The 72,089-nt window shown below is 43.4% G+C and overlaps 2 protein-coding genes and 2 pseudogenes across 8 annotated transcripts; 1 reads left to right on the top strand and 3 right to left on the bottom strand.

The window, feature by feature from the left end:
- Positions 1-698: 698 nt before the first annotated feature.
- LOC100972181 (protein phosphatase 1 regulatory subunit 26-like) lies at positions 699-4,347 on the bottom strand (annotated as a pseudogene).
- Positions 4,348-18,960: 14,613 nt separating this feature from the next.
- LOC117977441 (uncharacterized) lies at positions 18,961-50,338 on the top strand. Of its 7 annotated transcripts, none has more exons than XM_063603467.1 (12): positions 18,961-19,124; positions 28,523-28,581; positions 29,050-29,074; positions 32,024-32,110; positions 37,017-37,082; positions 39,082-39,143; positions 39,609-39,642; positions 41,861-43,689; positions 44,223-44,295; positions 44,522-44,562; positions 45,025-45,179; positions 49,900-50,337. In XM_063603467.1, exons 1-8 carry the CDS (start codon positions 19,097-19,099, stop codon positions 42,607-42,609), a joined length of 1,110 nt encoding a protein of 369 aa, XP_063459537.1. In that variant the 5' UTR covers positions 18,961-19,096; the 3' UTR covers positions 42,610-43,689; positions 44,223-44,295; positions 44,522-44,562; positions 45,025-45,179; positions 49,900-50,337. The 7 variants fall into 7 exon arrangements, with proteins under 7 accessions (XP_063459537.1, XP_063459538.1, XP_063459534.1 ...); XM_063603463.1 differs by lacking the exon at positions 18,961-19,124 and adding an exon at positions 20,556-20,692 and having other exon boundaries at positions 49,900-50,338; XM_063603465.1 differs by lacking the exon at positions 18,961-19,124 and adding an exon at positions 20,589-20,692 and having other exon boundaries at positions 49,989-50,337.
- Positions 50,339-57,533: 7,195 nt separating this feature from the next.
- On the bottom strand, positions 57,534-61,732 carry LOC117978243 (breakpoint cluster region protein-like). Its single transcript, XM_063603236.1, has 3 exons — positions 61,512-61,732; positions 60,874-61,036; positions 57,534-59,018 (listed from the first exon to the last, which is right to left on the bottom strand). The coding sequence occupies exons 1-3, from the start codon at positions 61,730-61,732 to the stop codon at positions 58,857-58,859; spliced, it is 546 nt and encodes a 181-aa protein (XP_063459306.1). The 3' UTR covers positions 57,534-58,856.
- A 1,607-nt stretch (positions 61,733-63,339) lies between these two features.
- On the bottom strand, positions 63,340-64,044 carry LOC134728392 (uncharacterized; annotated as a pseudogene).
- Between the last annotated feature and the right edge of the window lie 8,045 nt (positions 64,045-72,089).

Here is a 72,089-nt window from a genome sequence, read left to right as displayed (position 1 = left end):
CCCCTTGCCCCCATCCCCCAACAGGCCTCAGTGTGTGATATTCCCTGCCCTGTGTCCAAGTGTTCTCATTGTTCAACTCCCACTTATAAGTGAGAACATGCGGAGTTTGGTTTTCCGTTCCTGTAGTTTTCAGATGTGCTCTGGCCTCCAAGGACCATGAAGCCAGGCGGTGGTGGGGGGGTGTCCTCTGTATAAAAAGTGCTGTCCCAGGAACTTCCTGACGGACACTTTGGGGCATGTGAGCGATTCCTGGGGAGGGCACCTCGGCCTTCCTAAAGCTACCACTGCAGCCAGCGCCGGCCATTCTCACCAGCAATCAACCAAAAAACATCAGAGTCCCTGTAAACCTGGTTGTGATGATAAAAACCAAATGTTTTCTAATCTAAGACTTGTATGCAGAACACAGAAAACTGCAGTTAAGGAACACCCTACAAAATTGACCAACAGTATTTTCCAAAAACATTTTTACATCACTTTAAATAATGTACAAAAAACTACAAAAATCATATTTACCAGGACACATCTGTTAAATAAAAGCATTGTTTCATGTTGGTATACATATATACAAGGCTATATATAACAGACTGTTTCCCCTCCCTGCAACCACAGAACCATCACACACAGGCACAGATACACGTCGGCTACGCCGCTTTCCACGAATGCATGGAACCCAGGACGCGAACCCACAGCTCGAGGTCTTATACCTTCACTACTGAGCTGCCGCCACTGCAGCAGCAACACCTCTGCGGAGGTGTTGCTGAAGTCACTGGCGTCACTGCCCAAGGTGTCCTGGTCCTGGTCATCTCTACTGATTGACCCTTCGTGGATACCTCAGGTCTAAAATCCTTTCCTCCGAGCCAGAGCTCTTCCTGTTGTGCAAACTCAGCCCTGTCTGTACCTTCCTGCTTGGCCGGTGACCGCAGTCCTTCTTCGCCAGCAAGTGTGGGCTTTCAAAGACAGGGCTGGGCCCGGCCTGGGACTCCCTGAAGGCCGAGAAGGACAGGCCCTGCAGAGGCAGTCCCGGGTAGGGGCTGAAGAGGCCGGTCTCCCTGCCCCCCCAGGAGACACCCTTTCCAAAGTGGAAGAGCTGGGTGGACAGCAGCGGGGAGAAGCCCGCAAGGGGCAGGCTGGGCAGGCCCCGGGCGGGGCCCTCGGACCCCTTGTCTCTCTCTCCCAATGCCGCCCCCTCCACGCCGCATCTCTACCTTTGGAGCGAAGTGCCCATGGGCTGGGCAGCCGACTGTGGTGGGCAAAGTCACTCCAGGGCGGGGCGCGGTTGGCCTGGGCTCCAGCGTCCCTCTCAGCTCCTGGGCTGGGGGTCAGGAAGCTCCGGTTCCTGCAGCCCACGTGAAAGGTCCTCCTGGCGCCTCCTGCCTCGGTGCCCGCTGTGGCACAGCTGGGCCGCTGACCAAAAGCACTTTTGGCAGCAGGCTCAGCCCCTCGTGGGCTCTGGTCTTTGTAAACGTAAACATTTCTCCTGCTCACTGAGAGACCTTGGCGGAGACACTGCCGCTGGTCCTCCTGGGTGGCGCATGATCCCCTCCGCCGGATCAGTGGGGAGCCCCTTCCCACCCTGGCTGAGCAGGCACGCTGCGCCCTGTGCTCCCTGCGCCTCGATGCCCTTCAGCCAAATGTGGGACCCCCCCCCCCGGCCCTCTGGCTCCGTGTGCACATGCCAGGCAGTGGGGCCGGCTCCTTCCTGCAAGGTACCTCTGGCCTGGCTGGGCCCCCTGTCCCGAGAGCGGTGGGGCCCTCTGCCTGAACTTCTGAACTGCTCACCGACTCCTTGGCCTTTTCCACCAAAAACTTCCTAATCTCCAGTTCGATGCTATCGTCGCTGTCCACTGAACTGCTGTTGTCAGACAAGGAGCCAGGGCTGGGAGCTGGGCCCTGGGACTCTCTGGGGAGTAGATTCTCTTCGGAGGCGGAGGCAGAAGCGGGTCTCCTCACCAGGAAGGCTGGGGCTCGTCCTCTCTGCCCTGCTGCCAAAGACACTGGGGGGTTTCTTCCTGGAGCCCTCGCAGCTGTCTCTCTTGGACTTAGGCAGCTCTTCAGCACCTGCAGGTGCCTGTTTTTCCACTCTCTCAGGAGCCTGCCCATCTGCACCTGGAAGTGCGTCTGGGAGGTGCTGAACCTGACCTTCTTCCTGCACACAGCCCTGGGCTCCTTGGACCTCTTCTTGAGCTTTCACTTGGACCTTAACAAGTCCTTGATGGCTGTGTCCAGGTCCTTGTCACTGTCCAGGGAACTGCTTTTGTCTTCGGAGCTCTTCTTCTTGTCTAGGTGCCTTGCCTCGTCTGTCTTACCCTGGCCCTGTGACATGCGAGTGTCACCGGGCACCCTAGCGGCGCCCTCTCCTCCCGGGGCCTCGCTGGCTGTGCCCTGGATGGAAAGGTCCCACCCTAGCGGCGCCCTCCCATCCCGAGGCCTCGCTGGCCGTGCCCTGGATGGGAAGGTCCCGCCCCTCATGGCCGGGCCCGGCTCTCCCCTGGCTGTGGTCCGCATCCTGGCCACCCTCTTTCCCCACCTCCCGCATGTTCTTGGGAGTGGATGGCCTCACTTGGCCGCCGCCTCTATGCTTCCTTTTGCAGCCAGGAGTGGCTCCAGTGTTTTAGAGAGAGGGGCCTTGGGGCTGCCGGTCTGGCTGCTGAGGCCAGGTGGTGAAAGTGGGCCCTGGGCAGCCTGCGGGCAGCTCTCACCTCTGGCCAGCAAACTTCCAGACTGCACCTTGAGGGCCAAAAAGGTCCAGATTTTCTGCTCAATGCTGTCGTCGCTGTCCACGGAGCTACTGTCACCGTCAGAGCGGGAAGGCACGTTGGGGGAGTAGAAGAGTGGGCTTGCGGACAGGGACCCATCGCTGCCCTCCATAGGGCCGGCAGGACCGTGTTGAAAATGTCCAGGACTGCTTCTACACACATCAGCTCAGCGGAGGTGTCTGCCTGGCAAGAGGACCATTCCACAAACTTGCTCCTGGAAGCCGGGCTCGTTGGAGGTGGAGCTTTGGTTTCCTTTGGGATCTTGGGGGAATGGTCAGCGTCCAGATCCCCTGGACCAGGGTCCGTGGTCTTGGTGGGCACTGGCTTCTTCTTGCTGGGTGTTTTCCTGTGGGTCTCTGGCAAGGCACTTTTTGTGGCGCTGCTTGTGCTGTGTGTGGGAGGGGCAGGTGCTCTTTCCTCTTGGAGCTGGGCCCTCTGGGGCGGGTCCCCGTCGGCCTCCTTGCGTGTTTTCTGCACCTGGTACAGCTGGATGGCCTCCTCAATGCCGTCGTCGCTGCTGGAGTCGGACGCCTCGGGCGCCTGTACGGCGCTCGTGACTCGCTTTCCCCTCCTTGCGGTGCTGGCGCTCCTTTTAATCCCACTTTTATTCTGTCCTGCTTCTGAAGGGCGGCGGGGGTTGCTGGCTTTGTGCTGCCCTAGTTCTCCTGCGTGGTCGTGACCTTGGACCTGAGGCTTCTGGGCTGCACGTTTGTCTTTGCTAACCGGGGGAGGTCTGCAGAAGGCGAACTCCTGGACGCCCATCAGGTCCTGCCGGTGCACCACCTTTGTAGCTGGCTCTTGGTGGGATTTCGAGAGTGACTTGGCCGAATTTTCATGTGTGTCTGGTTTCTTCTCCACTGACCCATCACATTTTTGGGTCTCATGCTGTCTTTTCTCATTCAGAAACTGTTCTATTTCTGCCCTGATGCTCTGCTCAAAGGAGTCATCTCTGCTCATGCTGACTGGGGAGGCAGAGCCCTGGTCCTTGCTGGATCCCACCTGGCTGCCAGGGCCACACCATCTGAGCCAGGTACAAGTTTTGGGGAACACAGGGCAGTTGGGCACTGCTGTGAGCCAGTTCCGGCTTACATCTACTGCCTCCGCCTGCAGCCCTGGAAGGCTGCGCATGGCTGGGCCCCGCTGGCCCCGGGCTGTGCGGCTCCACTCTTTACCTTCAGGTACTCCTGGATGGCCTCCTCAATGTCCCGGTCCACGGAATCGTCACTGTCTGAATCTAGCACCAATGGGCCAAAGTCTGCAGTTTCCTCCTCTCCCATGGGGTCAAAGTCAGCAACAAGACCACAGGCAGCCAACGCTGGCAGCTCCTTGTGCATGGTGGGCTTGGCAGCAGGCCTGGCGTCATGGCATCCCTCTGCCCCCTCTGCGCAGCGCGCTCATCGCTGGTGCCCCTAGCAGCCCTGTCGCTCTGCAGCGTGCTGATGAGCATCTGCACCCGGGTGCTCACCGACATGCTCTCCACGCCCTTGTCAGCCTCCGAGAAGCACCCGGGGAACCTAAAGCTCCCTGGCGGGACAGAGGCCTCCCATTTGGGCTGGAGAGCAACCACTGGAGGAGCATTCATGAGAAACATTCTAGCAGATGGGGAGCGACACGCAGAGGGGCGACACTTTATTTCTCTGCAGGCTTCACATCCTCCAAAGATTGGCAAGCAGTACCCGTGAAATAACTTTAAACCTGCAAATGCTTCTTTGCAGGTTTAAAAGGATGACTATAAACTATGACGTCATGCCTAGATTCATTCTTGACCCAACCAACAAGCTCTTGACATTCTCTGAGTCCGGGTTGACTGTGATGAAAGGCAGCTAGTGTTCCCAAATGGCCCAGGGATCAGGTCTTCATCACTCCACTCAGACGGAAGCATCCTCTCTCTGCTTTTGAAATAGACTTTTGACTGGGGCTCCAGCAGCGCGGGGCGCGCAGACCTGGAGTTGCATGGAGGCCAGAGCCACGACACCCGCCTGGGGAACGGAGCAGCCCCAGGCGCTGATCCCCGTCCACCTGCCCCACGGAGCCCTCGCCGCCCACTTGCCACTGCCTGCATGGCCCTCCTGTCCCCGGCCCCCCAGCCCTCCTTTCCCCGGCCCCCCCACCCTCCTGTCCCCGGCCCCCCAGCTTCCCAGCCCCCGAAACCGCCCCCCCCCCGACCTCGACCCGGCCCACGCTGCAAGTCGCCCGCTGCGCGGACCCGGCCTCCGCCCGCCTCCTGCGTCCTGGGGGAGGCGGCTGCCGGGGGTGGCGGGGGAGGGGGAGGGGGAAGAGGCCGCCCTCCGCCCGGGTGCGGGGAGGGGGCGCAGGGGTGTCCGGCCAGGCCCCCCGCCTCCCCGCCTCCCCGCCTCCCCACAGCCGCTGCCCCGCGCCCGGGCTGCCTAATACTTTTACATTTTAACTTTTATACTACAGTGAAAAGTGATTTATACACCACCACTGCAATATTACAGTGTTATGAATGTGACTATATACTTACCTTTCCCTGTGAACTTTTTTTTTTTGAGACAGAGTCTCGCTCTGTCGCCCAGGCTGGAGGGCAGTGTCCATGATCTCGGCTCACTGCAAGCTCTGCCTCCCGGGTTCAAGTCATTCTCCTGTCTCGGCCTCCCGAGTAACTGGGACTACAGGCGCCCGCCACCACGCCTGGCTAATTTTTTTGTATTTTTAGTAGAGACGGGGTTTCACCGTGTTAGCCAGCATGATCTCCCTCTCCAGACCTTGTGATCCACCCGCCTTGGCCTCCCAAAGTGCTGGGATTACAGGCGTGAGCCACTGCGCCCGGCCTACCTGTGAACTTAATATCTTAATGTTTTAATGTTGCTAATCAGAATCCTTTTATTTCAACTTGAAAAACTGCCTTATAAGGCAGGTGCAGTGGTGATGAACTCCCTTAGAATTTTTTTGGTGGGAGTCTGGGAAAGACCTTATCATCTCTTTTTCATTTCTGAAGGACAGCTTTACAAGTTGTGGTCTTCCTGATTGGCAGTTTTTTTCTTCCAATACATTGAATATAGCATCCTATTCTCTCCTGGCTTATAAGGTTTCTGCTGAGAAATCCACTGATAGCCTTATTGAAGTTTCCTTGTATGTGATGAATTCCTTTCTTCTTGCTGCTTTTGAAAGTCTCTGTCTTTGACTTTTGATATTTTAATGATAATACATGTTGGTATTATGGTCTTTGGGCTGGCCTTTTTTGGGGCCTCTGAACTTCATGTGTCTGGAAGCCCACTTGGCTCTAAGAATTTGGAAAGTTTTTACCCATTATTTCTTCAAATATACTTTCAGGCCTTTTCTATCTTTTTTACTTCTAGGAAATCCATAATATGTTTGACCCACTTCATGGTGGTGTCCTATAAATCCCCAAGGTTTTTACTTTATAAACTTTTTTTTCTTTCTGGTCTTCTGACAGGATATTTCAAATGTCCTGTCTTTAATTTCACAGATTCTTTCTTCTGTTTGATCAAGTCTGCAATTGAAATTCTCTATTGCATTTTCATTTCATTCATTTATTTATTTTTATATATTTTTGAGACAGAGTCTGTGTCACCCAGGCTTGAATGCAGTGGTGCCATCTTGGCTCACTCCAACTTCCACCTCCCAGTTCAAGCGATTCTCCTGCCTCAGCCTCCCTAGTAGCTAGGATTACAGGCATATGCCACCACGCCTGGCTAATTTTTGTATTTTTAATACAGATGGGGTTTTGGCATGTTGGCCAGGCTGGTCTTGAACTCTTGACCTCAAGTGATCCGCCTGCCTCGGCCTCCCAAAGTGCTGGGATTACATGCGTCCGCCACGGCACCCAGCTTGCATTTTCATTTTATTCATTGTATTCTTCAGTTCTAGAATTTCTGTTTGATTCTTATTATTTCTGTATCTTTATTGAACTTTTAGTTTTGTTCATCTACTATTTTCTTGATATTATTGAGTTGATATATACATTCTAGTAAATTTCACTGAGCTATCTTAAATCAATTATTTTGAATTGTCAGGCAATTTGTAGATCTCTATTTTTGGGGGGTTGATTACTGGAGATTTATGAGTTTATTTTGGTAGTGTCATATTTGCTGATTCTTCATGATCTACATACTTTCATTAATGTCTATGAAGAAGCAAATACCTCTTCTTTTTTTTTTTTTTGAGACAGAGTCTTGCTCTGTCACCCAGCTGGAGTGCAGTGGCGTGATCTCAGCTCACTGTAACCTCCACCTCCCAGGTTCAAATGATTCTCCTGCCTCAGCCTCCCAAGCAGCTGGGATCACAGGCATGTGCCACCATGCCTGGCTAATTTTTTTGTATTTTTTGTAGAGACAGAGTTTCACCGTGTTGTCCAGGCTGGTCTCAAACTCCTGGCCTCAAGTGGTCTGCCCGCCTTGGCCTCCCAAAGTGCTGGGATTACAGGTGTGAGCCACCATGCCCAATCTCTTTCTGTCTTTATAGATTGGTTTCAGCAGGTGCAAACCTTTTCCTGCTGGATCCCTTGACTGGATCACAGTCAAGTGGGCCTGGAGCCATATCACATGGCTGCTGCCTGGTCTGCAGCTGAATCTCTGATTGGCAGGCCTGCTATCAAGGCATAGGTTGGTGATGCAGTTTCTGCTGGATCCTCAGGAGAACTGGACTGCCTCTGATACCCTGATCGAACAGGACTGAAGCCAGGTCATGGGGCCTCTTCTAGTTCTACAGTCAAGTCTTCAGATATCAGGCCTATTACCAAGGGCATGGACTGGTATAGCTCCCTGTGGGTCCCAGATTGAGCTCCTGCTGGTTTACTAGGTAGGTCCATGGGAAGACAGGACTGCCTCCAGACCACAGTAGAGCAGGGCTAGAGCCAAGTCACAGGACAGCTTTGGTGACCACATTTGGGTTCAAGATTGGTGGTCCTCTTATTAGGAGAATGGATGGTATGTCTTTCACCAGGTCCCAGGATGGGCTGGACTGTGCCCAGACTGTGGCAAAGCAAGACTGGAATGGAGTCACAGGGCTACTTTAGTGTCCATAGCTGAGACTGAGATCAGCAGGCCTGTTACCAAGGGCATGTAAAGGCATCACTGAATTCCTGGGCAGGCAAGACTGACTGTGGTAGAGTGGGGCTGAAGCCAGGTCAGGGCTGCTTTAGTTTCTGCAGTCAGGACCATGGTTAGAAGGCCTGTTACTGGGGGCATAAATGGTCATGGTTCCTCCTAGGTGCTTAGTGGATGGGGCTAGTTGCAAGACCATGATCTAGTGGAGCTGGACCCAAGTCCATAGGAGGACAAAGCTGCTTTCAGTCTGCAACTGGGAACCTGTCACTGGTGTGTGGACCTGCCTTCTCAAAGCAGCTGTCCTTGGTTTTGGGCTTTGCTAGAGTTTTGCCACCTCCTGCCTGGATATTAAAACTCTTGCAAAGGCAGTTTTGTCCATGAATGGCTGCCAGATCATTGTTTGTGTGGGGAGAGGTGAGTGGAGGGCCTCCTGTTCTTCCATCTTGCTGATGTCATCCTAAGATGATTATTTGAATTCTTTGTCAGGCAATTTGTAGATCTTCATGTCTTTGGAGTCAGCCACTGGAGTTTCATTTTGTTTCTTTGGTGGTGTCATATTTTCTCATGCTTCCTGTTCTTTGAAGACTTAGATTGCTTTCTTCATGTTTGAAGAAGGAGTCATCTTTTCCACTCTTTACTAACTTCAGGAGAGAAAGACCATCAATTAGCTAAGCTATAGATTCTGGGGGTCTCTCAGTCCTTTTCTGTGGGTGGTCCTTCCCTTTTAAGGGGGATGTCTTAGGATTTTGTCCCTTGTCTTCATTTCACAAATGAATAAAACAACCAGACCAGACATAAGTAAGGAAATACAGCACTTGAACAACACCTGAAAAAACAGCTAGACCTAACAGACATACACAGGATATTCTACCCAACAACATAAGACACATACTTCTCAAGTATACATGGGACATTTTCAGGATAGACCATATAACACATCACAAATTAATTCTCAATAGGGGCTGGGTGCAGTGGCTCACGTCTGTAATCCCAGAGTAATTTGGGAGGCTGAGGCAGGTGGATTGCTTGAAGCCAGGAGCTTGACATCAGCCTGGCCAACATGGTGAAACCCCATCTCTACTAAAAATACAAAAATTAGCTGGGCGTGGTGGTGCGTGCCTGTGATCCCAGCTTCTTGGGAGGCTGAAGCGTGAGAATTGCTTAGGAGCCCAGGAGGTTGAAGCTGCAGTGAGCAGAGATTGTACCACTGTACTCCAGCCTGTACTTCATGACAAAGAAAATGTACCATTGTACCACTGACAGAACGAGACCCTGTCCCAAAAAAGGAAAAAAGCTCAGTAGATTTAAAACGATAGACATCATACAAAGTGTCTTCTCTGACCACAACAGGATAAAGTTAGAAATCAATAACAGAAGATTTTAAAAAGTTCACAAATTAGTAGAATTTAAACAACACACTCTCAAACAACCAATGGATCAAAGAAATCACAAAGAAATTATAAAATTCTTAAAGACAAATGAAAATGAAAGCACACTATATCCAAACTTATGGGTTGTGGCCAGTTGTGGTGGCTCACACCTGTAATCCCAGCACTTTGGGAGACTGAGGGAGGTGGATAGCTAGAGGTCAGGAGTTCAAGATCAGCCAGGCCAACATGGTGAAACCCCGTCTCTACTAAAAACACAAAAATTAGCTGGGAGTGGTGGTACGTGCCTGTAGTCCCAGCTACCCAGGAGGCTGAGGCATGAGAATTTCTTGAACCCAGGAGGCAGAGGTTGCACCACTGAGCTAACACAACTGCACTCCAGCCTGGGTGACAGAATGAGACTCTGTCTCAAAAAACAAAGAAACAACAAAAAAACACAACTTATGAGTTGTGGTGAAAGGAGTGCTAAGGAGGAAATTTGTAGCTATAAACACATTAAAAAAAGAAACACCTCAATTCAACAACATAAGTTTACACATTAAGAAACTAGAAAAAGAAGAATAAAACTAAACCCAAAGTTAGCAGAAGGAAGGAAACAATAGAGATCAGGGCAGAGATAAATGGAAAAGAGAATAGAAAAACAATAAAAAACAAAACCAAAAGTTGGTTCTTCAAAAAGATTAATAAAACTGACAAGACTAAGGAAAAGGGAAACAATCTAAATTACTTAAAACAGAAATGTATTTGAGAATATCTTTATATATTTCTGTCTGTCTGTCTGTCTGTCTATCTGCCTGTCTATGTTTGAGAGACAAGTGTCTGTCTATGTTTTAGAGACAAGGTCTAGCTCCATTGCCCTGGCAACAATCAGATGCAACCACAATCAGTGGCACAATCGGCTCACTGCAGCCTTGACTTCCTGGGCTCGCCACTATGCCAGCTCTTTTTTTTTTTTTTAAGAGACAGGATCTTGCCATGTTATCCAGGCTGATCTTGAACTCCTGGCCTCAAGGAATTTTCCCACCTCGGCCTCCCAAATTATTGGAATTACAGGCATGACCCACCATTCCCAGCCTAGAAAGGATTATAAAAGATTACTATAAATAATTGTGTGCTCATAAATTGGATAACCCAGATGAAATAGATGAATTCCTAGACACACAAAACCTACCAAGACTCAATTATAAAGAAACAGAAAGTCAGAATAGACCTAACCTAGTAAGGGAATTGAGTCAGTAATAAGACAATCTCATGACAAAGAAAAGTCCTGGACCTGATAGCTTTACTGGTGAGTTCTGCCAAACGTTTAAAGAAGAACTAACACTGATTCTTTTCAAGCATTTCCAAAGAGTGGAAGAGGAGTGAATACCTCTTAACTCTTTCTATGAGGCCAGCATTACCCTGATACCAAAGCCAAAAACACTATAAGAAAATAAAACAACAGATCAATATGCCTCTGATCATTGATGCAAAAACTCTAAAAATACTAGCATACTGGGTGGGGCATGGCGGCTCATGCCTGTAATTCCAGCACTTTGGGAGGCTGAGGTGGGTGGATCACCTGAGGTCAGGAGTTCAAGACCAGCCTGACCAACATGGAGAAACTCCGTCTCTACTAAAAATACAAAATTAGCCATGTGTGGTGGTGCATGCCTGTAACCTCAGCTACTCGGGAGGCTGAGACAAGAGAATCACTTGAACCCGGGAGGTGGAGGTTGTGGTGAGCCGAGATCATGCCATTGCACTTCAGCCTAGGCAACAAGAGCAAAACTTTGTCTAAAAAAAAAACTATCGTACTGAATTCAGCATCATATTAAAAGGATTATACACCATGACCAAGTGGGATTTATTCCTGGAATGCAACGATGTTTCAATATATCAAAACTGATCCATATAAATTCAGACAATTAATTTTAACTGATGTATAGTTTTACATTATATGCACATACCACGATTCACTTTTCCGTTTTCCTAGTAATGAGCTTTAAGATTATTTCCAATTTTTAGCTATTACCAATAATGTTTCAACAAACACCTTTGGACATCTCTTCTGCAAATGTGTGTGTATTCTCTTGGAGAAGGTTTACCTTGTGGAATTTCTAGTGTGTATGTGTATGTGTGTGGGTATATATATATACACATATGTATATATTTTCAACTTTACTGTATATTTCCAAAAAACTCTTCAAAGTGGCAGATTTAAACTCCCCTTCGCCGTATATAAATTCACGGTTCCTAAAGCCCTTGGCATAGTTTTGTGTTTTTATAGACAAGGGCATAAAGTCTTATTGCTGTTGAACTGTACCTTGCTCTTTTCAATTGTCTTTTCACAATAATTCACTATTTATCATCTGTTGTGAATATTGTGGAGTAGTTCTTAATCATTTTTTCTACTAAACTATTTATTTTATATCATTAATTTGTAGAAATCCTCTTTATATAATGGATATTATACTTTTCAATTATATATTTTGTAAATATTTTACCCAATTTTCTGGCTTGCATTTAACCTTTATTTAGGATGCCTAGGATTTTTCATTTTAATACAGTCTAATTTATTTTTCTTTTCTTTTCTTCTTCATGCATTCTGGCATTTGATTAATAAGCCATTTGTTGTCCAATGTCATTAGTTCTCTGTATATACTTTTAAATATCTTAAACATGTAATATTCATAAGTAATTTCACAAGTAGTTTAAGATTTGAGTCTTTAACCTAAATAGATACAGGATTTTGTGATATGCTGTAATATACAGATTTTTATTTATATATGGATAAAAATTTATATGTTTTTTCTGACATCATTTATTGAATAGTATAATTTTTCTACTGACTTTTAGTATCATATCTTTTATTACAAGTCCAATGTATTCAGCATACCTATGGATCTATTTCTTGGTGCTTCCATTTTTTCCCATTGTTTAACGGTGTATCACTGAGCCAAAGCAAACCATTTTAATTATTATAATTAAAACACATTCAAATATTGATAGGCTATTATTGTTCAAAATAACTTTGGTTCTTCCTTTCCATTGATTACTTTAATATGACTTTTCCAATCAAGTTCTAAAAAAATACTGGTGGTATATTTATTGAAATAACTTTAATAAAATTAAATGAAAGATCATGTATTTGTTTTCTGAATTAATTCTTAGATACATTAATGTTTTATGTTACCATGAATGTGCTATTATAATATAATATTTTTAATTGGTTGCTACTGTTTATAAGAATTTCATTTTCTGTTTACTTTGCCTTCATATCTGAAAACCTTGCTGATTTGATTAGTGCATCCACAAATTTTCTTGGATTTTCTATGGGTAATTACAAATCTCCACACAATGAGGTTGCAGTGAGCCAAGATCACACCACTGTACTCCAGCCTGGGCGACAGAGTGAGACACCATCTCACAAAAACACATAAACAAACAAACAGAAACTCCACACAATGACAACGTATGTGTTTTCTTTTTTTCTTCCTCTTTCTATAATATTTCTTTGTCCTATCTTAACTGAACTGGCCAGAAACCCCAGGACAATGATAAATACGAGCAGTGTCAACAGACATCTCATTCCCTTTCCTAGCTTTTATAAAAAATAACAATTGGCCGGGCGCGGTGGCTCACGCCTGTAATCCCAGCACTTTGGGAGGCCGAGGCGGGCGGATCACAAGGTCAGGAGATCGAGACCATCCTGGCTAACACGGTGAAACCCCGTCTCTACTAAAAATACAAAAAATTAGCCGGGCGTGGTAGCGGGCGCCTGTAGTCCCAGCTACTCGGGAGGCTGAGGCAGGAGAATGGCGTGAACCCGGGAGGCGGAGCTTGCAGTGAGCCGAGATCGCGCCACTGCACTCCAGCCTGGGCGACTGAGCGAGACTCCGTCTCAAAAAAAAAAAAAAAAAAAAAAAAAAAACAAAAAACAATTATGCTTCAACATTACATATGGTGGTGTCGATGGTTTTGTTATAGATAAACTTATCAGGTTAAGAAATTTGTCTGCTTTTCCTAGTTTGGTATAAAGATTTTAATATAAATGAATGTCGTATTTTACCATCTTATTTTTTTCCTACATCTGCTAAGGTAATCCTGTGTTTTCCCTTTTTCAATCTCCTAATGTGGTGAATGACATTAAAATACCTTCTATTGTTAAAATATTCTTGCAACGCTGTATAGAACCAATGCCTTTATTCTGTATTGCTGATGGATTTTTGAAAAATATGTAGGTGGACTTAGTTTTCTAAGGGGAATAGAATTTCTAATATATTTAAAATATTTTGCATGTATGTTCTGAAGGACATTGGTGTGTCATTTCTATACCATCTGGCTACGAGAGGAGCCGACTGAAAGTCACACTGCCGGAGGAGGGGAGAGGTGCTCTTCTGTTTCTGGTGTCTGTAGCCATCTCCAGTGGTAGCTGCAGTGATAATAATGCTGCAGTGCCGACAGTTCTGGAAGGAGCAACAACAGTGATTTCAGCAGCGGCAGTATTGCGGGATCCCCACGATGGAGCAAGGGAAATAATTCTGGAAGCAATGACAACATCAGCTGTGGCTATAGCAGCTGAGATGTGAGTTCTCACGGTGGCAGCTTCAAGGACAGTAGTGATGGTCCAATGGCGCCCAGACCTAGAAATGCACATTTCCTCAGCACCGGCTCCAGATGCTGAGCTTGGACAGCTGACGCCTTGGATCATCTGCCACTGATCTCTGGTCAACATTTTTATCACCCAACACAAAAGAAGCAGAGATTTATCAAGTTACTTAAACAACCTGACCCTTTCATCTTTTGCTACACATACTCTTGTGATTGATCTCTCCATGAATTGTTTTCTGTTTAAAATATCTAGAATGTTTTCTGCTTCCTGACTTGATTCTAATATTGTATAGGTCTAGAAATGGTTCTAGAAATAGATCTTTATAGATGAGAATCTGGAAGTGGTTTGCTGACCTGTTTCAGTCTGAATGAATTCCTGACCTTCTTGTCGGGAGGAGATAGAAACCTGATCATCTGTAGTGTACGGTGGTATCATGATTACTTAAATCATCAAATGTGGTTATTGGGAATGATGTGTTTTTTAAAGTGGTACATGAGAGGTAAAATTGCTATTGTAGTTGACTGTTGCAGTTATAATTTTGTCAACATGGTCTGTAAGAGTGCAATGGAGTCGGCCCGGTATGGTGGCTCACGCCTGTAATCCCAATACTTTGGGAGGCCAAGGTGGGCTGATCACGAGGTCAGGAGATCGAGACCAACCTGGCGAACACAGTGAGACCCCATCTCTACTAAAAACACAAAAAATTAGCCGTGTGTGGTGGCACACGCCTGTAGTCCCAGCTACTCGGGAGGCTGAGGCAGGAGAATGGCGTGAACCCAGGAGGCAGAGCTTGCAGTGAGCCGAGATGGGGCCACTGCACTCCAGCCTGGGCGACAGAGCAAGACTCCATCTCAAAAAAAAAAAAAAAAAAAAGAGTGCAATGGAAAGCTGGTAGAAAATGGACATTGTTTAAAGACCAAAACAACCACACTACTTTGCTAATCCCTATCAGCTAAAGCCTAGAGAATATATGAGGCATAGATTTACATGGTGTTTGACTAAGGCATGCAGAATATAATCTTGATATAGGCTAAGTTTATCAACATAAATACATAGAGATTCTGAAGTTAAAGTCTTAGCCCAAGAAGTTGGAAGGGGTGCTCAAGTTTGTTTGTCTGACAGAAACTGTGAATCCACACTGGCCTGCTTATTTTGAGGTTGTGTTGCCAGAGCTTTCCTAGCATAATAAAGAGAGGTGCATACAAAGGAATAGGAATAGTAGGAGGTGGGGGTAAAAATATCAGGTGTGATCCACATGCCAAGCCGACCCCCACTGTGTCCCACAGGAAGCCCCAGAAGATGTTTCTCCAAGAAATTAAGGATTCGTTTGTTGGGGAGGGCTGCTGGCATGCTTGAAAAGTACTGTGACGGCTGAATTTTGTGGGCTTGGGGAGATTGCAGGTTCTCTGATTTCAAGGGGAATGATGTGATCCTAGAGTTGCAAAGAACAAGTGACAGTGGAGGCGCTTATGCTTTGTGACTGCACTAGAGACAAGGAAGACACAACTAGAATAATGGGGAGCAGGAATGGAGCGGCCAACAGAATATCTGACTGTTAGGGATCTTTGATGAAGGCTGATTCTCAGGGAGTGAACTAGATCAGTGACCAACTATTTGTCTTTATATAACTGGGTAATGTGGATGGATTCTAATAAAGGGACTAGTTACAGCACAGCAGGAAAGACACAAAGAAACCAGACAGAAGAGTGTAAGTAGTAAGGGGCCAAGCAGTCACCTGACTAGAGACAGTGCCAGCTTGCCAAGAAGGCACCAGACAGAAGCTGTGATCTTCAGCAAAGGGACACAGTCTGCCTGTGCTGACCCTGCAGGGGCAGAGGTGGGGGGTAAACACACTCTTCTCTCACCTATCTTCTGCCACCCCCTCCATTAGCTGAACCCCAATAAAAGCATGAGGGTAAGGGAGATCTCTGAAGTATCCAATTCAGGTGAGCCCCCTAAGGAACAAAGCAGAATGCAGAAAAATTAAGAGTGGGTCTAGGGAATAAAATAGAGATATGCACCAGAGTATGATGATGTGTCTGGGAAAGAATATACAAATACTTTTAAAATTACTAGACAATAAACCTGAGATGACACTAATACAGGTAAATCTCATTTAATGGTAATATATTCCAAGAAATGCATCATTAGGTGATTTTGTGGCTGTGCAGACACCAAAGAGTGTACTTTATACAAACCTAGACAGTGTAGCCTACTACATACCTAGGCTATATCGTACAGCCTATTGCTCCTGGGCTACACACCTGTGCAGCATGTCACTGTGCTGAATACAGTAGGCCAGTGGTCCCCAACACCCAAGCCATGGATCAGCACCGGTTCATGTCCTTTTAGGAACTGGGCACAAAGCAGGAGATGAGTGGCTGGCCAGCCGAGCATTACTGCCTGAGCTCCGCCTCCTGTCAGATCAGCAGCAGCATTAGGTCTTCACAGGAGCACAAACCCTATTGTGAACTGCACATACAAGGGATCTAGGTTATGTGCTCCTTATGAGAATCTAACTAGGCTGTGTGCTGTGGCTCACGCCTGTAATCCCAACACTCTGGGAGGCCGAGGCAGGTGGATCACAAGGTCAAGACAATCCTGGCCAACATGGAAACCCCGTCTCTACTAAAAATACAAAAATTAGCTGGGTGTGGTGGCGCATGCCTGTAGTCCCAGCTACTCGGGGGACTGAGACAGGAGAATCACTTGAACCCGGGAGGCAGAGGTTGCAGTGAGCCGAGATTGTGCCACTGCACTTCAGCCTGGCAACAGTGGGAGACTCAGTCTAAAAAAAAAGAAAAAAAAGAATCTAACTAATGCCTGATGATCTGAGGTGGAACAGTTTCAGCCCAAAGCCATCCCCAGTCCGTGGAAAAATTATCTTTCACAAAACCAGTCCCTGGTGTCAAAACTTTGGGGACCGCTGCTGTAGGCAGTTATATCACAATAGTAATATCTAAACATGGAAAAGATACAGTAAAAACATAGTACATTGGGAGACCGAGGCGGGCGGATCACCTGAGGTCAGAAGTTCGAGACCAGCCTGACCAACATGGAGAAACTCCGTCTGTACTAAAAATACAAAATTAGCTGGGAGTGCTGGCGTGCGCCTGTAATCCCAGCTACTCGTGAGGCTGAGACAGGAGAATCACTTGAACCCCGGAGGCAGAGGTTGCAGTGAGCCAAGATCGTGCCATTGCACTCCAGCCTGGGCAACAAAATAAAACTCCTTCTCCAAAAAAAGAAAGAAAAAAATATATATATATTACAAAAGTTAAGAGAGTGGTACACCAGTATAGGACACTTAGCATGAACAGAGGTTGCAGGACTGGCAGTTGCTCTCATGAGTCAGTGAGTACTTGGTGAGTGAATGAAAAGGCCTAGGATATTACTGTACATAACTATAGACTTTATATGCACTGTACACTTAGGCTACACTGAATGTATTTAAATTTTCTCTTTCTTTAACAAGTTCGTCTTAGCTTATCATAACTTTATAAACTTTTAATTTTTTTAATTTTTTGATTCTTTCATAATAACACATCTTAAAACAAAAACACATTGAACATCTGTACAGAAATACTTTATATCCTTATTTGATAAGCTTTATTTATTTTTATTTTTTATGTTTTAAACTTTTTTGTTAAAAACTAAGATACAAACACACACAGTAGCTTAGCCCTGTAAGGGTCAGGATAATCAATATCACTGTCTTCCATCCCCAAATCTTGTCCCAGTGAAAGGTCTTCAGGGTCTTCAGTGGCAATAACATACATGCAGCTGTCATTTTCTATGATAACAAGGCTTTCTTCTGGAAGAACTCCTGAAAGACCTTCCTGAAGCTGTTTTATAGTTAACTTTTTTTAATGAGTAGAAGTACTACACTCTAAAATATGAATAAAATGTATAGTATTGTAAATACTGTTGATCCTTGAACAGTGCAAGGGTTAGGGGACCAGCTCCTGTGCAGTTGAAAATCCATATATAATTCTGGGCTATCCCCAAACTTAATATACGATATATAGTATATATAATATATATGATATACGATTATATATATGATATATATGATATATACTATATATCATATATAATATATATACTATATATCATATATAATATATACAACATATATCATATATATTATATGATATATATTATATACTAAATGATATATAATATATAATAAATGATATATATTATATATGATATATGATATATATTATGTATATTATATTATACATAATTATATTATATTATATATAATTATATTATATTATATTATATATAATATATCATAATATATCATATATTACATTATATATTCAATAGTTTTATATAATATTATATATGATATATATTATATATATTATATTATAATATGTAATATATTATGATATCTTATATATTATATATAATATACTATATATAATATATATTATATATTATATTATATAATATATAATATATATTATATTATATAATATATTTTATATTATATTATATAATATATAATATATATTATATTATATAATATATAATATATATTATATAATATAATATAATATATATTATATTATATAATATATAATATATATTATATTATATAATATAATATATAATATATATTATATATTATATTATATATAATAATGTAAATATATTATCTAATATATATTATTATATTACATATATAATTATATATTATTATATTACACATATAATAATATACATAATTATAATTATATATAATTATATATTATATTATATATAATCATTATATATAATTATATATTATATTATATATAATCATTATATATAATTATATATTATATTATATATAATCATTATATATAATTATATATATTGTATTATATATAATGTATTATATATTATATTATATATGATGTATTATATGTAATATAAGGATGCAGGATGTAAAAGGAAATTATATATATGTTATATATATTATATATATTATATTATATATATATATTTGGGGGTGCCCTATTTCCCATCTCATAACTTATTTTAAGAAGCACAGCATAATAATGTGTGGGCTTGGGATTCAGTTTTTGAAACAAAACACTGAGCCTTCAAAGACCTTCCTGTACATGTAAAAGCACACCTGTCTGCATGGCAGCAGTTGGATCTCACAGTGTGGATTGTGCCTTCACCCTGGAATGTTTATGCCCTATCGCCATGGTGATGGGATTAGGGATCTCCTGCCCTTGGTCCTAAGTGCCACTATCTGTGCTGAGTTTTTCAAAGGTCAGAGCAGATTGAACCTCTGTGGTTTCATTTTCCCTGATTTTGATTTTTCTTATGGGGAACCTGTGTAGCTGCATTCAAGGTATGTTCATACTGGCCTGTCAAATGCGATCTTTTCAAATTACTAGTTAATGCTTTCAAAATATGTTATTTAAAAAATTATCCTCTGTATTTTCCATATGCAGTTATAAATATGTTTCATGGTTATGTTTTATTCCTCAATTTATATATTTGATTATTGTACCAAGCAGAGTACCTTTGAAATTTTTCTTCATTTAAAAAATATGTATCTTGGCTCAGGCCTGTAATCCCAGCACTTTGGGAGGCCAAGGCAAGAGGATCACAAGGTGAGGAGATCAAGACCATCCTGGCCAATACAGTGAAACCCTGTCTCTACGAAAAATACAAAAAATTAGCCTGGCATGGTGGCAGCTGGTGTAGTCACAGTGGGGTGTAGTCCCAGGTACCTGGGAGGCTGAGGCAGGACAATTGCTTGAACCCATGAAGCAGAGGTTGCAGTGAGCCAAGATGGCGCCATTGCACTCCAGCCTGTGCAACAGAACAAGACTCTGTTTAAAAAAAAAAAATTATATATATACAATGTATATCATATATTATATAATATATGATATACAATATATAATATATGATATATGATATATAATATATAATATATGATATACAATTATATATCATATATATTGTATGTCACATTATATATTATATATTATATATTATATACATAATGTGTAAAATATATAATATATAATATATCATAAATATATTAGGTATATAATATATCTTATATGACATATAATATATATTATATGACATATATAATATATTTTACATATTATATTATAATATATTATATATAATATATTACATATATAATATGTATAATATATAAAATATATTATATATTTTATATATTATACATATTATATAATATATATAATATATATTTTATATAATATATATTATATATAATATATACATTATATAATATATATCATATATTACATATAATATATATCATATATTACATATAATATATATCATATATTACATATAATATGTATCATATATTAGATAATATGTATCATATATTATATATATCATATATATTATACTATATATCATACATTATATAATATATATAATATGTATTATATATAATTATTATACATATTATATATAATAATTATATATAATATAAGGATGCAGGATGTAAAAGGAAATTATATATATGTTATATATATTATATACATTATATTATATATATGTATATATTTGGGGGTGCCCTATTTCCCATCTCATAACTTATTTTAAGAAGCACAGCATAATAATGTGTGGGCTTGGGATTCAGTTTTTGAAACAAAACACTAAGCCTTCAATGACCTTCCTGTACATGTAAAAGCACAGCTGTCTGCATGGTAGCAGTTGGACCTCACAGTGTGGATTGTGCCTTCACCCTGGAATGTTTATGCCCTATCGCCATGGTGATGGGATTAGGGATCTCCTGCCTTTGGTCCTAAGTGCCACTATCTGTGCTGAGTTTTTCAAAGGTCAGAGCAGATTGAACCTCTGTGGTTTCATTTTCCCTGATTTTGATTTTTCTCATGGGGAACCTGTGTGGCTGCATTCAAGGTATGTTCATACTGGCCTGTCAAATGTGATCTTTTCAAATTACAAGTTAATGCTTTCAAAATATGTTATTTAAAAAATTATCCTCTGTATTTTCCATATGCAGTTATAAATATGTTTCATGGTTATGTTTTATTCCTCAATTTATATATTTGATTATTGTACCAAGCAGAGTACCTTTGAAATTTTTCTTCATTTAAAAAATATGTATCTTAGCTCAGACCTGCAATCCCAGCACTTTGGGAGGCCAAGGCAAGAGGATCACAAGGTAAGGAGATCAAGACCATCCTGCCCAATACAGTGAAACCCTGTCTCTACCAAAAATACAAAAAATTAGCCAGGCATGGTGGCAGCTGGTGTAGTCCCAGTGTGCTGTAGTCCCAGCTACCTGGGAGGCTGAGGCAGGACAATCGCTTGAACCCATGAGGCAGAGGTTGCAGTGAGCCAAGATGGCGCCATTGCACCCCACCCTGTGCAACAGAACAAGACTCTGTCTAACAATAAATTATATATATTTATATTATGCATATAATATATAATGACTTATAATATGTATTATATATAATATATTATATGACTTATATTTGATATATATAATATATAATATGACTTATAATATATATTATATATAATATATAATATGACTTATAATATATATTATATATAATATATAATATGACTGATAATATATATTATATATAATATATAATATGACTTATAATATATATTATATTATATGACATATAATGTATTATATAATATATAATATATATTCTATAATAATATATAATATGTTATATAATAACACATAATATATAATATATAATAAAATATATATGATATAATATATAAAATATTATATTCTATATGATCTAATATGTATCATAGATTATATGTTATATATCATTGATTATATATTATATATCATTTATAATCTATATAATCTATGGTATATATTATATATAATCTCTGATATATATTATATGTAATCTATGATATATATTATATAATCTATGATGTATAATATATTATCTATGATACATAATATATAATATATGATATATTATATGTCATATAAGATATATATTATATATCATATAAGATGTATATTATATATTATATTATATATAATTATATTATATTATATATCATAATATAGATGATATTATATTATAATATAATATTATATATGATATTATATAAATAAAATGTATTACATATTATATATGATATTATATAAAAATAATGTATTACATATTATATATGATATTATATACATGTAATATACTATATATTATATTATCTTATAATATATATTATGTTATGATATATTATATATTATATATGATATATTACACATAATATTATATGTAATATATGATATATATATTATGTATTATATATTATATAATATATAATATACATTATATATCATTATATTATATATAATATACATTGTATATCATATATTATATGTAATATACATATAATTATATATAATATATAATAGTTATATATTATTATATTGTCTGTAATAATTATATATTATTATATTGTCTATAATAATTATATATTATTATATTGTCTATAATAATATATATTATTATATTGTCTATAATAATTATATATTATTATATTGTCTATAATAATTATATATTATTATATTGTCTATAATAATTATATATTATTATATTGTCTATAATAATTATATATTATTATATTGTCTATAATAATTACATATTATTATATTGTCTATAATAATTATATAATTATTATATTGTCTATAATAATTATATAATTATTATATTATATATGATATATTATATGTGATATAAGGATGCAGGATGTAAAAAGAAATTATATATAATATATATTATATATAATTATATATATTATATTATGTATAATTATATATATATATAGGGGGGTGCCCTATTTCCCATCTCATAACTTGTTTTAAGAAGCACAGCATAATAATGTGTGGGCTGGGGATTCAGTTTTTGAAACAAAACACTGAGGCTTCAATGACCTTCCTGTACATGTAAAAGCACAGCTGTCTGCATGGCAGCAGTTGGACCTCACAGTGTGGATTGTGCCTTCACCCTGGAATGTTTATGCCCTATCGCCATGGTGATGGGATTAGGGATCTCCTGCCCTTAGTCCTAAGTGCCACTATCTCTGCTGAGTTTTTCAAAGATCAGAGCAGATTGAACCTTTGTGGTTTCATTTTCCCTGATTTTGATTTTTCTTATGGGGAACCTGTGTGGCTGCATTGAAGGTATGTTCATACTGGCCTGTCAAATGCGATCTTTTCAAATTACTAGTTAATGCTTTCAAAATATGTTATTTAAAAAATTATCCTCTGTATTTTCCATATGCAGTTATAAATATGTTTCATGGTTATGTTTTATTCCTCAATTTATATATTTGATTATTGTACCAAGCAGAGTACCTTTGAAATTTTTCTTCATTTAAAAAATATGTATCTTGGCTCAGGCCTGTAATCCCAGCACTTTGGGAGGCCAAGGCAAGAGGATCACAAGGTGAGGAGATCAAGACCATCCTGGCCAATACAGTGAAACCCTGTCTCTACGAAAAATACAAAAAATTAGCCTGGCATGGTGGCAGCTGGTGTAGTCCCAGTGGGAATTGGGATTCAGTTTATTCCCAAATTCCCAATTATATATATAATATATATAATATATAGTATACTGTATATATAATATATATTATATATACTGTATATATAATATTATATACTGTATATACAATATATAATATAATATATATTATATATACACTATATATTATATATTATATATAGTATATACAATATATATTATATATACGGTATATATAATATATATTATATAGTATATATAATATATAGTATAATATATAATATATAGTATATGTAATATATTATACATATTATATATAATACATAATATATATAATATATTATATATAATACATAATATATATAATATATTACATATTATAATATATTATATATTATAATTTATAATAGATATTATTTATATATAACATATAATGTATATATTATATATAATATATTTAATATATAATGTATATATTATATATAATATATAATATATAATATATAATACATATTTAATATATATGAATATATATTAAAATATATAAAATATATTTTATATAAAAATATATTATATATATTATATATTTATTTTATATATTTTTATATATAATATTTTCTGTATTATATATTTTATATATTATATTATAAAATATATATTTATTTATATATAAATATATATATTTATATAAAAATATACGTATATTTTATAATATATATTTATATATTATAAAATATATAAATGTATATAAAATTATATAAAATATATGTTATATATATTTTATATATTATATATATAATATATTACATATATTTTATATATTATATAATATATTACATATATTTTATATATTATATAATATATTATATATATTTTATATATTATATATAGAATATATTATATATATTTTATATATTATATATAGAATATATTATATATATTTTATATATTATATATAGAATATATCATATATATTTTATATATTATATATAATATATCATATATATTTTATATATTATATATAATATATCATATATATTTTATATATTATATATAATATATCATATATATTTTATATATTATATATAATATATCATATATTTTATATATTATATATATAATATGTGATATATTTTATATATTATATATATAAAATATATGATATATATTATATTTTATACATATTATATATAATAGTATATATTATATATACTATTATATATAATGTAATATATAAAATATTTTATATATTATATATTTATAATATTTTATGTTTATAATATATAATATATATTAGATATTTATAATATTTATAATATTATATATTATATATTTTATATATAATATAAGATAAAATATATGTATTATATTATATATGATATAATATACATATATAATATATATTTAATATATAATGTATATATATTATATAATATATATAATATATTATATATTATATTATCTAATATGTTATATTATATATAATATATATAATTTCCTTTTACATCCTGCATCCTTCAACGTTCCATCCCCCACCCCACAGATTAAGTTATTCCCCAGGGGAGAATATGGCAAAGTCTATTTTAATGCAGTTTTTAGCCTAATTAAAAGTTATGAAATCATTACTTTCCAAATCTTTGGAACAAAGCTACAGTAGTATGGATGGGTTGGAGCTTTTCACACAATAAAATGTACCTCTCTTTGTTTTTAACATGTTTTTCCCTTCCTCTCTTCTTTCTTTGTGAAATGTGTATTTACTTTAATAAATTTGTAGTAAGTCACTTCCATTCACATATTAATTTTTTAAAGTAATAAGTATGTGTATTGTCTACGTGTTAAATAAAACACACATTTATTTTTATGCTTTGGAAGTTATCCAGAATCATGGCATTGTCAATCACAGTCAATCACCCAACCTACTCACCTTTCCAGTGTAATCTTTTTTTTTTTTTAATTTTTTTTTTTATTGATAATTCTTGGGTGTTTCTCACAGAGGGGGATTTGGCAGGGTCATGGGACAATAGTGGAGGGAAGGTCAGCAGATAAACAAGTGAACAAAGGTCTCTGGTTTTCCTAGGCAGAGGACCCTGCGGCCTTCCGCAGTGTTTGTGTCCCTGGTTACTTGAGATTAGGGAGTGGTAATGACTCTTAACGAGCCGCCCCGTCTGGGAGGGGGGTGGGGTGGTCAGCCCCCCGCCCGGCCAGCCGCCCCGTCCAGGAGGTGAGGGGCGCCTCTGCCCGGCTGCCCCTACTGGGAAGTGAGGAGCCCCTCTGCCCGGCCTGTCCAGTGTAATCTTAGTCAAATTTTTTTTTTGTTATCCAATGAGATGCAGTATTTCAACTCAGAAAGATAAATAGAATGAATTGGTAGAGACTATTAACTAAGAATATACAGTTTTATTTATGCTCAGAAGCAAGTAGATTATGTATATATATATGAAGATAAAAATTAAAAGGATAATTGTGTAAATTTGCATGTAGAGAGCTTTGAAAACCTGTTTACTTGTTAATGCTGTTTTGATGTATTGTGTGTCTTTGTTCTGCCGACCCAGCATCCAGAGCTCTCTGCTGGAGCTAAGTGCTCATCAGTTCCATGACTTGGAAACCGTCTAAGTTTAGAGGCACTTGTATTTGTTAGTAAATAAGGCAAGATGATATTGTTTCACAGGCTTTAGTGCAGAAGACTGAATAGAGAAGCTGCTCCACCCGGTACACTGGTGTTCATTTCATGGTCATCTCATCTGTTAACCATGGATATAAAACACTTATCTTCAATGATCTTCCTGTACATGTAAAAACACACCTGTCTACATGGCAGCAGTTGGACCTCACAATGTGGATTGTGCCTTCACCCTGGAATGTCTATGTTGCCCTATCGACCATAGTGATGGCATTAGGGATCTCTTGCCCTTTGCTCTGCCACGTCTGTGCCAGCCAGGCCACTGGGCCATTGTGGCAGATGGTGATGCCCTTTGTGTGGAGTGCGCTGAGTGTGCGCTGAGGCAGACACAGTACTTTTGACAACTTTATCTGCTTCTTTCAAAACTGGGTCTGCATTATGATAAAGTGGTCGGTTTTAGGCCAAGCAGGTGTATGTCATAGAACAATGACTTGGGAGTTCAGAATCCTGGGCGTGAATAAGCCTCTGAGCCTTATTAAGCTGTGAAATCTAAAGCAAGACATTTCACTGATAATTAAGCCTCATGAGCACTTATACTATACACTTTACCTACATGAAATCATTCGGCCATCACCACAGACAAATGGCATGATTGATTTACTATCACCTTTCGCTGGGTAGAAAAAGACAGAGATGAATGTGCCCAAGCTTATGAGCCCCTCAGCAAAAGAGCCAAGATGGGAACCCAAGCATACAGCCCCAATGCTGAGGCTCTGAACTACTGACCTGCCCTCAGCACTCAGCCTTGGGATCATGAGTCACTGTGCAAGGGAGTTCCAACATCTGCATGTATGTCTGGAATGATCTGAGCCTGTAGAGTTCCTACACACTGGCCACATTATAGGGTGGTGTCTGTGGTCACACAGCTCAGGGCAGGTATTAGTACATGAATAGCTTAGCTGTGTCATAGTGTTTATGTGAAAGGCACATAAAAGCCCAAATGCTTTTGAACTGGTTGCGGATTTTGAGTTGGAGGACAACACTTGGGACAACCGGTCACATTCCTTCAGTGCGCGGCCACTCCTCAGCACATATCCCAAAGCCGGTAAATAATGGGAAGACCCTGTACTGATGTTTGATGGTGTTATGAACTTCAAATGACCCCTATAGAAATGTTAAAAAAAAAAAAAAAAGTCTGTGAGCTACACAACCTGGGGACAAGACAAGTAAGAACACAAAATACCACTAAATAATGAGCCTCATGTGTCACCGTGCTTGCAACTCCCTCGGCAGCTGGTTTGAAGAGCCTCAGTGCTCACCAGGGGCCATCTCCCCGCTCTGCCCTCTCTGGCTGTGGGTTGCCTGGGCTGAACATAGGCAGCCCCTCACGCGATGACTGCAAACACAGGGCAAAGGAAGACTGAACGGAAAATGAATGGTTATAGTGGTTATTTTAAAATATAAGTATTTCAGTATTTTCTAATCTTTAATAATTGATTATTTTTAGGGGAGGTTTTTTTTTTTTTTTTTGAGACAGTCTTGCGCTGTTGCCCAGGCTGGAGTGCAGTGGCATGATCTCAGCTCACTGCAACCTCTGCCTCCTGTGTTCAAGCGATTCTCCTGCCTCAGCCTCCCGAGTAGCTGGGACTACAGGCACGTGCCACCATGCCTGGCAAAGTTTTTGTGTTTTTAGTAGAGATGGGGTTTCACTCTGCTAGCCAGGATGGTCTCAATCTTCTGACCTCATGATCCACCCGCCTCGGCCTCCCAAAGTGCTGGGATTACAGGTGTGAGCCACCACACCTGGCCTGATTTTTTATTTTTTTATTTTTTGAGATGAAGTCTCTGTCACCCAGGCTGGAGTGCAGTGGTGCAATCTCAGCTCACTGCAATCTCTGCCTCCAGGTTCAAGGGATTGTCCTGCCTCAGCCTCCTGAGTAGCTGGGTTTTTTTTTTTTTTTTTTAGTTGAGATGGGGTTTTACCATGTTGGTCAGGCTGGGCTCGAACTCCCGACCTCAAATGATCCGCCCACCTCCACCTTCCAAACTGCTGGGATTACAGGTGTGAGCCACTATGCCTGGCTGATTATTTTCATAACCAAGAAAAGAAATAAATATAATTAATGCTGGTGCATGGTATTAAATCTAGTTTTTAAAAAATTCACACATAAACCAGGCAGAACCCTATACCCTCCATGATAAATGCAGTAGCAGTGTATGTGGGTCTGTGGAGGTTGAAAGGGACTTGGTAGATGTCAAGAAGGTAGTGGCAGTCCTGCTGGGCTTTTAAAGGGTCTGAAGAAGTGACAGGATGCTGTGGTTGAATCCTAGCATGTATTTTAGCATTTGTTCATTTGGAGTTTGATTATTTCACGTTGCTTTCATTTGCCATTACCTGGAAAGCCAAGGGCTCTACTCTCATTTCCTTGCTGCTCTTTCTTTGCCTTCCTTGGTCCATGAAGAAGATGGTCCAGGAGAAGCTCATTCCATGCTTGTTAACCAGGCACACCCCTAAGTTCCAGTCCCTGAGTCATTCATGAGTAGCACTGCCAATGAACTGACAGCCATGCTGTGTCCCTCCACATCCCCTAGGTGACTCGAAGAAGCCTTCCAAAAAGCATGTGAAAAGGGAGCCCTCCTCTACTACCAAGGTAAAGTAGCCTGTCTTTGCCTAAGATGTAAATGTTGTTTTCTTGGATCCTTTATTTTTCAGTTGATATCAGCTATGGGAAAATTATCCACTACATTATAGATGTTAGATAATATTTCCTTGGGGATGGAGGAGGTGTATTTTACCAACTGACACCTGATTCCAGAGGACGTGCAAAATTGGCAGTGTCAGATAGTACACTGCGTGTTAAGGGATGTTTTCTTCAGGAACAAGCTTTCCACTTTAGATAAGAATTCTGCAATTGCTACTCAAAAATTACCTAGACAGAAACATTCTTCAAGAAAAGCTCCTGTGCTTTCCTAAGGGAACTCTACTCTAGAGTTGGGGCTTTTGACTTGAACCTTATTTCCAATCTTGGTTACCCAGAGTTTCCAAGTGAACAAAAGACCTGTGTGAGCCATCCATAGCATAGCCTGATTCTCAGAGTGTTTTCCTTCTCTAACTACAGGTGACTTCAGGGAGCACATTCAATGGTACGTATTCTGGAATCACTCACTGGTTGTTAGAAAAGGATTCTATAGGAAATCTGGAGCTTAACTGCTGGCTTTTGTCTGGAGAGCCTCCATGATCCAAGACATCTGGTGGGAATGAGGATGTGGGGTATAGTAAAGGAAACTGGTTTTCCAGGTGACATACTCTTTTTATCTATGTATAGTTTCTGGGAATGTGTTCACATTAGGTTGTGTGTGGGTATGTGTGTATTAGGGCGGGGGTGGGGTGAGGTGGTCTGTGTGCACGTCTGCATGATTTGCTTGTGAATGTGTGTCTATGTGTGTTTCCCCCAGGAAAAAAATGTTGTGTTTACCCAGCACAACTCTCAGTGCCATTTTTCTTAATTTAACAAATCAGACCACATACTTTACTTACATTAGTTCACACCTCATCATCATCATGCCCATATGTTGTGAGCTTGTTTATTGAGCCCACATGCCAGATGGAGAAACTAAGCCACATAAATAAATGTGCCCTGGTTCACTTGCTGCATAGTGAAGAGTCAAAATGTTTACTCATACGGTGCTAATGTTGAAGGCCTGAACTACAACCTCTATTTATCAGCCAGTGAAGAGATCACTATTCACCATGCAAGGGAGTTCCAGCACCCTCTATGCCTGGAATTACCCACGCCTGCAGAGATCCCAAACGCCATCCCTCACATAAGAGAGCCTCATGATCTCATAATCCAGGTAGCTATGTAGACATCTTCCTGCAGCTGTCACATAGTCCTTAGTGTGAAACCAACATAGAAAGCCCATGTTTCTGATCAAATCACAGGTTCTGAAACACTAAGGGAGGCACTAAGTAGGACAATGTGGTGCCTGCATGTCACAGCTGGGTCTCCTTAAGACGTGGATCAAGTCCAATAAGAATTGGGGAGATGCTTTAGAGTCTTGATGGAGTTATCACCACAAGCCCTCTGAGCTACACACTTTAGGGATCATGACCATTAAGTACTCAAATTACCATTTGGTTGTTATCTGGGTATCCGTCGTCCTTGTGGCAACTCTCTTGTGAAGCTGGTGTGGACAGCCTCAGTGCTGGAGCTGTGCCTGCCTTCTGAATGGACCCTTTCTGTGTTAGCAGGTGGGTACAAGCATGGGGGTCAGCACACTCAGTGGATTTACACACACAGCATTGAAGAGTAAGGCTGGGCTTCATTATTTATACATTTTCAATAAATGATGATCTTCATAACATAAAATCAATGACGTAGTACACTAGAATACTGTCCCTAGTATTGAATCTTGTCTCTCAACAAAGGGTTGCTTAAAGTCACATGACAGATTCCATTCAACTGATGACACATGGTGTAGCAGCAGTTAAAGCAGTCATTTGAAAAGGCTTTTACTATAAACTTATGTGTGAGCCTGAAGTGGGGGATAAAATAGGTGATTAGCTGCTCCCCTGTGCCATGTGTCTATTATGTGCATGGTGGAGGAAAATTACACAGGAAGGTGATGGAGAGAACAGAGCAAAGGATTGGACGGGTCCATTGAACCCATAAGACTATGGTGAGGTTAGTGAATGAGATTGGTCATTTTAGGTCAAATTCTACCCAGAGCTGGTGCAGCCACTGCCCATTCTTAGCCAGACCTTATTGCAGGCAGCTCTGATCAATAGTCAAGGAGGCAGTGGGGCTTGCAGACTTAATTCATTAAATCACCAAAGCACCAGCCCACACGGCCACTTTTCCAGTTAATTCACAGTAGCTTGCATATTCAGGTTTGATCAGTGGAAGGGAAGTTACTCTTTGCAGACCCATCTTTTGACAATCATTTTGCAGTGTCGGAAGGTCTGAGCAGCCTCGGCAGGCAAGCAGTCCCTGGTCCCTCAGTGTAGTCACTGGAGGAGACAGTCACTGAGAGGCAGCTGGCAGGGTGAAGGGAAAGGGGAGGCAGGCCACAGAGATGACAGCCTTTAAGCTGTCATACTGGGAGGTCAAGGATCTGAAAGAGGAAGGAGAATTCTTTATCATTAAGGACCTGTCCTTATCTCAGGCATTTCCTCCAGAGCATCACTTTTGTCCACCCACACACCTTGGGCTAGGAGGACTGGAGAAAGACAGTGAGGGGTCTCTTGGGTCTCTGGCACAGGGCGTGATGAAGAGGTGGCAGTTTTTCAGGAATCTGTCTCTCTAGGGAACCAAATACATTTCCCATCTCAGGTCCTTCACTCAGCGGGGTTGAGGTTCTGCTCGTCACTTATCATCTCTGAATGTCAGCACCCTCAAGTGTAAAATCTCAGCCACAGCCCCTCCTCTGCACCCCCTGCAGGGCTGATGTTCTCCATAAACCATAAGGCATCATGCCCACGGAAAAGCCGAACAGGAAAGCATGCTCCACTGCCCCAGAGCCATCCAAGTTCCCCCTCCATATTCCGCCACTGCTAAGTGTCCAGCTTATTCCTCCTGGCATGTAGTAAACACTTAGAGAACATTACTGAAGTACCAGTCCTCTCTAAGGTTTTCCTGTATTTAGTGATTTTTTAGCCCTGTACTGTGATACTAAGAAGTAGGGCCTAAATAGGGCCTAAAAAGTATTGCTAAAATTACATTATGACAGTGCAGAGAACTGAGGGCAGAGGGAGGACATGAGCTTGCCAGGTCCACATGGCTTAGTGGAATTTGAATCCGGGCCCCCACTCTGCACCAGCCCTGCACTCACAGTCATCCTGCTGTATTCTCCTCTCCAGGAAGGCACTGCCCACGCAGTCTGTCTGATAGAGGTGTTGAGTGCTCACTGAACTCCGTGATCTTCCTGAAACCCAACTTTGATTCAGTGGGCTCTGCTTGGAAGCCTGTAAAGAAAAGGATCATAAGTTTAAACTTAGAACAGATTATCACTATTTTCCCTCTGGTCTTCTGTCAGCAAGATGTCAACAGCCCTATCTATTGTAAATGCATTAACCAGCATCTTCTCTGATAGAGAATATAAGAAGATATGCTGTGCACACCAACCAGTGTTGGAGACCTCATGGCTCCCGGGTAAAGAAGAAGAGGTACCCACAAGAAGGTACTGTGGAAGTTCATTAATTAAGTTGATTCAAGAATTGCAATTGCGGGGAGTATTCAGTGTCCCATATGTAAGAGGAAACTATGAAGAGACTAAGCCATATTTTTTAATGTGTCAGGATTCGAATTTGCCTGGTCAGTAAATATTGCTACCACCACAAAAGTAAATATCTACTTAAAAGTCAATTTTGGTTCATGTTGAATGATAGACAATGTTTCAAGCTAATGTCTAGAACTTACCTGGTTGTTAAACATAAGCATAGATCTCCCTGAAAGAGTGGTGCTATATTATTATTTTTCAATTAATATATTTCTTTAGAGAGTTTTAAATTGACATAAAAACTGAGCATATGGCCGGGCGTGGTGGCTCACACTTATAATCCCAGCACTTTAGGAGGCCAAGGCAGGCGGATCATCTGAGGTCAGGAGTTGGAGACCAGCCTGGCCAACATGGTGAAACCCCATCTCTACTAAAAATACAAAAAAATTAGCCGGGTGTGGTGGCAGGTGCCTGTAATCCCAGCTACTCAGGAGGCTGAGGCAGGAGAATCGCTTGAACCCAGGAGGCAGAGGTTGCAGTGAGCCAAGATCATGCCATTGCACTCCAGCCTGGGTGACAAGAGTGAAACTCCATCTCAAAATAAATAAATAAATAAATAAATAAAAATTGAGTATATAATACACGAAGTTCCCATATTATTCTGTCTCCTCACCCTCACTTCCTAATTTCACCTATTAATAACATCTTACATTACTGTGGTGCATTTGCTAGAATAATGAGAAAATATTGACACATTATTATCTGAAGTCTACATTTGCATAATGTTCATTCTTTCTGTTATACATATATATGAATTTTGAAATATTTAAAACATTATGTTCACCCTTATGGTCTCATAAAGAAAATGTTCACTTCCCTAAAAATCCTCTCTTCTCATTAATCTCTGTCCTCTTTCTCCAGAAACCTTGGCAAATATTAATATTTTTACTATCGCTTCAGCTTTGCCTTTTCCAGAATGTCATATAGTTGGAATCATATATTATGTAGTTTTTTCAGATGAATTTATTGCACTAAATTGATGTATGCTTTAGCTGCTTTCATGTCTTTTTTATGCCTTAATGGCAAAAAATGGCACATTAAATCACCAAATAATATTGCATTAAAAGAATTTTTGTCTTTTTATTCACTTGTTGAAGAATTCGGTAGATTTCATGAGAGAAACCATCTGGGCCTGGTGCTTTCTTTTTTGAAATGCTCTTAATGTGAATTCAACTTATTTAATAGATATAAGTTTATTCAAATTAGGATCCTAGCATGACCTTGGGAAGATTGCCTTTCAAGGAATTGATACATTTCACTGAGGTTATCAAACTGCGGTCATAGAACTGTTCATGATATTCCTTTTAATGCCTAACAGTTCAGTAGAGATGGCTCCTCTTTTATTTCTGAAATTGGTCATTTGTGTTATCTTCTTTTTCTTGGTTAGCCTGCATATCAATTCATTCATTGTAATGAGCATATCAAAGAACCAGCTTTTGGTTTTATTGATTTTCTGATGGTTTCAGTGTTTTAATTTTATTGATTTCTGTGATGTTGTTTATTACTTTTACTTGCTTTCCATTGCATTCCTCTATTTTCTATAGTTCCCTAATTGAAACATGATATTACTGATTTTAGGTCTTGTGATTTTTAGTATATTGCATCCAATGCTATAGATTTCCCTCTAAGGACTGCTTTTGCTACATCCAGAAATCTTGCCAAGTCACATTTTCTTTTAATGTAGTTAAAAGTATTTTTAATTTTCTATTGAGACTTCTTCTTTAACCCATGAGTTATTTAAAAGTGCATTGCTAATTTGCAAATATTTGGGGATTTTGTGGCTCTTTTACAGTTGTTGATTTTTTGTTGTCAGGTATGTGTTGCAAAAGCAGTCGTCTACCTCATCTTGCCACCAGCCAAGATGGCCCAGGATGTGGGCTCTCCCTGAGTGAATCTTTGGCAATCTGCCAACCTGATGTGTTCGGCCTCCTTCTTTAGTCTGAGCTTGCCTTCTGCTTAGAAAGGGCCATTCTCAGTTCTGGCAGGGAGTTTTCCCAACATTGAGAAGGTGGCATTCTTACTCCCCACTGCAGCCTGCACCTCTGACCGGTGGTCAGCAGACAGGACAGAGGTCCTCATTAGACAGAGTTCAGCGGGGTCTCTGACCAAAGTGCATCTTCAGAGTCTGCACCTACCCACTGTGACCACGGGCAGGCTCTGAGTCCTAAAGCAGGAGGAACTGTGCGACCATCCTGATTGGAAATTTGTGAGGATCACCGTGTTACTCAAGTAAGGTCTTTGGAAAGTGTCGTATTACTACTGTTTGTGAACTGCTTGTTGGTGGCCTGGCTGAGCCACACACTTTATGAAAACCAGGACTCCTCAGCTGGTGTGGGTGTCTATGCAGCCTGAGACCCTCATGTGAACAGCCTCGTGGCAGCTGTCTTTGCCCCTTGCCACCATCAGTGCCTCCTTGTTCCTGGGCACTGCTTTCTCTGATGGTGCTCCATTGTTTTCCTGCATCTCAGTGTCTACAGCTGGATGTCTCTTCCGCAATCTAGGCGAGGGGGCATCAATGGCAGTTCTGCTGTGGCACTGCCCTCCTTCTTAGCTTGTCTTGCTCTGTCTTAGGCTCCCTCAAAGATCCCACCCTTCAGGTTCTTCCACAAGTTTCTTATTGAAATCCGAGCAGAAAACTATGACCAATATGACCAATCCTATACCCACTGAAGACATGAATGAAGAATTAAAACAATTCTCCATGGACTCTACCATATAGATCCCTAGAAGTAATTTCTAAAAAAAAAAAAAAAAAATCAAGGAAGATGTAATAGTTTTCCATAAATTAGAATACCCTACATGTACAATTAAATGAAATGGCTATTATAGTCTTGAAACCAAAACCAGATAAGGTAAATTAAATTCTGTGATATTTTAAAATACTGTAAATTCTGACTAATGTGAGTTAATCTCAATATATGAAATAGTAGATTAACATTGAAAATGCAATAAATAAAATTAGCTACCTCAAGAGTTTAACGGAAAAACATGTGCTTATTGCAATAGATGCAGGAAATTCATGAATAACATTCACCCTATATTTGTAGGACAACTATCTGATTAACTTTAAGTGACCTGTGACAACCATTTGAATTAATAATGCTGCTTTCACAGCATATCTCTTGGCTTGTTAAAAACCCGACAAGAATTTCCGTAACATTAATTTATTTTTAACACCTATATTGGGTGTGAACCCACCATAAAGTTTGCCCACTGAAAAGGTCTACAATTTGATGCTTTATTAAATTGATACTGTGTGCACCCATCACCACGATCTAATTTAAATATGTTTCCCTCACCCAAATTCTCTCTTGCGCACTGGCAGTTAATCCCCACCCCCATCTCCAGCCCTAAGCAATACTGCTGTGACATTCCATCTCCACAAATTTCCCACTTGCTTAATAGAAATGGACATATATATATATTTGGAATCTGACTTCCTTCATTTAGCATACTATGTTTGAAGTTAATTGACGTGTTAGCACGTGCTGGTCATGTGTTTTCCTTCATAGTCTGCTGTGTTTACTCATACAGATAGTGTTTATTCATTTATCAGTTAATGGACATTTAATTGTTTTGTTATTTTCTTTGATGAGTAACGTAGCTTTGAGCATTCATATACAGTCACGTAATGCATAATGACATTTTGGTCAAAAAAAATTTTTTTTTTCTGAGACCCAGGCTGGAGTGCAGTGGCACAATCTTGGCTCACTGGAACCTCCACCTCCCAGGTTTAAGCAATTCTCATGCCTCAACCTCCCGAGTAGCTGGGACAACTGGCACACACCACCACGCCTGGATAATTTTTGTATTTTCAGTAGAGACAGGATTTTGCTGTGTTGGTCAGGCTAGTCTCAAACTCCTAGCCTCAGGTGATCCACCCACCTCTGCCTCCCAAAGTGCTGGGATTATAGGCATGAGCCACCACACCCAGCCTAATTTTTTTAAGAAACAAGGGAACTATTTTCTAAATTACTTTTGCCAATTTATATTTCTACCATGATGCATAGCACTAATTTCACCGTACAATGTATGGTAGGCCCCAATATGTAAGAAATGATGAAAGTAACACATAAAGATTAGTATAAAACAAATAAGATTATCATTGTTGCTATCATCTTTGTCAAATTCTGAAAACAATCTGAGTCTATTTTTATATAAATATGCTTGGCAACATAGCTGAAAAACGCATTATCAGTTACATTTATCAGTAACAAAGACATAAATTTGAAGGGGGAAAAACACTTGTACTAACAACGCAATGTCAGAATTAACATAAAAATTCTGCTGGTCACTTTGGAATATTTAATTGCCTGGGGCAGTGTTTAGTAGACAAATGAGCATCTATGGAGCACCCACAGTAGGGGAATCAACAGAACTTCGGTTTGAAAAGTTATCTGGGTTTAGAGCGTGAAACTTTGTTAGAGGACACACACCTTGCATGAGCGAGGTGCCTTGGTGTGTGTGGATGTACCATTATGCTTGGAGGTACAGCATAATGGTGGCTTCCTCCAGAAAGGGACATTTGGGGTGGATTCCTTCCATCTAGACAACACAGCCTGATGTGGCATGGACATGAATGGAGGTGAAATGGTCAGTAGTTGAGAGGATCAGTCCTGACAAGGGCCGAGGTGAAAAACCTGGGAACCCCTTCAGGTACAAAGTCTTCAGTTGAAAAAGGAGGTGGTCACAGGAAATACTGAGACAGGACAGCAATGCATGGGAGACAGAGTTCTTGGCCCTGCAGGGTGAGTAGTGTGGATTCTCAAGTTTTCTCCTCTCTCCATTAATTTCTTTCCCAATGCAGATGACTTCCATCATACAGTCTTCAGCAACCTTGAAAGATTGGACAAGCTTCAGCCCACTCTTGAAGGTAAAGGAAGGCAGCTAACAAGACTGGCATCTGGGCTTGGCTGTGCGTGTTTTCTATTGTGGGGAAATATATATAACACAATATTTATCATTTGAACCTTTTAACCAAAGTGTGCACTCCATGGCATTCAATATATTCACAGGGTTGCATAACCAACACCACTATCTACACCCACAATTTTGATGATTTCTTACAAAACCTTGTCCACAATAAGCAATATAGCACCTTCCCCCTATTTCCAGCCCATGGTGATTCCTATCCCACTTTCTCTTGTATGAATTTGACTATTCTAGGCACTTCATGTAATTACAATTATACAATATATTCCTTTTGTGTCTGGCTTATTTCACTAAGCATAATGTTCTCAATGTCCACCCATGTTGTATCATCTATCAAAATTATGTTCGTTTTTTACAGATGGATGATGTAGCATTGCATGCAGACCACCTTGCTTTTATTACATTCATTTGTTCACTGATGGTTGGATTATTTCCACCTTTTGGCTCCTGTGAAAAGTGATGCTACAAACATTAGTATACAAACATCTGTTTGATTTCTGTTCTCTATTCTTTGGGGTGCCTAAGAGTAGAGTTCCTGGGTCCAACAGGGGTTCTATATTTAACCTTCTGAGCCACTGCAGACTGTTTTTCACAGTGGCTGCAACTTTATCCATTTCTACCATCAATGTATCAGGGTTACAATTTCTTTACGTCCTTCTTCACACTTATTTTCCTTTAAATCATCCTAGTAGGTGTATATTGGTGGCTGCTTGTGTTTTTCATTTGCATTTCCCTAATGACTAATGATCCTGAGCAGCTTTTCCTGTGCTACTATCTGTGGCTGTATCTTCTTTAGGGAAATATATGTTGAAGTCTTTTGCCCATTTTTAAAGAGTTGTCTGATTTTTATTTAGTTAGTTTGTTGTTGTAGATTTTTGAATATATCTTAAATATATTTAAAATAGATTCTAAATTTTAGTCTCTTACAAGATAAATGATTTGCAAATATTTCCACCTTTGTGTAGAACTTTAGATTCACAAACTTCATTAATTTGTATGAAATCCTCAGCAGTTGACCCCAAACAGATAAGACTGAAGCAGTATTTTAGGAATAGTTGAAAGTATGATCACCACAAAACATAAGCGTAATCAAATCCTGCAAGCTACATGTAAAGCACAATGACAAATAAGGCAGCAAAGGGCCATCTGGTGATTAGTTCACCACACTTGTTGCAACTGTTTGCGCTGCAGAGTTAAAACACACCAGCATTCAACCCATGTCTCCTCTCTTGAGGTAAACTGTCGTATGTTGGCTGGCCTGAACAAGCGTAGATATTCTCCATCCTCAATTAATATGCATGCATGACAAAGAAAAGGAGGCCTGGATGAAAAAATATTGTGTGATTAATAATTATGCTTTAATTAATTTTAAAGGATATAATTTCAGTACTTCTAATTCTCCCATCAGCAGTTATAACAAAGGATTAGTGAATAAATACCATAGACTGTTTTGCCTGGAATTGAATCCAATCTATCTATTAAACTTTGCTTTTATTCAAGTGCAAAATGCTAAAACACATAACTGCAGTGACAGCCACTGTGGATCCTCAGAGGTAAAAGTAGTCTTGGGACATAAATCCTGCAAGCTAATATTGTTTTTACAGGTTTAGAAAACCATTTAGCTGGGTTTCAAACCTCACAGTGTGAGCAGTGGGACTCTCATCAAACTATAGCATGTGCTTCAGTACCATTTGTAGACTGATTCATTCCCATTTTCTTAAGTTGCCATCAGCAAAATGCCAGGGACTCTATTTCTTGCTCCTTAGCTCCTCGTTCTTGCCTGTCTTTCCACGAGGGAAGATTTTCTAGCAGGAGCTCAAGCTGTGCTTTTAATGAAACACATCCACACACACTGTCCTGTTGTCCACATTAAGCAGAGCTCCCTGAATAACTCATGAACAAAAGCATCTATGACTAACTGTTGCTCTGTGTCCTCCTAGCCTCTGAGGAGTCTCTAGTTCACAAGGACAGAGGAGATGGAGAGAGGCCAGTCAACGCGAGGGTAAGGTTGCCTTGCTTTCTCTGAAATAGAAATGTTCCTTTCTTGGTGTCTTTCTTTTTCAACTGACTTTACATGTGAAAAAATGACAATGTCCATGACAGGTATTAAATGCAGTTTTCTGAGGGGGAGGAAGAAGTGACTCTTAGCAACTGATATGTAATCCAAAATGACATTTAGCTATGACGGCTTCAGGTTGTAGACTGTATCCTTGGGGTCCTTGTCCTTGGAAGCAATGTCTTCTCCTTGGATTCAGTATTTTGCACTTGCCAACCTACGTGGACCTGAGAGATCCACCGTCCAGAAGCTGATGTCTTTTCCAGTGTGTAGCCTACCCTTGTTTTGGAGGCCTTGAAGTTGACTACACTTTCTGATCAAGTTTTCAGTATTCATTGAGAGAAACACAGCCTTGTGCAAACAATCCACAACATGACATACCCCTCAAAAAGCTTTGTTTCTGTATTGCAGGTGGTGCAGGTGGCCCCTCTGAGGTGTGAATCTAGTAAGTATTCTGGAATCACTTGCCAAGAAAACAATCTGGATGCCAAGAAAGGTGTGGCATCCTTGCCTGGTTTCAATGTGAAGAGCCTCCCTGATCCTGGGATTGTGATAGGAATAAGTATAGGGGAAGTGTTTTTTTAAAACCTGAATTCCCCAGGGAAAAATTATGGCCAAATTTTGAGGAAGCAGTTGTGCTCCCTTTTGGGTGGTGCCGAGTTGGGTGCTTGAGGATTGGTGGTGTCTTGTGTGAGGCTGCATCGTGTGGTGTGAATGTGTGTGTTTCTGTACAGGTGAGGCTGTGTGTTTTCTCAGGAGAGATTTCCCACTTATACAACCCAATCACCAGTGTCCACTTCTAACAATAAAATCCACCCCTGCTCTACTCTCTCTGTACAGTGACTCCTCCACCCTCACTAGAGCCATCCCCGGGTCTGCCTTATTATCCCCACTGCTCAGGTGGAGAACCTGAAGGGCCAAGGGAGTGGCCCCAGCTCCCGAGTTCCTGAATGAAAAAGTGAAAACACGAACCCAGGAGTGTGGGCCAGTGCTGACGCTGACATGCACTTAGTCATGGGGTGTTCACCACCACACAGGGAGTCCAGCATTCATGTATAAGCCCTAAAGCAACGAGCCCAAAAGGCCCCAGACACTGCCCATCATCATAAAGTGGCCTCCGTGGTCACACAACCCAGGGCAGTTATAGGCTCATCTCCCCACGGACCGGCATAGTCATCAGTGTGTCAAAAGCACAAAGATCCCCAGGTGTTTGGCTCAGCTCACAGATCCCTTTATTTTTTTAACTTTTAAGTTCAGGGGTACATGTGCAGGATGTGCAGGTTTGCTACATATATAAATGTGTGTTATGAGAGTTTGTTGTACAGATTATTGCATCACCCATATATTGAGCCTAATATCAGTTATTTTTCCTGATCCTCCCCCTCCTCCCACCTCCCACCCTCCTACAGTAGGCCCCACGCTCACAAATTCTAAGAGGAGTGGGGGACCACAAAGGCCAGTGTGGCCCACTTCAGTTGTGAAGTTAATCTGCTCAGCAACTGGCCAAAGTCTATAAGGATGGGTGATGTATTTTAGTAGATTTAGTAATACTATCTTCCCAAGCCCTAAAATGCTCAAATCCTGCCAGCCAAAAATGGTGAGGAGGGACAGATAGGAACTCTGTGTGGCACTTGGTTATTAGCCTGGCTTCCATCCCTTAGTGGCAACTCTCTTGTATATGTGGGTTAAAGACCCTGAGCCTCAAGCCAAGCCTCCTCCATGAGGAGCCATCTCACTATTGACTGGCTAGTGCCGGGTATGGCCACCAGCCCAACTGAAACAAAATGTTGCTTTAAAACAAGTGTAAATCTCATACATACAACAGGCAAATGCAGAAGCAGTGTGGTCTCGCAAGTTGTAAAGAGGACAGTCGCAATTTTGCTGGACTTCAACCTGGGTAGAAGACATGAGGGAACTCTGTCACTGAATCACGGCAGAGTTCAAGGCCACTTGCAGACTATTTCATGTTACAGAAGGTGGCCTTTAGCTACTAAGCAAAGGCCTTTGTTTCTCATTTCTTTCCTGTTCATCTTCTTGGTCATCCTTCTTCCGCAAGGGAAACGAGCCCAAGCAAAAGGCAGTTTCAATATTAATTTGACCGAGGTTTTGTGCAGTTTATTATCATCCGGGTAATCAAGTGCAACCCAGTCTGCCTAGCAGCCCCCCTATCTCTGCTCTGTGTTTTCATTTAATAAACATTTTGGTCTACTTACTATGTGCTAGATTTTCTCGAGACCAAGTAAATGAGATAGAATCTTTATGTTGGCAGCTAAGTTAGATTTAACATAACTGACAAAAATTAAAATTTCTGATTTCTTGTAAAAATATTTTGTATGTGTGAATGCATACTGAATGTAAAGTGGATAAAAAACTCACACTTGCACTCATGGAAGGCTTTTCATGAATTTGTCAATTTTTATTTTTTATATTTCCCCACTTCACCGGATAATGCATACCTGAACCTGGAAACTGATTCCCACAGCAGAAAGTGTTCTGAGCCACATCCCTTAGCTTCACTAGTGCAGGTTCACCTGGGAGGATGTCCCAGCATCAGCTTGGCCCATGCTGTGATCAGCCACCTCCATGCACCACACCAAGCAAGCCCCTGGGTGATTCACAGTCTCCACCACCAGGGCACTGACCTTAACTGTGTGTTCTTCTAGCTCCCCATGAGGACACCATACACGACATCACTAACGAGGACGCCACACACGACATCGCTAACGAGGCCGCCGCCCAGGGCATCGCCAACGAGGCCGCCGCCCAGGGCATCGTCAGCGAGGACGCCGCCCACGGAATCGCCAACGAGGACGCCGCCCACGGAATCGCCAAGGAGGACGCCGCCCAGGGCATCGCCAACGTGGTCGCCGCCCACGGAATCGCCAACGAGGACGCCGCCCAGGGCATCGCCAACGAGGACGCCGCCCAGGGCATCGCCAGCGAGGACGCCGCCCACGGAATCGCCAGCGAGGACGCCGTCCAGGGCATCGCCAACGAGGACGCCGCCCAGGGCATCGCCAAGGAGGACGCCGTCCACGGCATCGCCAACGAGGACGCCGCCCACGGAATCGCCAACGAGGACGCCGTCCAGGGCATCGCCAACGTGGTCGCCGCCCACGGAATCGCCAGCGAGGACGCCGCCCACGGAATCGCCAACGAGGATGCCGCCCAGGGCATCGCCATCGCTAATGAGGATGCCATATATGACATCGCTAATGACACCGTACAAGGCATGCTAACGAGGACATCGTACAAGCCGTCGCTAACAAGTACACTGTACACAACATCGCTAATGAGGGCACTGTACAAGACATCACCAATGAGGACGCTTTATACGACATTGCTAATGGCACCGACAAGGCACGCTAACGTGGACGCTGTACACGACATTGCTAATGAGGACACCGTATAAGACATCGCTAGTAACTATCGCAAGAACAAAAAACCAAACACCGCATATTCTCACTCATAGGTGGGAATTGAACAATGAGATCACATGGACACAGGAAGGGGAATATCACACTCTGGGGACTGTTGTGGTGGGGGGGGGGATAGCATCGGGAGATATACCTAATGCTAGATGATGAGTTAGTGGGTGCAGCGCACCAGCATGGCACATGTATACATATGTAACTAACCTGCACAATGTGCACATGTACCCTAAAACTTAAAGTATATATATATAAAAAAAGACATCGCTAGTGAGCACGCTGTATACGACATCACTAATGAGGACGCTATATATGACATCGCTGATGAGGACATTGTATACGACATCACTAATGAGGACACCATACAAGGCATCGCTAACAATGACGCTGTACACAACATCGCTAATGATGACACCGTATAAGACATCGCTAATTATGATGCTGTATACGACATCGCTAATGACACCGTACAAGGCACACTAACGAGGATGCTGTACACGACATCACTAATGAGGACAGTGTACAAGCCATCGCTAATGAGGACACTGTATATGACATCGCTAACGAGGACACTATACAAGGCATTGCTAACGAGGACGCTGTACACATCGCTAATGAGGACACCATATAAGACATCACCAATGAGGATGCTGTATATGACATCACTAATGACACCCACAAGGCATGCTAACGAGGACGCTGTAGACGACATTGCTTATAAGGACACCGTACAAGACATCGCTAACGAGGACGCTGTATACGACATCGCTAATGAGGACGTTGTATATGACATCGCTAATGAGGATGCTTTACAAGACATAGCTAATGAGGTTGCTGTATATGACATCGCTAATGAGGACATTGTATATGACATCGCTAATGAGGACGCTCTATACGACATCACTAATGAGGATGCTGTATACAACATCGCTAATGAGGACGCTGTATATGGCATCGCTAATGAGGATGCTGTATACGAATTCGCGAATAAGGACGCTGTATATGACATTGCTAATGAGGACACTGTACAAGACATCTGTAAAAAAGAAGATGCTGCCAATGTAAGACACTTTTCTTTGTCTTGAACAGAAATGTTACTTTCCTGGCTTCTTTCCAATCAGATGTAGACATGAATATCTGCCAGTGTGCATTATTGATGTCATCTGCAGTTTAATCAAATGTAGACATGAACATCTGCCAATGTGGACTATTTATGACATCTGCAATTCCCTTGGTGTGGTGCTATTGATTGGCAGCCTCTCACCAACCCATGCCAGGCGCACTGGGGTGTGGTAGATGGCAGCATCCACGATCCACTGCAATGCAGAGGTGTTTCCCTCCACAGCAGTTTTCCCCCATGGATTAAGAGTTGTGAAACTGCCAATCTAGATACACTTTAAAGATAAATTCTGTGGGAAAAGGTCGTGTCTTTTCCACAGGTGTCTTCCGTGCCAGTTTTGGGGGACTTCGACCTTTGACTCAATCACTATACCCCTTCTTATTTTCTCTCTCAAGTTGTCGAGAGACTATCAGATCTGTGTGACGTGTATGGCATCATTTCACCCTCCTAATGTTTTCTTTTCTATAATTGCAGGAGCCATTGACATTGGAGAATGATACGTACCCTGAAATAACTCACTTCCTGAGGAAAAAGCGCCATCTCTAGGGTACAGAAACCTGATTCTGGGCTCCTTTTGGGAAGGAGGATTTGGGGTCTGGTGAGAGCAAATGATTTTGCAAGTATAAAACAATGTCCAGAGAGGCTGTAGGGATATCTGTGAGCCCAGAGGAAACACCAGGGGATCCTGTGCGAAGCACCATGGCTTCAGCTAGGGTGGGAGGAGTGGGTGGGCCTCTCTCTAATGACTTATCCTGGTGTTTGTGTTTCTAAAGATTTGATTGTGGAGAGCATATCTGATGATGGGGATTTGTAGGTAGGTAACTACTTTCCACGTAAGATCCAATTGGAGAGAGTTCCCAGGGGCCTTCGGGGTATCCATGCTGCTTGGGAGGTTAAGGGAGGGGGCATGAAATCAAAACGAAACAGGAAATATGTGTCATATTGGATTTGGTCTTTTCCGGGTTTATTGGCATAATAGTAAGAACTGTCTCTCTGGGCTATGAGGGTGCTGTGTTATTTAAAGGTGGTCTTTCCCAGAACACCTGGCCTTTTCTTTTCCGCCTCTGCCAAACATCACAGCCTTTGGGTTGGATTAGTCAGCACCCCTTGGGATTGTGCAGAAGAGGTTTGGGGTTGCATCGAGTGTCACCTGTGGTGAACAGAATCTGAGGGACACAACTCTCTCACAGGCACTTCCTTCAACCTGGAGACAGAGTTCTCCTGGTGTGTGCCCAGGGGTGGAGGAGAAATTGACAGTCTGCCTCTGAACTTTCAGGACTTTAAAAAGCACTCATGTTTCCATCCTCGCTGTTGACTCCTGGCTTAAAGGGATCTCCAGGGGTGAGTGAGGAGGAGGGATCGGACCCTGGCAGTCTGACGGCAGCACCTGTGTTCCTCTGCACTGGGCCGTGGATGACATTACACACCTTGGTGAGAATCAGGAATTGAGGCTAACCACATCTGAAATTGAGATGGGCCTTGAGTCATATAAATAGTTTGGAAAAGATGCATTTTACTACGCTATTGAAAGAAACCATTTATTTCTCACTCCAGCAGGATAAATGGTTTTCAGTATCCATTTAACTGCTCATTGACTCTTACTGTAGATGAGGAGGTGGCCAGCAGCCCCTGCCCTCCCCCAGTTGTAGGCCCAAGGTAACCAGCAATTGACTGGATATAATGGAAGAGTGGTGCATTCGGAGGTATCTGTATTAATGGGACCCACATGATATGGATGAGAGCTATTAGGGTGAGAAAAAGCCTGGGAGCACAATGAAATATTTAAATATTAAACAAAACATTGTTGAAATCTCCATTGTACTTTAGTAGTTGAAGTCATTCTTGTGGTCATCACTGCCTTTCCCAAGCATAACAAGCTACTTAATATCACATAGACCCGTGCCATGAGGAATGATGATCAGTTTGTAAAATGCCAATAAAACAATTGCCTATGGAAGCCACAATGTTTCATCCATATATTTCAATTTCCATGTGTAAGTATAGTTCAAATTTCAGAAATTTATTATTATCTAATAGAATATGCATGGTATATCAATGAGCAATTATCATACTGTTTCTATTAACAATTATTTGTATGATGAAAAAAGCAGACTCCCATTCTTGGATTTTTCTCAGTTTGCACACATTAGCATGACAGCCCCATTTCCACCTGACATGTGCCAGCAAGAGGCCAGGAACAGAGGCTTTTCTTATTAACTAAGATTTCTAAATGTATTATGTATTCACATTTAGAAACTCTAAATGTCATAAAAGGTTAGCAAGGAAGTTTCCCTTCCACTCTGAACTTCCAAACACCAAGTCAACATTTTTGTTTGCATATCATCCCTGCAATCTATGTGCAAATAGAAGCATGCACCTGGAATGCAGGCTGATGTGTGATCGTGTATACACAAAGTCCTCTGCACCTCTGCATATATCACTGGGCAATGCACCTTAGTTATCATTCCACATTTCAAATGTAAATCCATTGTATTGTTTCAGAGCTATGAAGTACTGCACCCCATGACTATTCCCAAAATTACTTAAGCACCCCGCTATGGGTATCCATTTGTTCTGTTTCCAATCTTGCTCTTATAACCAATGCTGTAGTGAACAGCACTGTGTTGAGAAGTGGTGAACGTGGGCATCTTTGTCTTGTTCCCGTCCTCAGGGGGAATGCTTTCAACTTTCCCCCATTCAGGAAACTGTTGGCTGTGGGTTTGTCATAGATAGCTTTTATTACCTTAAGGTATGTCCGTTCTATGCTGATTTTGATGAACGGTTTTAATCATAAAGAAATGCTGGATTTTGTCAAAGGCTTTTTCTGCATCTATTCAGATTATCGTGTGATTTTTGTTTTTAGTTTTATTTATGTGATGTATCACATTTATTGACTTGCGTATGTTAAACCATCCCTGCATCCCTAGTATGAAACCCACTTGAATCATGGTGGATTATCTTTTTGATATGCTGTTGGATTCAGTTAGCTTGGTTGTAGCATTTCTTTTTATTCCATCTGTGGAATGTATTGGTTTAAATAATGAAAACATGTTCTATCCTCACTGCTTAGCACTTTGTGTTTCTTTAATAGCCTTCCCAACAGGGCAACATAAAAGCAGGAGCCCTGCTAGTCACCCCTTAACCCGGAATCCCCCCTTCTCCACAGCTCGCTCATTGGACAGGATAGACTGGGAGCCCAGGCTTCAAGGTAAGGACGTGCTCTGTCACCTAGAGGTGCAGTGCTTGGGAAGGCCAACCTTGGAGGGTTGCCTGCCAGCTTTACAGTGACAGAGGTGTTGGGAGGGACTGACCACCAGTGCATAAGGCTGTGCTTTGTTGGTGACATAAAGGATTGTTTCACAGGTTGTTGGGGAGGGACAATCCCAAGGCCTCCCCTGGCCCTGGTGCTGGCTCTGCACAAAGGCAATAAGAGAGGGATGCTGGTAAGGGCTGACCTGTTGCTGTGCTGGGGAGGAAGGTGCTGGGCTGAAATTCAGGAGGCTGAGGATGCAGCAATCCCATAGGAGGTACGTGACCTTCAGGATACATTTTCTTCATTGATGATCAATGGAAATGAGAAATCACTGACTATTTTTTCTATCATTGGAATCTACTCTCCACTGCTCATGCTGTTCCTGTCTTTTGGGGAAGATGGAGGATCAATCAGTGTGCGCTGCACTGAGTGGAAGGAAGGAGAACTGTGACAAAAATTAAGGAAGGATGAGAGACGGGAGGGCCCTTCATCCAGCTGCTTGCAGAGTCCTCCTGAGGAGGAAAGCCCCGTGGCTCCCTGGCGAAGGAGCAGTGAGGGCTGCGTGACTCCCACAGTGAAGTGTGTGGTATGTCTGAGGACACCCAGGCTGGTGGTCCATGAGGAGCCAGTGGCAGAGTGAGAAGCAGAAAGGCCAGGAGGGTGGCTGGAGGCCAGGCTCTGAGTCATTCTCCATGTGATGGAAACAGCCGGAGCCCAGTGGGCTTGGAGGTACAGGATGCGGTGGCTGATGACAGAACAATGTGGAGAGAGGCGTCATTTGTCAAATCCTTACTTTGTTCTGGGCATTGTGCTAAAAATTCTGATGGCTCATCCCATTTAGGGGCTGAAAGTTGCAGAGGTTTAGGAAGCTCACCCACGATACTGGAGCCCCCATCTCCTGCCCTAGTGCCGTCCACCTTCTCACCCAGCCACCACCTGTTTCAGGGGAACACACAGAAGTGGTAACCTCTTATGGATAGGCAAGTAAATTCTGCTGTTTTTGTTATTCACAGAAAAACACTGGCTCGTGTGGGTTGGGAAGGTGAAATACCAGAAGTATTTCATCTAGTTATTTCTACCCATGCAACTCCTATAGTATTGAAATGCATAGGTTAGCATTTTTGGCCAATTTACTCAGCATTCTGGGTTAAAGGCTTTTATTTATTTATTTATTTATTTATTTGTTTGTTTTCGAGATGGAGTTTCGCTCTTGTTGCCCAAGCTGGAGTGCAATGGTGCGATCCTGGTTCACTGCAACCTCCGCCTCCCAGGTTCAAACTATTCTCCTGTCTCAGCCTCCCAAGTAGCTGAGATTATAGGCACGTGCCACCACACTGGGCTAATTTTTTTGTATTTTTAGTAGAAATGAGATTTCACCATGTTGGTCAGGCTGGTTTCAAAATCCTGACCTCAGGTGATCTGCCCTCCTCGGCCTCTTAAAGTGCTGGGATTACAGGCGTGAGCCACCATGCCCGCCCTAAAGTCTTTTAAAATTCACTTGTATAAGTTGACTTAGTTTTCTTTTTTTTTTCTTTTTCTTTTTCTTTTTTTTTTTTTTATTGATCATTCTTGGACTTAGTTTTCTTTAACCTTGTAGAAAAATCAAAAATGGCAATCTCTTTTATCACACAAATAACGTCTTTTTAATGGAGTGATTTTTTTCTAATTGAGGTATTATGTACTTTTCATTTACTAATTATTGTTTACATTTGAAGTGTTTTATGAATTAATATTTAATTGCATAGATGAAGATTACTAGTTATAGGCATTTTACTAACCAATACTCATTAAGCATAGCGTGGATTCATATGACATCAAGGAGCTATTTTATTTGGTAAAACGAAAAAGCACAAGAATGAACGAACGCAAGAACTGAAACAGTGGAGACACCTAGAATGACTTGTCTAAGATCTAAATCATTTTGTTGTCTTCCCAGCGTACTTATTATCCTGATCATTGTCATCAGCATTGTTTGGGTCCTTTTAGCACAGATTTCTCAAAATGGGTAACTCCATAACAGTTGGAAGCTTATGAATTCATATAATTTGTAAGAGGTCAATTTGGAAGTACCTATCTATTTTAAAATTCCAATAACCTGGGAATTTCATCCCATGTCTAGAGTCTTCTATGTAAAATATTTCCACAATTAGGAGAAATATGTGCATGGGGATTTTCTATGTAGCGGTGTTTTGATAGAATAGAAAAATGGGATAAACCAAATTTCCATCACGAAGGAAATAGTAATATGCTGAATAATAATACAGCGAATATTATGCAGGCTTTAAACATCAAAAAAGAGTTCAACTTCTGACTTCCGATGATGGTGTTGAAGCAGGTCACTGCTGGTTTACATTTGATTTTCATGTGGGAACTCTGGAAGTCTGCCTTAGTGATTTTACATGTGGCTAAATTGAGCTAATGACAAGCTGTTCGAAGTATGGCAAAATGGAACTTTAAAACAGTATCTTGTCAGCAACCAAGTGGACCTGTTTCACGTAAAGCCCATGCATTCATCTGCCTGCCCATCATTCTGTCTGTCCATCATTCTGTCTGTCCACACGGGCATCATTTGTTAGTGGAACTGAGTGCCCACTGTCGAGCTGACAAGCCCATAACCTCCCTGTTCCTAGTCACACATTAATTCTTCAACAAGTCCCTTTTGATAGATTGTGATTAAGCTTAGCTGCTATTTCCAATTGCTTCCCCACACGTACTTCTCACTGTTCTCCCATCACACCCTTCAGCCCATCCATGCGGGGTTCCTTTGCTTTTCCCACCTTACACCAAACTCCCTATTTTTACTCCCACTTTTACCTCCTCTCCAAGACAAAACAAACAAAACTAGCATTTTAAAACTTAGTTGTAATCTTTCTTCCTTCATGAAAATTTCTCCAACAGCCACTCCCACGGTCCTGTGTGTTCCGGATATTTTAAAATAATGGCTATAAGGTTGAGCACTTCAGGATATGCTGTTTTGCTGTGTGCAGATGGAGGCAGTGGCTGGAGTGAATGAACGGCAACACTTGCTGGCAACCGGCAGAAGCTGAGAGACAGGGAACAGGCTCTCCTCCAGAGCCTCCAGGAGCCAGGCCTTTGGACACCTTGAATGTGGGCTTCTGGGAGACCATGCGTTTCTGTTATAAGCAGCCCAGTCTCTGGCAGTTTTTACGGCTGCCCCCGAACACTCATCTATACCTGTCTGACAAGGTCAAGCTCCAAGGAAGGGATTCTCTACATATCTACATTGTTTGCAGATTTTACAATAATCATTTATTCTTGCATGGCTGATCATTGTTAACCAATACAAATAAAATAATAAAGAAATGACCCACATTTTATGTTGGGAGTTTGATCTGCCATTTATCAAGTATGGAATCTTGAACAAGGGGTTAAACATCTGAATGTCTCCATCACTTCATCTCTAAAGTGGGGGTGCTCACACCCACTGGGCTCCCCCTCCAGGTTGGTGCCGGACTCTCCCTGGGCCCCCCTGTTCTCTCACCAGCCACATCCATTCTCCCCCCAGAGGCGCTAGTGACTGTGCGTGGCTTTCCATTCCCACCACGTTTGTCTCTAACCCCAGTGGCAGATCAGTGTAAGAACACAGCTGAGTGCTCCTTGCCTCCTTGCCCCTTCAAGGGCTCCTCACCACCCACCAGATCAGGTGCAAACTTCCAAGCCTTACTGGATCCCCTTCCACATTCTGAGCTCCGCCTGCCTTCCCATCGCTATCCTTCCCCACCTGCCTCCCTGGTAGAGAATAGCAGAGTGTGTGATGCTGTCTGAATGCTGAGCACGGCCTTTTGCAGCCAGTCCACTGTGGACGCTGCCCCTATCGGAGACCTCCACCTTAACCCTTTCCAGCCTGGAGGCTCCTCCCAGGGCCCCACAACAGAAGTGACTTCCCTTGCCTTTGAATTTCTATAGCACAATCCCTACTGCCCCCCGTTAAAACTGCAAAGTCCTTTTGTGGAAAATAACTTTATTCATGACTGTGTTTATCACACTATCTTATGGAGAAGAGATGATCAATAAATATTTGCTGAATAAATGAATAGCAGTTACAAAACACTTGATTCATATGGAATTAATGTTGGTTCTGAAAGTGAAAAATTACAAACAGCACTGATATTCAGCCAGTATACAAGTCTGGTCACAGCAGTTGTATAATACTGAAATACCCCCTGCCACTGACCTTTGGCCCCCAGATGCCTCCCACTGCCACTGCTCTCCCCACTGGGAACCCCTGAAGTTCCCACAGGCTCATAACTAAAGGGCTAATGTCTTGCACAGCAGCGAGCACCCAGGACCGAGCAGCCACATGGCCGGGTCTGCTGGTGAAAGCATCCATTCTGACTGATCAGGACCTGAGGGGCCTCATGGTTACATATTTTGATAATATCCCTAATTATAAATAAGGCTCAGTTATATAGTTTGAAAACAATGCTTCTCCTCATTGCAAAATCTCTTAGAAGACTCCGTAGATCCAGGAACGGAAATGGAAAATGACAGCGTGTCAATCTCTGAAGGTTTTGGGCATTTCCATTAGCACTCCATCTTCATGTAAACCAGAAGATATGCAGTTTCCTGCCTAGAGAGAAGAGAAGACACATCAGCACAGCGGCATGAAATCTTCATCAGAAAACAATGCTTCATTAATCCCTGACAGGACAAGCGTCAGCAAACTTCCAGGCCACTGGATTAAGCCTTCATCTATCCATCACCTTGGAGAGGAACAAAATAGGTGGCCTGGGAAGATAAGCACTATGTTTCTATTAGTTAATATCTAAAGCGGAGGTTAACAAGCTATGGACACACAAGCCAAACCCAGCCCTCTTGGGGTTTTTTAAATCTACTTTCAACTTTTATTTTAGATTCAGCGGGCACATGTGCAGGTTTGTCACGTGGATATGAGCATACTCCCCAACAGTTGGCCTTTCACCCCTCCCCTCCCTCCCCATCCAGTAGTTCTCAGTTGTTGCCATCTTTAAGTCAATGAGTCCCCATGTTTAGCTCCCATTTATAAGAGACAATATGCATTATGTTTTGTTTGGTTTTTGCTGGTTTTTTTTTTTTTAATGGAGTCTTGCCCTGTAGCCCAGGCTAGAGGGCAGTGGCACAATCTTGGCTCACTGCAACCTCCGCCTCCCAGGTTCAAACAATTCTCCCTCCTCAGCCTCCCGAGTAGCTGGGACTACAGGTGCCCGCCACCACGCCCAGCTAACTTTTTGTATTTTTAGTAGAGAAAGGGTTTCACCGTGTTAGCCAGGATGGTCTCAATCTCCTGACCTCATGATCTGCCCACCTCAGTCTCCCAAAGTGCAGGGATTACAGGCATGAGCCACCGTGCCCAGCCTTTTGTTTATTTTTTGACGAGACCGTTCTTGCTCTGTCACCAGGCTGGAGTGCACTGGCACAGTAATAGCTCACCACAGCCTCGTGCTCCTGGGCTCAACTGACCCTCCTGCCTCAGTTTTAGCTTCCTGAGTAGCTAGGACTACGGGTGTGTACCACCATGCCTAGCTATAATAATTTTTATTTTTTTGTAGAGATGGAGTCTTGCTTTGTTGCCCAGGCTGGTCTTGAACTCCTGGCTTAAAGTGATCCTCCTGCCTCGGCCTCCCAAAGTGCTGGGATTAAAGGTGTGAGATCACACCCAGTCTCCAACCCTCTTTTTGCAAGTAAATGTAACTGGACCCCAGCCATGCTCATCTGCCCATGTACTGTCTACGGCTGCTTTTGCTCTATAGGGCAGAGTTAAGTGGTTGCAACAGACACTGCACAGACCACAAAGTCTGAAGTACTTTCTCTCCAGCCCTTTACAGAGAAAGTCTGCCAACCTCTAATCTCAATAACAGGGAAATCAATGACAACCACAAAGTGACAAAGATTGGGTGTCTAAGATGGATGGTCAGAATAAACAAGAGAGAAAGATGAAAAGTAGAAGGAGGATTTCAAATGCAAGCTTCACCTAATCCGTTATTTTTCAAATGACCAGGCCTATCTCTGTAGCTGAAAATCACCTCAAATAGGATCTCTGATATACAGTCTCCAAAAGCTCAGCTAAGAAACTTACAAAGTCTCTCTGCCTTAACTTCATCCACCTTTTTTCTCTCCAGCTTCTCCTCGGTAGTTAATGATTATAAAAATATTTATTGGCTCATGCCTGTAATCCCAGCACTTTGAGGCGGGCAGATCACGAGGTCAGGAGATCGAGACCATCCTGGCTAACACGGTGAAATCCGTCTCTACTAAAAATACAAAAAATTAGCCAGGCGTGTTGGCGGGAGCCTGTAATCCCAGCTACTCGGGAGGCTGAAGCAGGAGAATGGCGTGAACCCACAAGGCGGAGCTTGCAATGAGGTGAGATCCCACTACTGCACTCCAGCCTGGGCGACAGAGCAAGACTCCATCTCAAAACAAACAAACAAACAAACAAAAAAACAGTGTGATGGCCAGGCGCGGTGCTCATGCCTATAATCCAAGCACTTTGGGAGGCTGAAATGGATGGATGGCTTGAGCCCAGTAGTTTGAGACAAGCCTGGCAACATAGCGAGACCTCATCTCTACAAACATTTTTAAAATATGCCAGGCATGGTGTGCAGACTGCATGCCTGTAGTCCCAGCTATTCGGGAGGCTGAGGTGGGAGGATCACCTGTGCCCGGGAGTTCAAGGCTGCAGTGAGCTATGATCACACCACAGTGCTCCAGCCTGGGCAACAAAGCAAGACTCCATCTCTAAAAATAAAATAAAATTTAAAACAAAGATCTTCGCTGTAAAAGAGGTACGCTCAAATGCAATAAAAGCATATAAGAAGGCCGGGTGTGGTGGCTCATGCCTGTAATCCCAGCACTTTGGGAGGCCGAGACGGGCGGATCACGAGGTCAGGAGATCGAGACTATCCTGGCTAACGCGGAGAAACCCCATCTCCTCTAAAAGTACAAAAAAATTAGCTGGGCTAGGTGGCAGGCGCCTGTAGTCCCAGCTACTCAGGAGGCTGAGGCAGGAGAATGGCATAAACCCGGGAGGCAGAGCTTGCAGTGAGCCTAGATCACACCACTGCACTCCAGCCTGGGTGACAGAGCGAGACTCCGTCTCAAAAAAAAAAAAAAAGAAAAAGAAAAGAAAAGTTCTTGTGACATTTGTGTATGAAATCAGCCTTCACTACATGGATAGGACCAGCACGCTTCCACGGCACGACTCTGCAATCTTACTACATTTTTTTTTTACTTTATATTTTATTTATTCCTTTTGAGACAGAGTCTCACTCTGTCACCCAGGCTGAAGTGCAGCCGAGATCTCGGCTCACTGCAACCTCCACCTCCTGGGTTCAAGCAATTCTCTTGTCTCAGCCTCCCAAGTAGCTGGGACTACAGGCACACATCAAAACGCCCGGCTAATTTTTGTATTTTTAGTAGAGATGGAGTTTTGCCATATTGGTCAGGCTGGTCTCGAACTCCTGACCTCAGGTGATCGACCTGTCTTAGCCTCCCAAAGTGCTAGGATTACAGGTGTACATTTATTTATTTATTTGAGATGGAATCTTGCTCTGTATTTATTAATTTATTTATTTGAGATGGAGTCTTGCTCCATCGCCCAGGCTAGAGTGCAGTGGTGCAATCTCGGCTCATTGCAACCTCTGCCTTCCAGGTTCAAGCGATTCTCCTGCCTCAGTGTCCCAAGTAGCTGGGATTACAGGTGCCTGCCACCACAGCTGGCTAATTTTTGTATTTTTAGTAGAGACAGTGTTTCACCATCTTGGCCAGGCTGGTCTCGGGCTCCTGACCTCATGAACCACCTGCCTCAGCCTCCCAAAGTGTTGGGATTACAGGCCTAAGGCACCATGCTCGGCCATATTTATTTATTTAATTATTTAGAGACAAAGTCTTGCTCTGTCACCCAGGCTGGAGTGCAGTGGTGCCATCTCAGCTCACTGCAGCCTCCGCCTCTGAGGTTTAAGCGATTCTCATGCCTCAGCCTCCTGAGTAACTAGGACTACAGATACTCGCCACCACGCAGGGATTTTTTTTTCTATTTTTTTGTAGAGACACAGTTTCACCATGTTGTCCAGGCTGGTCTCGAACTCCTGACCTTAGGTGATCTGACAGCCTCGTCCTCTCTAAGTACTGGGATTACAGGCATGAGCCCCTTGCCCGGCCTCTCACTACATTTAAGTGACGCCATGGCTCGTGCCTGTAATCCTAGCACTTTGGGAGGCCAAGGCAGGTGGATCACCTGAGGTCAGGAGTTCGACACGAGCCTGGCCAACATGGGGAAACCCCGTCTCTAGTAAAAATACAAAAATTAGTCACGTGTGGTGGTACAAGCCTGTAGGCCCAGCTACTTGGAAGACTGAGGCAGGAGAATCACTTTAACTGGGAGGCAGAGGTTGCAGTGAGCCAATATCATGCCACTGCACTCCAGCTTGGGTGACAGAGTGAGATACTGTCTCAAAAAAAAAAGAAAAAAAAAGAGAAAAAAATATGATGCCGGGGCATCTCGGCCTCAATACCTGCATGAGCACAGTCATGTCCAGGCCAGGGCTGCTGATCGAGGTCCGGCCCCATCTCTCCCAGCAGAAAGGGAGTAAGCTTGCAGGGCGGCTGGGGGACAAGATCCCAGGATCTCGGCCTCTGCTCATGGATCAGCTCTGAGACCCCGAGTGAGCTGGGGGTGCTCTGTGCGCATTGGTTTCCCCAGCTGTCAAGTAAAGGGATTGGATGAGGAAGTCTTGTCAAGGTGGAATGATCTCAGATTTGGGGCAGCAGTGAATGATCCCGCTTCCTGGGCCATGCCAGTGGCCCGGCCTCGGCTGAACACAGCCCCAACACTCTGGAATGGGGATGAGGGGGCAGTCAGCTCTTGCTCCTAGTAAGAGAGATGCAACAGGGCTCTGTGGCTGAGCTGGGTGCCTTGCCTCACACCTGTAATCCCAACCTTTGAGAGGCCGAGGCAGGAGGATTGCTTGAGGCTGGGAATTTTGAGAATAGCCTGGACAACATAGCCAGACCCCATGTCTACAAAATAATAATAAAACATACAGCTATAGTCCAAGCTACTTGTCAGGCTGAGGCAGGAGGGTCCCTTGAGTCCAGGAATTGGAGGCTGCATTGAGCTATAATCGCACCACTGCACTCCAGCTTGGGTGACAAAGTGAGACCCTGTCTCTAAAAGAAAAAAAAATTGGCCTGTGAGCATGGGTTTGATTTTCAAACAGGACCCAGAGGGTAGGGACAGACAGTGCTGTCACCCTCAGGTGCTGAACACTCAGAAACGGGCCAGCGGCAGCCCTTTCCTCACCTGCAGACACCAGATTGGGCAGAACAGCACGTGGCACTTGCAGCTCTTGCAGTGAGGGCAGAACCCAGTGTCAACCCTTCTGCCTGTGGGAGGGGCTGCTGAGGCCTGCGGAGAGGCCAGGGTGGAGGCTCGTCCCCTTGTCCAGCCCTTGGCATGGTCTCCACCAGGTCCCCAGCCCACCAGTGCAGGGCGCCCCTGAGCCTGCTGCTGCCACGGGCCCTGTCTCTACCCAGGACATCCCCACACCCTCGCAGTGTCAGGGAAATGATCACGGTGGCGGTGACACTCCGCAGGCAGGGCTGCGGAGAGAAGCTGAGAAGGGTCACACTGCAGGCAGAGGCCCGTGTGACAAGCCCCTCTCACCCCGAGAGAGCTGACCAGGCAGCTCACGAGCAGAGCCACAACCCGGGAGTCCGCGAAAGGTCCTGGCTGGGCTCAGCCACCTCACTGGCCACGGGCAGCCTTTGTCGTGTGAGCCTTGCTCTCCTGGGGAGGCTCAGGCTGACGGCTGATGTGGGCATTGCCGAGGGTAACCTGTGGCCCAGTGGATATGGCTGGGTCTCCTCAAGCTGCATTCATTCAAGTAGGACCCAGGGTGCGTGCCCATCTCCAGCCCAGGGCAGCTCCCCTGTAAGCTGGGTGAGCTACTGAAGCCAAGGCGGGAGGCAGCTGACAACACCCACGGCCCATGCAGAGCTGGTGGAAAGGCTGGACTCAGCAGCAACACCAAATCCCGGACCAGGCAGAAACCACCCAAGACTGAGGGGCTCGTGCCAGAGCGGTGGCCACAGGTAAGAACCTGGGCCCAGGCTGTGTGGCAGGAATCCTCCATGTCCCAGGGCTTAGCATAGCAAAGGAAGACCAGCCGGGTCACCCTGGTGGCCATCTGTCCCTGTCCCACCTGCAGAGTCAGAACAGCCTCTCCCCAGTGGGGATCATCTCTCTCTGCCAAAGCAACAGCGGTCCCTGCCCCAACCAGACTAACCCACTCAGTGGAGTTACGGATGCTGCTCCAGCATCCTAACACTGCCCAGCTGGTGCCTGCCTGTGCTCACCCACACCCCCCAGGCTGGCCTTCCCTGCAGCCTGGGCTTGGCCACCTTGGCCTGATTGAGCACTGAGGCCTCCTAGGCACCCAGCCCCATCACTGCACCTGCTGCTTCCAGCCCCACCCCACCGGCTCAGGGGTTCTTCCCAGCGGCGCTGATCATGAAATCAACATGCACACAAGTCGTCTCAGGAAACTTTTTAATGAAAGTGTTGGCCACGGTGGTGTGTAGGTGGCTGAGCTCAGATTGCAGCTGCTAAGACACCAGCCACTTACCAAGAGAAAGCCAGGCTGCTTCAAACCCAGGGCCCGAGGCAAAAAAGCATCACTTCTGGTCGGGGAGTCTGGAAGCCATGCCTTGTGGGAGGTCACACTGGCATCTAGGCCTTCGCCTGCATTGCAGAAGGAGAGCCGGGTCCCCCTCCTGGAGAACGCTGCGTTCCCCAGCCCCACACCGGCTTTGCCACCACACAGGCTTTTGAGGCAGGAGGTGGGTAAGACGTAGCTGTAGACCCAAAGCAACCACCAGCCCTGGGACCCTGCGGGAGAGGAGCACTTTTAGAACATGGAAAAGTGTGGTCATCCCATGATTAGACAGCACACATCCTACATAAATAAAAAGTCGTATGGGGAAGGAGGTTGGGGAGGGAATAAAAAATTGGCACAGACATTGATAGACTGGTTTCCAGTTTCAAGGTAACAGATGCACATCATGAGACCAGAGGAGGCAGAGACAAGGGCTGGATTTGGCTTTTCTAAGCAACATGTGTTCCTGTGCAGGGCTGAATGGTCGCTGAGACAGAGATGGAAGCCAGGACAGGGGAGCCCACCGGGCCCAGATAGGTACAGAGAGCAGAGGCTCCTGTTCTGTCCTCGCCACCCATGAGGGTGACACTGCTTGTAAATGGTGGCTGTGCTCTCCCAGCAAGAAAAAAGCACAACTAAATCCACACTGCACAAAGACGCAGACAGAAAGCCTTCAAGTGGCTCTGTTTTCTGCTCCCTGCCTCATCAGGTCCACAAGCAGAGAGGAGTGCCAGGCACATGGCCCCGCTGTCAGGCTCCCCAGTGAGCTGCGGGCTCAGCAGGAGCTGCCCAGTGACACACAGGGGACACCCACTCCTGCCACCTTGGGAGCAGTTGCCAGACAGAGCCGCACTGGGTGCTGGTGTCATCCAGGGACCCCCACACACTTCCTTAAATGTGATCCTGCTTCCCTCTGGGCAGCTGCATCCTCTCCTCCTGCAGGACTGTCTGGAAACTTGGCTCTCAGTTTGCTCTCCCTTCTCTCCTCTGCCTGCCCCAAGCCCCTCTTTCTAAAAAAGTGATGCCATGTTCATGGGGTTATTTCTTGAAAATACTTGGCGGCCTCCATGCTTCTGTTTTCTTTGAGCCAGGTGGTCAGGAGGGCTTACAAAGAATGCCTGGGCTCCCCCGCAAGTGCCGGCAGATGGGGTAGCAAATGGTCCTGTGCCTCCACCTGCTCCGGGAGGGAGTCTCCCATCTCTAGGCCTGGCCCCTTCCTAACCCTCCATGTATCCTGTTCTCCAGAGACTTCAGAATCCACTCCTGAGAACAGCGGAGCCAGGCGCTTAGAGGAAGACCAAATGCTGCCAGGACACGGATTGTCCAGGGATTACATTCCAGCATCTCATTAGGTATCTGGATCTGTTCGGAAAAAAATTAGAAACTATGTATAAAACTTAAAAATATTCAAGTATCAAAAGGTTATTTAGGATGAAAGTTTTAAAACAAGTCATCAGCAAGCTGCTACCACCAAGTGGAGACTTATACAAAAGTTGAGCGAGTCCACTGAGCTGAGAGGACAGAAATGAAGTCACCTGTGCTGGGGCAGGGGCAGGGACACTGGGGGCAGGGAGTGTGTGGGCAGAGAAGCCAGAGAAGTCCAGGCCTGTGGAAGCCAAACAGGAGAGCGTGGGCCGGAAGGGCGGTCAGGATCGGGGGACGAGGTCGCTCTCCCTGGAGAACGAACCCTAAAGTGCGTAGCCTGGGATTCCCTCCCTGGGGGTCCTGTCCCCCGACATTTCACGGGCCTTCTGAGCTGCCTTCCAAGGAGGACTAACACGGCAACAAAAGAACCATTTCTGCAGAAAAATCCTTCTGGGAAGAAAAAGAAGCAAGCCAAGAATGGAGTGAAAACGCTACCCAGTGCTGACTAAGCCTCTCAAACCCTGTTCTAAGTGGAGCGTGGTTTCTAAGTCAGGGAAATGGAAGAGGCCCCACCCACACAGGGACAGGGCCACGGCCCCCACAGGATGAAGCAGCAGCGTTTATTCAAGATACAACAGTGAGGGAATCCAGTCACGTTCCCTTCTCCCCAGAGAGGGCGCTTCTTGACAAGTGATTCAGTAGAAATCTTTTAGACTCTATAAGTTAAGTTCATAAAAACCACTGCTTTCACCCTGTCTCCCAGGGCCAGGCCTGGACTCCGAGATGAACTGGTTTGGGGCGCCCTCGGGTGGCCACATAAAAAACCCACAGTCTGAGGCCAGCCTGGGGCTTTCAGACCTGGGCGGGATCTGCCCAGGCCACCTGTCCTTCTGCTTTGGGCCGCTGTCTCTTGGCAGATGGCCTGACACCTGGGGGTGGTCCAAGGATGCCTCAGAAAATCTTGATTCCCACTCTACAGATGGCCGGATTAGCCAGAGGTTTCCAGGCCGTCTGTCTGCCTCCAGGAGATGGACTGGGACCTTTAGACATCGGTGGACAACAGGATGCTCTGTCCCTTGCTGTCCAGGGCAGGGATGGCCTCCAGCCGCAAGAAGTACAGCAGCACCTCGACCTGCCCTCGCAGAGTGGGGAAGAGGAGAGTGGCTCAGAGGGGGGCTCACAGCTGCTGGTGGGGAGGTCTTTGGGGCCCAAGCCCCCAAGTCCACCTCAGGTGCTAGAAACCCCTGCTGGTGTCATGAACCCCTTACAGTGAGACGGGGGTGGGGTGGGGTCCTGACAAGGCATGACTTGTTGGGTGGGGGGTGGTTATTTATTTTAGAGATGCACAGGGCCTTGCTCTGTCCCCCAGGCTGGAGTACAGTGGCTCCATCATGGATCACTGCAGCCTCTAACTCCTGGGCTCAAGAAATCCTCCTGTGTCAGCCTCCCAGATACCTAGGATTACAGATGTGTGCCACAATGCCTGCCTAATTTTTCTTTGTATTTTTTCTGGAGATGGGGTTTGCTACATTGCCCAGACTGGTCTCAAACACCTGGGTTCAGTTGTCCTGCCCCGGCCTCCCAAAGTGCTGGGATTACAGGCGTGAGCCACCACACCCGAACACTTGGGGTGGTTTTAAGCCCCCAGCAAGGTGCACCAGCAGGACCAGGAGGTGGCCTGGGCACCCCCTATCACTCCCATCCATGCAAACCTAGGCAAGTCCCTGTCTCTGAATCTCAGCCACCACCACATACAATGCAAGTCGGAAGATGGGCAGGACTGGGGGTGGGGCAGGCAGAGGCCACCTCTGTCAGACTGGGGTTGCATGGGCTGGAGGCTGTCTTCCCATACCTGGGACATGACCTCCAAGGACCAGCTGTCAGTCATGGCGATGGGCTGGCTGGGGTTGGCAGGGAGCTTGCTCTCCTTCTCGGAGGGCCGGAGCAGCGTGGGGCCAAAGACAGTGGCGAGGTTGTGCAGGGACATCTTATTGACTGCCTCCTTCTCTGCCACCCTGTAGAGGACCGAAGCAGAGGGTGCTGTTTCAATGCCACCACCAGGAGAGAGGCAGAGGGGCTGTGCCGTGCTAGAGTCCTCAGGGAGGGAGTGACCTCGACCCTGGCTGTGCTGCAAGCTGACTCTAGCCTTGGTACTTCTGGGTCTCAGTGGCCCGGGACAAGGGGCCAGCTCTGGGCTGATGGGGAGGTCTTCATGATGTGCTTGGGAGGGAAGAGGCGGGTCCAAGTGCACTGCTGGCCACGGCCAAAGCTCTGAGCTCTTTGTTAAGGCCACAGTGCAGAGGGAGGAGGGTGGCAAAGAGGAGAGGCAGGGGTGGGGGTGGCAGTGGTGCTAGTCCTTAGAAGCAGTGAGTTACTGCAGACAGGGGTCAGGGGAAAAGGTCCTTGGTGCTGGGGGTCTGGTGGGAGCAGAGGGGCACCCCACGGCCTGGAGACCTGGAGTCCTGGGCAGCCACAAGAGAGCTGGGCTACCTTTCCAGGTGGTCTAGAAGGAAAAGGAAGGTGAGCAGGTTGGCCTCCGGCAGGGACGACAGCAGGTTGAGCATGCAGCTCTTCTTTGCAACTGGGTCTGAAAGAGCTGCAGGAGGCAGTGGGTTACTCCTCTGGGTTACGACAAGCCGGAGACCTCTCCCGAGGTGGTCACATGGAGTGCCTGGGACACGAGTCCTTGCACAGTTTAGGCTTGTCATCATCGTCACACCCACAGCGCTGGCCACCAGTGAGGACCCTGTGAGGGGCACCTGTGTGGGGTGTGAACCACCTGAACGCCTTTTCTCTACCTCACAGGGGTCAGCAGCACCCGGCGAACAGCAGCAGGAGGAGCCGCTAGAGCAACTGCTCATGGGCAGAACTGCCCTTGGGCAACTCCTGCCACCACCCCCTCCCCAGGGAGCCCAAGACAGGGGAGGCTCAGCATGGAATGAAACAGGGGAGTGAGGGACACAAGGAGGTGGGAAGTGGGAGGGTCCCAGCCCCACCAAGTACGCAGAGACCCCCTCGTTGTCCTGGACACCACAGGGGCACCTGCAGGCTGGGAGACCAGGTCCTCTGTGCATGGGCCCGGGAGGCAGACCTGCCCTAAGGGTGATGCACAGGCTACAGGTGCTGCACGCTCCAGCGCCCACTCTAGACATCAGCCTCCAGGTTGACTAAGGGTCAGGTCATGTTTGAAACCATGCTTGGCTGGACCAGGACCCATGGCAAGAGCACCTGCGCACCAGTGTTTAGCCCTGGTCTGCAGGAAAGAGGACAGCAGACTTTAGGACCCCACAGCACGGCAGTGCTGACCATTTCACCCACTTGGCCTCCTTGAGAAATATGGATGGGGAGCCCTCTGGGGATGTGCAAGGCCTTCCAGGATAGGCTCAGTTTTGGTCCCCTGCTTTTTGAGGTTGGGTTAAAATTCCGACCATGGCAGAGGAAGCACAGCTCAGGTTCCCACACCTCACTTTTCACAGCCTCTGAGGGCAGCAGTGCACGTGGAGGAGACGTCTCCCATGAGGCCAAGGCCTCCAGTGCTCACCGATGCCCTCTGCGAAGTTGGGGTAGAACTTGTCAGTGAAGAGGGGCTCGGGCAGCTCACGGAAGTACAGCTTCAGCGTGCCTGCGATGGCGTTCACGTCCATCTCGCTCATCATCACTGACACGTCCTTGTTATCTGGAAAGAGCACGGAAATGCAGCGGCCTCCTTGAAGATCCTGAGTGAGTCGCCCACCATCCCTGCCTTGGCTAAAGCACCGTCCCTGCCATGCTGACCACTATGTGGGTCCCTCCTGGGCTTTGAGCAGCTCATCTGACTCCTCCCAAGAGCTGTGCATGGTTCTGTGTCTGCAGAGTTGATAGGGGTGCGTGGGCATTCCCATTCCTCTCCCCTGCTTGGCCTGATGTGATGGCCAGGAGGAGGCCAGCGTGGCAGGACACAGCGCCTGCGTGGGGATTGGGTGGCTCTGCCCTGTACATAGCAACCACCCCTGCACCAGTGTCTTCTGATAGCAGGAAGGCCGTGGGAGAATCTGATTGGTTTCAGTGTTTGAACCGGTGTCTTCCTTTGGACCCAATTGGCCATTGGTGCTTACATCCTCACCACAGGCCAGGTTCATTCTGGGCCCCCAGAGGGAGCTGAAACTACCACAGGGCCCTCCCAGGGATGCTGGGCATTCTAGGGGTCCTGGTCAGGGTGGGTGGTGTGTGCTGCAAAGAAGGGTCTGCAGGCACAAAATCCTGTTGCTTTGAAGATGCTGGGAAGGACCCTCTGGGGTCTCAGTGCCCTCCCCTGGCATTTGAGGCAGGTCTGGGTCCTTCAAAGCCTGTGAGGGTTGGTGAGATGGAGGCGGAGTTGCTGCAGCCCCGGCCTGCGCTGAATTTCATCAGTGCCCTCTGCCCACCACATCCTCATACAGGGCAGTGGACAGACCGCACTGAGTCCTGGGCTTCCACCTCCTGTCCACCCCCAAGGCAGGAAGGCCAAGTCCCCACAGAAGCCCCTGGTCCACCGCACCAAGTGGCACGAGTGGGTACGATGGTGTAAAAACTGGCTTCTATAGAAGCTGTTTGTACAACTCTTGTTTTCTCTTTTTAAAAATAATAAAACAGTAAATGAAGAAAAGACACAGAGAAGGATGTGACATGCCTGGGCCATGGAGCACTCTGAGATCTCATCGTGGACACCACTGCCCACACCTCCATCCCGTCCTGCGCAGGCCGACACTCACTGGCGTCGAAGGCTGCCTTCAGTGCCTGGATGTCTGCGGCCACACCGGCCGGACACGCGGTAGATGCCCACCTCCTCCATGCCTCGGCGCTCGATCTCCTCCTCGCACTGGCGCACGATGTAGGGCACCTTGGACCTCTCTCTCCTGCGGGAGGAGGGAATGCTCTCAGTGTCCTAACAGCCCTGCTGGGGCCATAACACAGGAGACCTGCTCCCTATCTGCACACCCGGAGGTGGGGTGAGGACGGTGACGAAGGTACCCAGGTCTGGGGCTGCACACAGAGCCTTCTGCATGCCTGTCCTCCCTCTGCAAGCGCTGTCCTCATTGCATGTACTTTCTCAGGAACCTTTCAAGTGGCCAGAACCCCTGGGAATCACACATGATCTTTGCGGGAAGGTCAGGAGGCCTGTCTAAGTCAAGTCAGCACAGGAAGGGCATCTGACAGATTCCAGGCCTGGGGTTAGCTGCCTGTGCCCCCAGCTGGGAGATCAGACCCGGTGTTGGTCCTGCCACCCACGTGCTGTGTGAGAGGAGAATCCCTGACCCCTGCCCTGGGCCTTAACACACATCCGACGAATGAATGAAGGGTTGCCTCAGCACCGGTGCTCCAAGTCCTGCGATGCTAAGTGCTTTTCTCCTCTGAGTCTTAGCAATGGACAATTCCAATACCTCCACACAGGACACTAGAGTAAGAATCCTTCACAGTTAGAACGCAGTGCTGTGCGGAGGCCTTAACTTGAGTTCTGTTTTGCACCTGGATTTACCAGCACATCAAAGCTGCTTTGCAAGCCCCCTCATTAGCAGGGCTTATCTGGGGGAGCTGCTGATGGAGTCCTCGCTGCTCATGCCCACAGCCCTCCCAGAGTGCTATGCGAGTGGCTGCCGTGCAGTTGGGGGTGGGGCGTGGTATTTAGACACAGATAGGAGTCCACGGTATGACTGATGGAGGCCCCGGCCCACGTGACCAGCAAGGTCAGAGGCCCAGCCAGATTCCATCCTGGGGAAGCAAATGAATTCTCAGAGGAAGTGGTCTGTGTCTGCATGAACTGCTCTCAAACCAACAAATAGGCTTCTCTTGGCAACTGACTCGTGACAAAGGGTTCAAGATTGTTTGAAAAAAAAAAGGGGGGGGAACAGGGAGGCAGTAGGTCCTGGAAAAGTAAATTCTTTATTTTACAATAAGAAAGTGATTACATATTTTATTTTTTTTTACAATGGTGGAAAATTAGAAGTGATTGTGAAAATGATGTCTACCCGCCTTGCTGATGAGTAGGATGTGATTTGGCTCTTTAGGAAACTGAATTTGCAGAACTTAAGAATATTGATTTATAAAGGGCATGGCCACTGACCCAGTCCATCTTATGCAAATCTGGATGCCATAAATAATATTTAAAAATGAAAGTATTGGGGTGGAGGTTGCAGTGAGCGGAGATCGCCCCACTACACTCCAGCCTGGTCAACAGAGTGAGACTCTGTCTCAAACCAAAAAAAAAAAAAAAAAAAAAGAAGAAGTCATTCCCAACATTGCTCATCAAATTATGACCATAAATTTCCAGGATCAGACTAACGGCTAAAGAGACTGATGCATCAACACCAGGCAGAGAATAAAGCAGATTTTTTTGTTGTTGTTCTGGAGAGCTTCTAGGAACTTGAAAAATACATATGCCACACTCTTAAGACCCGGTGGTTCTTAATCAGGGATGTTCATTAAAATGCTGGAAAACTGTAAAGACTTCCAGGTCCCATCCAAGGAGATTTTGCTGCTGATTGACTGGCTAGTGGCCTGGCCATTGGTATTTTGAAAAATCCCTCCAAGTGATTCTTTTACATCCCAGCTAGAAAACCCTAAATTAAAGGTGAAAAACCAGACACCAAGTGGCATTTAAATAAATGTCAACCTTAACTCCACAAAGCATCTGGTTGCATGTGGACAGAAAGAGAAGGAAAGAGGGCCCTATATCTGGATAACTTGGAAATGTGCTCCCCCTAGCAAGATATCTACCAAAATTAAAACCATATTTGAGGATGCTGGCATTGCGAGCAATATATAAATGATGCATGTAACATCACTTAATATGATCTTATTTTTAAAAATGAGTAGAGTGGTGTTTTCTAGCTGTTAGTTTTTCCAAATATCAATATAGAAATTAGCCTTCTGCAGCTGCAGAGGCAATTCAGTTTGCAGCTTGCTTGCATGTGGCCTAGAGCCACCCAGCCTGATATGTACTAATTTTTTATGTTTAACTTGCCAGAGTAGAAACTCAGTTTCTGGGCCAGGCATAGTGTCTCATGCCTGTAATCCCAGAACTTTGGGAGGCCAAGGCAAGCAGATCACAAGGTCGGGAGTTCAAGACCAGCCTGGCTGACATAGTGAAACCCTATCTTTGCTAAAAATACAAAAATTAGCCCGGCATGGTGGCAGGCACCTGTAGTCCCAGCTACTTGGGAGGCTGAGGCAGGAGAATCACTTGAACCTGGGAGGCAGAGGTTGTGGTGAACTGAGATCATGCCCCTGCACTCCAGCCTGGGCAACAGAGTGAGACTCCATCTCAAAAAAAAAAAAAAAGAAACTCAGTTTCTGGTTATATCTGATCTTTATTTTTTATATATCATCTAAGCTATAAAGTTATATTCCCTATTTGTGATCTTAAAAGAAGGACTCCAGGAAAGTGTTCAAATATTCATATATCTAAACTGGAACATATGTTTATATTTTTTAAAGTAGCCTGAGAGGTTGGCAACTAAAGTCATATGTTGAATGATCATTTCTCAAGAGTTTCATTTTATGGTCTTTCTCTTGTTCTGTAAAATGTGGGCATGGATAGATATAAAGTGCCTGGTGTCCATGCTTTTGTGAAATCCCTTCCTCTTCCATGTGAATGGGACCTGTGACTTTCTTCTAACCCAGAGAACACAGCAAAAACGATATGATTTATCTGAGTCCATTGATGACATTGATTACGACTTCCCTTCACCACATTATTTAGGACTGCGTCGTAGGAGACTGGGACACATATCCACTTTGCTGGCTTGATGAAGTAAACTGCTAAGTTGAGGAAGCCCACATGGCAAGGAACTGTGGGCAGCCTTCAGCCAACAGGCAGCAAAAAGCTGAGCTCCTCGGAGCTACAGCCTCAAGGAAGTTACTTCTGCTAACAACCTGAAAAAGCTTGGAAGCTAGTTTCTCTCTAGTGGAATTTTTAGGGAAGAGCATGGCCCAGGCAAGATAAATAATGTAAGTGGAAAAACCTGTCAACAATAAAGGTTTTAAAGGAAAAAAAAACATGTAATTTAGAAAGTAACTGCCAGGAAAAAAAAAAGAGACTGGGCGCAGTGGCTTACTACGCCTGTAATCCCAGAACTTGGGGAGGCTGAGGCGGGTGAATCACAAGGTCAGGAGATCGAGACCATCCTGGCTAACACGGTGAAACCCCGTCTCTACTAAAAATACAAAAAAAAAAAAAAAAATTAGCCGGGCGTGGTGGTGGGCGCCTGTGGTCCCAGCTACTGGGGAGGTTGAGACAGGAGAATGGCGTGAACCCCGGGATGTGGGGCTTGCAGTGAGCCGAGATCATGCCACTGCGCTCCAGCCTGGGCAACAGAGCGAGACTCCATCTCAAAATAAATAAATAAATAAAATATAAGGTCTCAGGAACGTAAAGATTGACATTTACTCCCAAACTATTAATATATGTCCACCCACCTTTCTTGTAGCAAAATCTTAACTTGACGTTTGTTTCAATAGTTATTAAATTTAATTATAATGTCCTAGCCCAAAATACAGTAGAGGTAAACATCCAAGGTACTGGCTTGAGGCCACTGGCCCTGTATCTATAAAGGAGAGGGACCATCAGGGGAGGGAGGGTAAGAAAGGGAGGAAGAGGGCAAACAATTTATCAAAAAACAACAGTAGGCAGGGCACTATGGCTCATGCTTATAATCCTAGCATTTTGGGAAGCCAAGGTGGGCAAATTGCTTGCACTCAGGAGTTCAAGACCAGCCTGGACAACATGGCAAAACCCCATCTCTACAAAAAATCGGCCAGGCCTGGTGGTGTACGCTTGTAATTCCAGCTACTTGGGAGGCTGAAGTAGGAGGATCACTTGAGCCTGGAAGGCAGAGGTTGCAGTGAGCCGACATCATGCCACTGCACTTCAGCCTGAGTGACAGAGTAAGACCCTGTCTCAAAAACAAACACATCAGTTATTCATATTTCAGAGTAAGGACAAAACATTTTTAAGTAGCTGGCAAAGGACATCACTATATTTCAGAGTAAAACAAATAGGAAATGCTTATCATTTGATATATTTTTAAACATTGTATCTGAAAAGTGAACAAAGAAATAAATGTGCTTATGATTAAATTGACTTTGTTACTTTGTAAACTTGTAGCTTTAGACCTGTCTCTTAGCATCACCAAGCCTTGATCTTTTCATCTATAAAATGGGCATGGTAATGCCAGCCTTGCTATGTTTATAGGTCACTTAGGAATGAGGTATGTATGGTGTTGACCATGGTTTCTGGCAAGTGGCATATATTCATTATACCATAGCTCTTTTCAGAAAGCTAAGTCACCACGTACATGTTAATGCAACCTGCTGAAAATAGGCATGGAAAAACTAGAAAATCTAGAAAAACTAGAAAATCACTGAAGAGGATTTTCTTTAAAAAAATACATACTTCAGTGTTTGAGTCATGAAGTCCTTGCCCGTGCCTATGTCCTAAGTGGTATTGCCTGGGTTTTCTTCTAGGGTTTTTATGGTTTTAGGTCTAACATTTAAGTCTTTAATCCATCTTGAATTAATTTTTGTATAAGGTGTAAGGAAGGGATCCAGTTTCAGCTTTCTAAATATGGCTAGCCAGTTTAGTTCATGTCCTTTGTAGCGACATGGATGAAGCTGGAAACCATCATTCTGAGCAAACTATCGCAAGGACAGAAAACCAAACAGCGCATGTTCTCACTCATAGGTGGGAATTAAACAATAAGAACACGTGGACACAGGGTGGGGAACATCACACACCGGGGCCTGTCGTGGGGTGGGGGGATAGGGGAGGGATAGCATTAGAATAAATACCTAATGTAAATGATGAGTTAATGGGTGCAGCAAACCAACACAGCACATGTATACATATGTAACAAATCTGCACGTTGTGCACATGTACCCTAGAACTTAAAAGGATAATAATATATATATACATACACACATACACTTTATCCATGCATCTGTTGATAGACACTTAGGTTGTTCCCTATCTTGGCTGTTGTGAATAATGTGCCATAAATATGGGGGTGCAGGTACCTCTCTGACATACTGATTTCAATTTCCTTGGATATATAGCCAGAAGTAGGATTGCTGGGTCATGTGGTAATTTTTTTTTTTTTTTTTTGAGACAAAGTCTTGCTCTGTTGCCCAGGCTGGAGTGCAGTGGCATGATCTCGGCTCACTGCAGCCTCCACCTCACGGGCTCAAGCAGTCCTCCCACCTCAGCCTCCCGAAGTGCTGGGATTACAGTGTGAGCCACTGCACCTGACCTCATGTGGTAATTGTATTTTTAGTTATTTGATTAATTTTTGTGCCGTTTTTCATAATGCCTGTACTGATTTACATTCACTCCAACATGTACTAGGGTTCCATTTTCTCCACATCCTCTTCAACACTTGTTACCTTTCTTTTTTTAATATTAATCATTCTAACAGATGTAAAGTGATATTGTTGTGGTTTTAATTTGCATTTCCCTAATGATTAGTGCTGCTGGGCATTTTTTTAAAAGAAGGAAATTATGTCATTTGCAACAAAATGAATAAACCTGGAGAACATTACACTAAGTGAAAGAAGCCAGACAGGACAGATAAGTACATGATCTCATGTATATGTGGAATCTAAAAAAGCCAAATTTATAGAAATAACAGGTAGAAAAGGGTTATGAGAGGCTGGGGTGTGTTGGGGGGTACAGCAGACAGGGAGATGCTGTTCAAAGGGTACAAAGTTTTCATTAGGAGGAATAAAGTTTTGAGATCTATTGCACAGTATGGTGGCTATAGTAAATAATAATCTATCATATATTTCAAAATTGCTAAAAGTAAATTTCAAATGTCCCACCACAAAGGTGAGCTGGATGATGGATATGTTAATTAGCTTTATTTAATCATTCCACATTGTGTACACATATCAAAACATCACATTGTACTCAAGACATCTATACAATTGACTTGTCAACCAAAATAATAAAAATAAAGTCTATAAAATGTAAAATAGTTTTGTTACACAGTTTAGTGTTCTTTAAACCATATTGGCTGAGCTTCCTCTTTGTCTTGCCCCTTTCTCAAGTCTGGGTGCTGAATGGTAAATATAGAATCAGTTAATGTTTACTGAGGATCTAGTATGTGCCTCACACTGACCTAAACATTTTATAACTACTTGTTTCAATACCCTGGTGAGGTGGTTTTTATGATTAACCCATTTGGCCTGAGCTAGATGATCTCAGAGAGGTTAAGAAATCTTCAAATCTTCACAAGGCTGCAGAACTACTAAAAGGCAAGGCCTGTATAATTACTTGTTGAAGGAATGAATGATATGAGACTGTTTATTGTTTTAAATTATGGAACAATTTATACTTTGTAAAATGCACAAGTTTTAAATGTTCACTTCTGTGAGCTTTGACAGTTATAGACCCTCATGTTACTATCCCAGTCAAAATATAGAACATTTCCAGAAAATCCTCTCACATCTCTTTCCAGTCAGTACCTTCATGGGTCGAAAACAACTACCTTCTGAGCTCTGTCACCAAAGATAAATTTTTCTTATGGCTGCATTTCAAATAAATGGAATCACACATCCACACTTTTCAATGTCTGGCTTCCTTCTCTAAATACATTTTTCTGTTTTGAGATTCACCCATGCTGTTGTGCGATTCTATAGTTCTATTTTAATCACTGAATATATACTGTTGTGTGATACACCATGGTTTATTTATTTATTCACTGTCAAAGGACATTGGCTCATTTCCAAGTTTGGGTTAACGTAAATAAGACTGCTATGTTAGATTCTAGTACAAGTCTACGTAGGTGTACGTGTGTATACATACACATACATACACATACATACACACATAGACTTGTACTAGAAAAAATGTACTAAATGTACTAAAAAATGTACTAAAAATGTACATTTTTATTTTTCTTGGATCAACAGCTTGGAGTAAAAGTGCTGAGTCATAGGTTAAGTGTATATTTAATATTATAAGAAATTGCTAAACCATTTCCAAAGTAGTTGTTTTACAATTCCACCAGTTTTATGAGAGTGTTGGTTAATTCTTATTTTCATCAACATTTAGTATTATCAGTCGTTTTGATTTTGCCATTACAGTGGCTAAAATGTGAAATCAAATGAAATTGTATCTTGAGATTTTAACTTGCATTTTCCTGACTGTTAGTGATGTTGACCATTGTTTAATATACCCACTGGCTATTTGTATGTCTTGCTTTGCAAACTGTCTGTTCAAGTTTTTCTACTTTTTAATTGGCCTGTTTGCCTCTGTATTGTTAACTTGTAAAAGTTCTTTATATGAGATGAATTATTTGACAAATGCATGTATTACATATATTTCCCCAAGTCTGTGGCTTGCATATTCATGTTTATAGTGTCTTTTGATAACCTTTAATTTTCACTGAAGTTTAACCTATAAATGTCTTTATGTAGGGTTAGAGCCTTCTGTGTCCTTACAAGAAAGTTCTACCTGTTCCAAGGTTAGAAAGAAGTACCCATTTGTTTTCCGTATGGAGTGAGAATGGGATGCAAATATTTATATTTTGTTATTCAAGCAGCATTTGGTACAAAAATTCTTCTTCCCTCTTTGAATTCCCTTGTCAACTTCTGAGTTCACTTTTTCCTCATGCACATTATTGGTAAGCATTTTGTGTAAAATAAACTGCCTTTATCAGAAGTGTACAATTTTTTCAGATATCTTTCCATAATCCTCTAGATTTGAAAGGTGATTTTTGGTTCTCTTGCTGACATGTTATAATTATAGCTCCCTTCTGCTGCCATGTGATTTGCAATCCTTTTTAATCTTTCCATTTAAGACTTTTCTTACTCCTATATGAAAACTATAATTGTGGCCAGGCATGGTGGCTCACACCTGTAATCCCAGCACTTTGGGTGGCCGAGATGGGTGGATCATCTGAGGTCAGGAGTTCGAGACCAGCCTGGGCAACATGGTGAAACCCTGTCTCTACTAAAAATACCAAAATAAGCTGGGCGTGGTGTGTGTGCCTGTAGTCCCAGCTACTTGGGAGGCTGAGGCAGGAGAATCGCTTGAAGCCGGGAGGTGGAGGTTGC

This window comes from Pan paniscus, chromosome 23 (genome assembly GCF_029289425.2).
Source record: "Pan paniscus chromosome 23, NHGRI_mPanPan1-v2.0_pri, whole genome shotgun sequence".
NCBI lineage: Eukaryota > Metazoa > Chordata > Mammalia > Primates > Hominidae > Pan > Pan paniscus.
This window is presented reverse-complemented; position numbering and strand designations above follow the sequence as displayed.

What these genes read in the sequence shown, in the direction of transcription:
- LOC117977441 (XM_063603463.1), top strand. Translation starts at nt 20,665, where the DNA reads ATGGGGAACCTGTGTGGCTGCATTCAAG. An exon ending in AGCCCTCCTCTACTACCAAG is followed by an intron (nt 28,582 to 29,049) that starts GTAAAGTAGCCT and finishes CTCTAACTACAG; the next exon opens with GTGACTTCAGGGAGCACATT. An exon ending in AGAGGCCAGTCAACGCGAGG is followed by an intron (nt 39,144 to 39,608) that starts GTAAGGTTGCCT and finishes TCTGTATTGCAG; the next exon opens with GTGGTGCAGGTGGCCCCTCT.
- LOC117978243 (XM_063603236.1), bottom strand. Translation starts at nt 61,732, where the DNA reads ATGATGACAAGCCTAAACTGTGCAAGGACTCGTGTCCCAGGCACTCCA. An exon ending in CTTCTAGACCACCTGGAAAG is followed by an intron (nt 61,037 to 61,511) that starts GTAGCCCAGCTC and finishes GGTCCTCTACAG; the next exon opens with GGTGGCAGAGAAGGAGGCAG. An exon ending in CCTTGGAGGTCATGTCCCAG is followed by an intron (nt 59,019 to 60,873) that starts GTATGGGAAGAC and finishes TTTTCCGAACAG; the next exon opens with ATCCAGATACCTAATGAGAT.